Raw genomic sequence first — 72089 nt, 5'->3', positions numbered from 1 at the left:
CTTTTAAGATTTATTTATTTATTTATCAGATAGAGGATGAGTGGGCAGAGGCAGAGAGAGAGGGAGAGGGAAACTCAAGCAGACTCCATGCCGAGCGTAGAGACGGTTGTGGGACTCAATCTCATGACCCTGAGATCACGACCTGAGCTGAAACCAAGAGTCGACCGTTAACGGGCTGAGCCACCCAGCTGCCCCCTGTTTGTTTTTATTATTGCTGTTGTTGTTTGCGTGTTTGGTTTTGTTTTTGCAAGGACGACTTGTCAGAGCTAAGGGGTTTCATTAATTCGATGTGTTTCTCTAGCGATTAATAGAATAATCGATCCCACATGGTTTTGTAGTATGTTAAGTATATTATTCTCCCGTATCACCCTTACAACGAATTCCACGGAGTCAACAGAACCATGATTGTTAGCAGCATAGCTAAGTTACAGATGAAGACTGGAGAGGCATAAGTGCTCGATCAACCTCCCACGGCTCGCACGCACAGGGCAGGAGGTTGAGGCCTAGCTCAGCAATTCACTTGGTACTGCTGGGTACTCCCTAGCACACCCCTTCTTCCTTGGCAATGGCATAGAATAGGCACCATGAGAGATCCAGAGGTGAGGAGGTTTTGAGGCAGGAGAGAGAAACACAAACAATTACTGAGCATAGTAAAAGGTACACTAGCCAGCAGCTGTAGCAGCCCTGGTGACTGCGCTTGCAGGGGGTCTCTGCCTGTGGGAAGGCAAGTGGAGCCCTACTCCATGGATATCTGGGGGTACTCATGTGATAAACACCACACTATGGACGGTCAGAGGGACAGAATTTCTGGAACGTTTCAATCCCTCCCTATCCCTACAAACGACATAGACCGAAAAATAAGAGGTAATGCTTAGCCCTAAGGAGCAAATACCTCATTCTGCACTAACACAGTCGAAGGGAAGCATCTCCAAAGGCAGCCGGACATGGGTATGTCCTGTCCTTCAGGGGCATGTGCACCCAACAGAACCAACAGTGCAGAGCTGCCATGATAAAAGCTGCACACGTTTATATTTTCTTCCCCCCAGGCCCCCTGATCCTATGTAGTGAAGAGGCTGAAGACATAACTGTCTTGACTCACACTGGCCTAGAGGAGGATTATTCACTTATGCCTTCTATTTGACTCCACAACTCCTAATTGGTATGAACTAACATCGTGTCACATTAAATATTTATTGTGCCAGCACATCTGTGTCTCCGGAAAGTAAGCAAGGGAACCCAAAGTTAGAATTCTTGTCATGCCACTCGGAGGCTGTGCTATAGCTCTGCCTTGAAAGCCCTGTTCTGTCAGGATCTGGAGCCTGAATCTGAGGATGAGAGCTCGATCTTTCAACCAAAGTCTTCTTGACTGACTAGAGGATTTGCTGAGGTGAGCCAGGATGTCAGCTGGCTGAACTTGGCTAGGAGGTCCACCATGTGTTTGAATACCACGTGTTAAATAAATAACTTTCTTAAGTTTGACCAGTAACAGAGGTACCAATAATAATAATAAGAGTTACATCTTTGAGGCCCTACTGTATGTCAGGCACAACACTGGGTGCATTACACACCCCAGGTCTACCCCACAGGATGGCCCGGTAATGTAGCCAACGTTATACAGAGATTAAGTGCAAGGACTCTGAAACTGGATGACCTATTTGAATCTTGGCTGTATGATCATAGAAAAGGAGCAATAATAATAATAATAATAACAATAATAATAATAAGTTGACTTGGGCACTTTGGTGGCTTAGTCGGTTAAGCATCTGCCTTCAGCTCAGGTCATGATATCAGGGTCTTGGGATCGAGCCTTCTCATCATGCTCCCTGCTCAGGGGAGAGGCTGCTTCTCTCTTCCCTCTGCCTGCTGCTCACCCTTCTTGTGTTCTCTCTCTCTCTCTCTGTGTGTCCAATCGATAAGTAAAATCTTAAAAAAAAAAAAAAAAGGTGTGGCAGGTTGAATTATGCCTCCCCCAAAGATATGTCCCTGTAAAATCCCTGGAACCTGTGAATGTAACCTTATTTGGAAAAAGTGTCTTTGCCAATGTAATTAAGGATCTTGAGATGAAATCATCCTCAATTATCCATCTGACCCCTAAATCTGATGACAAGTGTCCTTATAAGTAAAAGGCAGAGAGAGATTTGGGACAGACACACAGGGACCACAGAGGGGGCAATGTGACCCCAGAGGCAGAGATGGGGGTGAGGCAGTCCCAGGGCTCCGAGTCGAGGATTGCGGACAACCACCAGCAGTTGGAAGAGGCGAAGACTGGATTCTCCGCTGAACTTCCAGGAGGGGTGTGGACCCGCTGACTTCTTGACTTGACACTTTCAGTCTCCAGAACAATGCGAGAACACATTTCTGGTGTTTTAAGCCAAGTGTTCACAGGGATCGGTGGGAGCTATAGTGGAGGCTGCCCTCCACACAGTCCATTCCCCACCGAGAGGACAGAGCAAACCTTTGAACCATGTCAATCATATAACTCTTAAGTTGAAAACTGGATCCTGACTTTCCATGGTCAAATGAAACCCAAACTTCTCTCTGTGGCTTTAAGATATTTTGTGATCAGACGTCTGCTTACCTCTTTCTCTCACTAACTATGCTCTATTAGATCATCTATTTTATTTTTATTCCTCGAACACATTAAATTCTTTCATAACTCAGGGAATTTGCTCTTGCTTCTTTTTATGCTTGGAGAAGCCATCCCCAGCTGTTCCCAGAGGCCGGTGTCCTCCCATTAGTCAGGAACCCAGATTCTTCAGATTGTTGCCTTCACTTCCTTTCCTCCAAAGCCCTACTTATCATACTGCCTAATTTTATTTTCCTCGGTTGAACTTGTTTAGTTTGTTTGTTGTTAAGCACTCTTACCTGAATACCAAGTCAGCTTGGTACCTGGTACCCAGACAAGCCAGGTCTCACATCAAATACACATCAACATTGTATGGAGAAGCTGGGCTGATTTAGAAGGGCCCAAATGCCAAACTGGGGAGCCAGGGCATTCTCTCAGAAGGCAATTTCTGAACAGAATGTTGATGTGGTCAAAAGAAAGATCGAAAGGATTCCAGAATCAGGTAGAAGAGTGATCAGTGGGGAGAGCCTAGGGAGAGCCTGAATACAGAGACAAGACAGAGGTAATATGGGGCCGTGGCATGGGGATGGATGGGGCCTGTGAATTGTTTCATAAAAAATATTTTATGGAAACATTCCTACATGTTTGTGCCTGAGTATATTTGGCAGGAATCCAAATAAATCTCTACGTTCCATTCTGAATATCACAGGGATCATGCAATTCTATTTCTGGCCAATTCTGACTCTTTCAAAAGAGAATGTCTATGCAGATATTGTCATAAAAATAGAAGGGACTTCTGCCACCGAGAATAAGTCACCTTTATCCCGTAAAATACTTTTATGTCCCCGTGATCACCAGGCATTTGATACATACTCTGTTGGCACATTTTTGAATTCCCAGCAAAATTTATGACATCTCTTCACTACGTGGTGAGTCATCTATAGCGTCCTTCTATAAACACATCAGCACAACAGGAAAAAAATACGCATCAGTGCTCCAATACACTGGCCCTGCCTCTAATTTCTCTTTGTGTTGTGTTTTTCCAAAAAGAAAGGGGAGAGGGCACCGAGAGGGACTGAGACGGAGAGATGGATTTTTGATTCTCTCCCTGGAGTGGCCATTGGCACTGGATACAAGGACTTTGTCCTGGCATGGCATTTAGAACAGGAAGTTTAAGCTACATAGCTGTGGTTTCTCGGCCTAGAATTGGGCCAATCTTTCCTTCCTTTTGGTGGCTCAGATCATATATTGTTAGAGCTAGAGAGAAACCCACTTCACCCTCAGCTTCCTGATCTGAATAAGGAAGTGGTTGAACTAGATAAGCTTGAAGAAACCAAGATCTTAAAAGCCTATGATTCTGAACGTACACACACACACACACACACACACACACACACACACACACAAATGAAGCAAGATTTTGCTTGGGGGACCTAGTGCATTGTATACACTCAATAAACATTTGTTGATTTGATGTTGTTTGATCTTATCTAATCCAACATCATCTGCTTTCCATTTTCAAAAGGATGTGGGTTGTTCAGCTTCTTATCCTTGCTAATGAATTCAGTTCCTGGTTTATTGTACAAAATGCTGTGCGTGTGGAGAAGATGGCTGGTAGAAGCTTAGTAGGGGCAGCAGAAAAGGAAGCTTCACAGAAGAGGTGATATTTGGGTCCTGAGGCATAAATAGAAGTTTGCAAAACAAAAACTGATGAGAAAAGGCATCTGAGGACAAGAGAATTATGTGTGTGAAAGATGAGAGAGATTGGAGTCGGCTGCACTAGACAATCCTGGACCGTGGGATAATAGAAGAGATTGGATCAGGCAAGTTGACCTAAAGAAAGGGGACATGTGTTGGTTTTGTCTGCCCACTATCCTTTCCCATTTGGGGAGCATCACTTCAACAGTTCTTTGAGGACTCCCTCTAACCCTCTCAGTGTCTCTGGGCTCAGTGAGGCTAAGCCCTACCCCTGGCGATTGAGGGAAATACTTTCCCAAGCCTGGCCAGTTGAAGCCCTGCATGCCCTCCTCTGCCCAGGGTTTTCAAATTAAAGATGAGCAATAATTTGAGTTGGGTCAACCCTACTCAATGGACTCAGGATTTCTGCTAAAGCAAAGGGGAAAGAGAGAACTATTTTGCTGGCATTGCTAAGCTGTTAGCCTGAGGCTATAGGTGGCTCTTGTGACAACATCTGCCATGAGCTCCCTGGCAAGGAAGCCATGACACACGCACGGCAGAGCAAAGACATTGAGAGTCCTGATGTCATGCTCTGTTCATCTGGTCAGGGTTTCTCAAAGGGAAAGCTACAGGCATCCCAGGTAAGATACTTGCCCTTCGGGTGAAGTCTTCTGCTCACTGCTAGACCTTCCCATCCTCTCCTGGAGGCCCCCTCCATGTCAATAATCCCCCTCCCCCAAATGTGATAAGCAGAACTCCCCCTATATGTCCAAGTATCCCCTAAGGAAGTGGTACTGCCTCAGAGAAGAGTCTGATCCAGATGCGCATGCCTACCTCAGGCATCCGAAGGTCCATTTTTGCCTACCTTTGTTTTATTTTTGGTTTGGCAGCTGGAAGGGAGTTTGTAACATTTGCAAGTAAAATGGTCATAAGTACTTCAAAGAGGCAGGGGGTTAAATGGTGAAGGTGTTCTCTACTTTCATCTCTTAGTATCTAATTTGCGAGCGTGTGTGCACAGGCACGTATTTGTTGTCTATTTGGAGAGATAAGAACATGAGAGTCAATCACCTCTACCTCTAGTGAAACTAGACAAGCTTAATCTGAGGACTGCTAGCACTCACTTTGGGGGCAACATCCTAAGGGCTGAAAGAGATGTGGATATAAAGAAAAGTAGAAAGAACCAGGGAACTTGAATACCTTCTTATAAACTAGGCTTTAAAACCTAGACACCGGGATCCCTGGGTGGCGCACCGGTTTAGCGCCTGCCTTTGGCCCAGGGTGCGATCCTGGAGACCTGGGATCGAGTCCCACGTCAGGCTCCCTGCATGGAGCCTGCTTCTCCCTCTGCCTGTGTCTCTGCCTCTCTCTCTCTCTCTCTCTCTCTCTCTGTGACTATCATAAATAAATAAAAATTAAAAAAATAAAATAAAATAAAACCTAGACACCCAGGCAGAAGGATATTTGAACTATTTAACAATTGATATAGTAAGGACCTGGACCTTTTAAAATGAACCTGCATGGTCAGGGTTCTCCAGAGAAACGAAACCAACAGAATAGGTATATCTATATATTTAAGAGGAGATTTATTATAGGAATTGGCTCATGTGGTTATGGAGGCCGAGAAGTCCCACAGTCTGCTGCCTGCAAACTGGAGACCCCAGAAAGCCATTCCAAGTCCTAACTTCTGAGAACCTGAGGATTGCTAGTCTTAAGAATCAGGGGCTCGGATCCCTGGGTGGCGCAGTGGTTTAGCGCCTGCCTTTGGCCCAGGGCGCGATCCTGGAGACCCGGGATCGAATCCCACGTCAGGCTCCCGGTGCATGGAGCCTGCTTCTCCCTCTGCCTGTGTCTCTGCCTCTCTCTCTCTCTCTCTGTGACTATCATAAATAAATAAAAAATTAAAAAAAAAAAAAAAGAATCAGGGGCTCAATGTTCAAGGCCTGGAAAAGATGGACATCCCAGCTCAAGAAGATGGTGAGAGAATTTTCTCTTTGTTCATTTTTTGTTATTGTTGTTCTATCCAGGTGCCCAACAGACTGGATGATGCCCACCCACACTGGGAGGGCAGATCTCTTCACTCGGGCTATGGAATTTCTCCTGGGAACACCATCACAGACACGCCCAGAAATAATGTCTTATCAGCTCTCTGGGCTGATAAGCTATCCCTTAGCCCAGTCAAGCTGACATATAAAATTAACCATGACAGAACTCTATCGATAAGAATTGATGCCCGGGGGTAAGCAAGAGCTGGTCATCAGCCCTGAGAGGGACCTCTGTATCCTCACTAAGGTTTGACCATCATATCATGATATCTTTACATTACTCTGATTTTAACAATAATCTCCACCAGGACTATTTTTTTTTTTTCCTTAAACAACTAAATCCTGGGGTGTCTGGGTCACTCAGTCGGTTAAGTGTCTGCCTTCAGCTGAGGTCATCATCCCAGGGACCTGGGATCTAGTCCTGCATGGGTTTCCTGCTCAGCAGGGAGTCTCCCTCTCCCTCTGCGTGCTGCTCCCCCTGCTTGTGCTCTTTCTCTCTCTAGCTCTCTGTCAACTGCGTAAATAAATAAAATCTTTAAAAACTAATAAACAGCTAAATCCTTTATAGTTCGGTACCTTTGGAGTGGATCCTGGATTCCGGGGCAATGTGATTGATAATAAATGTGCCTTCTCACTATGCATGTAGATTTTTCTTTTTCTGTGTACTAGCACAGATAGCTTGATAAAGAACTTGGGGGGCACCTGGGGCCTCAGAGGTTGAGTGTCTGCCTTCGGCTCAGGATGTGATCCCGGGGTCCTGGGATTGAGTCCCACATAGGGCTCCCCATAGGGAGCCTGCTTCTCCCTCTGCCTGTGTCTCTGCCTCTCTCTGTGTGTCTCTCATGAATAAATAAATAAAATCTTTAAAGGAAAAAAAAAAAGAACTTGGGAAGAGTAAGTTTGATATGATTCAATACATGTTTGTTTTAGTGCATAAGATTTCTGTCTCTTGTTTTATCTTCTGTTTTTCTCTTTTTTATTCCTTCTTCCTTACAAAGAAAAGCACAAAGACTTTCCTCTGCTCAGAAGGCACTAAACCCTGTAATCTCTTGTTTCCCCTCATTTAAAAATGTGTCTTACTACTTTCTCAAAGGGGAGAAAAATAACCATGTTTCCAGTTCCCTTCAGTGAGTTGCTTTCCCCTAAAATAATCCATTCACACAAAAGCACTCATGAGCAATATATAATTTACTGAAGATTGCATAGAGCCGACAGAGGGTTTATGTTGGCCCAGCCAACAACAAATTGAAATCTCCCTTAGACATCTCCATGGTGCCGGAAATTTCCATGGTGGAGGTCAGGTGGTGATTCTCTGCTTTCTTTTACTTCTCTCCCTGCCTCTCTAGCTGTTTTTATTCTATCTTTAGTTTGCTTTGTTCTATCTTTATCTTGAACCTTGCCCATCTACCCACCACCTTAACTGCAAAAACAAACAAACAAAAAAACCTCTTCACCTTCTAGCACCTATGCTGGTTAGAAACAAGGAGCCCTAAGGGGGAAAAGAAAAACAAAAGCACTTTATGTTGTCTCATGCTAGATCTTCAAGAATGTCTTTGTCTTACGTAGACATCATCCAGTGATGTCCCACCAAACCCAGATGCTAAATTGGTATTATAATACACTTTTAAGGACAATCCTTTGCTGCAAGATAAGTAACAGCACTGCCGTGTCCTTGCCGTGCAATGTAGTGTTTGTGACATGATACTTGGCCCCTCAACCTCCTTTCCATTTCTGGGGAAAGGTGCTGCTGACACTTTATCCTAGTTTTTAAGCCAATCCCTCCGCACCTCCCAACTACAGTTGCCCACCAAACTCAGCTGCTTTTCTGTGCATGAGGAGAAATGAGGAATTCCATTTTAAGTAGAAATGCAATGGGATTTCCTGTTTGTTTCCCACAGGCAGTGGCCTTTTGAAAACAGGAGGCATATGTCTTCTTTCCTGGTAATAAATTGTAGGTTCTATAATAAAACAAAATATTTGGGTTAAAAGAGCATAACTGGTTCCCTGCTTTCTTTCCTAAGTGTATCGTTTGGCCTTCTCACTTGCCGGAGAGTTTCATCTTGCCAGTATTCATTTTTCTCATTCGTTCAAAAATATCCCCCGACTACCTGTGATGGTCTAGACAGGTGTCAGAGACACCAAAATGAATGTTCCCGATGTCTGCCCTGAGGAATGCTCAGTCTAGCCATGGATGAAGAAAGGGGAGTGAAGATTACTCATGAAAATTATGGATGATAATGGTTATATGGTGATGGTGATGAGGATGAGGATGGTTTATATTCATCGAGTGCTTATGTTCATCACACCAGGTACCAAGCTACACAACTGGTCTATGTTATCTCATTTCATCCTCATGAAAACCCCATGAGGTAGGCACTGTTGATATTCCTATTCTTTCGGCGAGGTAACTGGAATTAACCACTGCTATACAGCTGCTCTGAGGGAAAGCCAGGATTGAATCCGGGTCTTCCTGAGACCAACTCCAGGTTGCCAGACCTTCTAATAACTCATACGTTTGTGTTTTTTAAAATCATCAATGCTTTTAAATGGCAGGTGCACTTGAATTGTTTTATTTATTTATTTATTTGTTTATTTATTTATTTGTTTTTAATAAATCTATTTTTTATTGGTGTTCAATTTGCCAACATATAGAATGAATTGTTTTAAGACACCCATTTTCCCCACTTTGCAAACAGTTTGTCCAAATGAGCTGTCGCTTCTTTTGTGGTGTTGTCCCAAATTCATGAAGATGGTACCACACACAGATCCATGTGGCAAAAGGGGACACGAGGCTGCATTGGAGTAGAGAGAGTCATGACTAACTGCCCTTGCCTCAGGGAAGGCAGGAAGACCTCACAGAGGAGGGGGACTTCTACTGGCTCTGAAGGCAGAGCACTTTGTGGCAGAGGGCTGTAAGCATGGGGAAGGAGAACATGCCCAGAGGCCATACTAAAGAAATGTGCAAAGACAGACATAGTTTTGGTAAAAGGGAATCAGTGGGATAGTCGATAGGAGTTTCCAAGAGAATCAGCCTGAAGATAGCTTGGCATTGGGTCATAGATGACTCCAGGCCAGCACGTTCATCCGTCCTCAACTCTATCTGTTTAGCAGCACTACCACCTGCCGGGGCTATGATGTAGGCAAGTGATGACAGTACTGACACTTTCAAAATATCCCGTCTCTGTCATTCCCCCCTCACACTCATCACCAAGTCCTGATGTTTTCAGCTCCAAACTACATCTCAAATACATCCAGTTTCCCTCAACTCCGTTGTGTGTCCCTGGGCCAGAGCCACTCTGGTCTCTTACCAAGCCCACCATGACCTCCTCCCAGTAGCAGCCTGTCCCCAACCTTGTCCTCTTCAGCTATAACCTCCTCCCACCCCACAATCAGGGAAAAACCTTCTTTTTCTCCCCTTATTTTATTTTATTTTATTTTATTTTATTTTCATCATGATAAGTGTGCTATTTACTCCCTACCCCCTATTTCCCGCATCCCCTCACCTGCCTCTCCTCTGGTAACCATCAGTTTGTTCTCTGTAGTGAAGAGAGAAAAACTTCTTCTTCTTCTTTTTTTTAAATAAAGATTTTATTTATTTATTTATTTGAGAAAGAGAGAGAGCACAAGTGGGGAGGGGAATGGGCAAAGGGAGAGGGAGAGAAGCAGACTTGCTTGATGCGGGGCTCAATTGCAGGACCCTGAGATCATGACCTGAGCCAATGGCAGGCACTTAACCCACTGAGCCACCCAGGTGAAGAGGGAAAACCTTCTCGAAACACTAACATGTGCCGCTCCTCTGATCAAAACCTTTGCATTGAAGATAAACTCCCAAAACATTAAGAGGATACCAAACCCGAGTGTGGTCAGGGATGGCCTCATGCTGCTGCCCCCTCCAGAAACACTCTTCCTCTCAATTTACTCTTGCTCAATTTACTCCCCCTTCCCCAGCTCTGAGTGTTGCTGGCCTCTCCTCCTTCCTATCCCTGGCCTCCAACCACCCTGTCCCCTCAATGCCATACTGCCCCAGAAGCTTCCTTTGCAAATCCTAGTCAACCTTCTCTGGTCCCCACCCCTTCCTGGAGCACAGCCTCCTCCGCTCTCCCCCGAGGTTCTGGTCTCCCTCTCTGTCTGCCTTCTCTTCATCTACTTATGCTTTGAACTTCCATGGTGATTTGAGTAATTATTTGAACATCCTCCTCTAATGTAATTAGGAGAGAGACCTATATGGTTTGGGTTGCCACCATGTCCTCAGTGCCTCAGAGTCACCTGGTGCATCACCTGCTACACGAACGTACTCAGTAGAGACATTTGAATGCATGTTTCACAGGCTAAGTGGACAAATGAATGGATAAACACAGGCAGGAATTCCTGCCTGGAAACACATAGAGAACCCCGAAACTGCCTTATCCGTCCCTCCAAGAGAAATCGATGGTCCTCCTAGCCTCCCGAAGAGGATTTGGCTTTTGGAAAAAGCTAAGAGTCACCAGGAGGCAAGACTGTTGGGAAAGGTGGTTGGTTGGCCAGGGCCCAGGAGACCATGCGCAGTGCCAGCCGGGTCTCCCCGCACCCCCGAACTCAAGGAACTCAGGGAATGGTCCCAACGGGGCCCTGCCTGACTACACCCAGAAGAGGCGAGCTACCACTTTCCTAGCAGCCCTTTGCCTAGAAAAATCACTCCAAAGGCAAAGCCTCCATCTCTGAGTGTGGTGATGGGCACATTTCACAAGCACCAGGCTCATGGTTTTTATCAGGAAGTTGCCTTTCCCATAAACTGCACTACTGGGTCTCCTGAACCCATATTGTAACAACTGCTAGAGGGTGCCCTGCCTGCCCCGACCCCCAGACGAATGTGTCGCATGCCGCGTTCATTTATACAGAATGTCTAGAAGCCTGCGTCTGCTTATAAAGTGCAGAACGACAAAGAGCAATTTGCAGCAGTTTCTGGGGCTGTCTGTGCAGGGACTTTCTCAGGGGACGTGAATCAGTAATTTCCCCACATGTTAGCCCTGACGTTTTTGCTATAGGCAGCTGTCGGGCCTGCCAACTGGCGGCTCACGGAAGCCTGGCTCTCACCCGGAGACAGAACAAATCCCGTCACACGTAGCCAGCTATGGGCCACACAAGCTCTGTCTGTTGCTTGATCACAGCAGCTGAAACAAAAGCCTCCTCTGTCACAAGGCACATCTGTCATATAAAAAGATACTCCTTCCTTTGATTTTCTCTATCTGTTCTGGAAAGGCACCTCGAATTCCAAAAAGCAGAGTAGCACAACTGAGGAAAAGCGGGGCCCCATTCTGGGGTGGAAACCGCTCTGTTCCTCTGTTTTCATAATGGGAGATTGGGAAGGAACTTCAAAGTATATGGATCTGGTCTTAGGGGCCCTGGGTCCCCAAATAGGCTCTGTGACTTATATCGTTGGGTCAAGCCTCTTGGCCTGAGTCTCCTCACAGATAATATTTGGGGTAGGCGAGGTGCTGCCCTGACTCGTCTCATTTCAGTATCTAACACCATTGGTAGACGGATCGGCCAGTCATTTTGATTTTATTTTATTTTTTAAAATTAAAAAAAATTTTTTTTTCATTTTGATTTTAAACTGTGCTCATAGAAATCACAAGTTGGGTCATTTGTTTGAACCCTTAGTTTCCAAGACTAGGGACTCCGTGTAATGAAAACAGGAGAGAAATAGAACTGAAGCCACACAGAAAACACAGGAGCAGATGCTAACACATGTTGTCTGTTGTAGCCCTTTGGCTTCTAGAAGTTTCTCTCAGACCCCTGTAGGGATCCAGTGCCTCACGGATGCCCCATTCTGTACTGTCTGGGCCAGGCCAATCCTTGGTGCTCCCTCTGCTCTCCTTCCCCAGGAAACTCGACTTCTTTACATAAGCCTCCTGCAGGAGCCTTTGGGGTTTGGTTTCTTTGCTCCTATTGCTGCTGTTGAAGCAGAGTGGTTCAAGGCGTGCGATCAGAACTCCCCTTGTGCGCCTGGGTGGCTCAGTCGGTTGAGCGTCTGCCTTCGGCTCAGGTCATGATCCCAGGGTCCTAGGATAGAGCCCCACATGCTCAGCAGAAGTCGCTTCCCTCTCTCCCTCTGCCTGCCACTCCACCTGCTTGTGCTTCAGTCCTCTCTGTCTAAAGAATGGATAAAATCTTTAAAAAAAAATTAAAATAAAGAACTCCCCGCAATCCTAGCTCTAGTGGCTCCGACTATGTGACTTTGGACAAGTTACTTATCTGCTTTGAACCTTATTTTCCACCCTGTAAAATGAGGATAACAGGGTGGATTAATGAACACTCTAACATTTATTTTATTATTATTTTTTAAAGATTTTATTTATTTATTCATGAGAGGCAGAGACACAGGCAGTGGAAGAAGCAGATTCCCTGAGGGGAGCCCGATGTGGGACTCGATCCCAGGACCCAGGGATCACGCCCTGAGCCAAAGGCAGACCCTCAACCGCTGAGCCACCCAGGCGTCCCACACTCTTAACATTTCAATGGAACAATCTCTCTGAAGTCCCCGATCTACAAAACTCTCAACATGTGATGGCTTCCTTTCCCTCTACCTTTTTTGGCATTTTCCTGATTTTGCCCTACATCAGCATTCTCTGTGTCTGTCCCTCTTTTCTCCTCTTCTGGATCGCAGGCTCCCCGAGGACAGGAAAGGTGCCTTGCCCCGTGTAATAACCCCACAGTACTTTGTAACTCCGAAGAGGTTGACAATCCAAGGCGCGCTGATTGGAACCAAGGTGATGCAGGTAGCCGTTGCCAGGTAGGGACACTGAGATGCAAAGAGGATGAAAGTCTGAAGTTCTCAGGCAGCCGCTGCCCTGGGATGGTGGTGATGTGGTTCAAGAAAAAGGCCTATGCTTCTCTCCCCCACACGAGATGCAAACATTCCACCCATTTTCATCAGGGCCTTGGCTAACACATTATGCACATTTCTTTCATTCCCAGCCCCTGCTGCGTGCGGCCCACTATAAAGCATCATTCACACGTCCCACTCACCCCTTCCCCCTCACACTGTACAAATGCACGGAACCCCGGATGCCCACCCCGGCAGGATTTCACAGCCTGACCTTTACTCTTTGGTGGCAGGGTTTCTTCACACACCCCCAAACATCTTTGACCGAGTCTATGCCGACCGAGTCCTCTGGCCCCAGCTATGGGGCTCCAACACATCCAGGGTCCTTCCCCTGTACCTCTAGGGCCGTGTGGTCTGCTGGGGCACAGTCACCCATGCTCCCTTGTGGAGAGGAAGATGAAGACACAGCAAAAAGCCCATCATTTTGTAGGCCTGGGGGCATTTACACACTTGGCCCTGGCTTTGTGGTCTGGCCCCGGTGAAGAGGGCAGTAATGCTAACAGCAATGAGCCATCCCTGGGCTAATTTCCCTTCATTTCTTTGAAACAGATTTTTTAACACCTATTCCCTAGATAGCTAGATGGTGAAAAAAAGGAAAAAAAAAAATAGCGAGGTTAAGTCCATGTCTCCAGGGAAGGAGAAAGGGGGTAGGCAAATAATTAGACTCTGATGCTCCTTTCCAGCCTCGGTTTTGCTGAAGTTTGTTTACACGTTTTAGTATGAACTCCTCTTGTGATGACTTAGGAAATTAAAAAAAAAAAATACAAACCCCCAATGTTCAATTTCTAATTAGGTAAAGCTCTAGAAGTTATAAACAGCATAGAACTGATGGCAGATGAAACAGAGATGGACTAGTTTCCCACTTAAGAGCTGTTTGACCTTGGAGAAGTGACTTAAGGTCTTGGATTCAGTTTCATGTATATATATATCTAAATCCTACATTGTGGGCTGGTGATTAGGATTGGAGATAATGAATACAAAATAGCTGGCAGGGCACTTGACATAGGCCCTCGTATAGTGGTGAGGGCTCCAATCTTTCTTAAATTTATTAGTTTTTTTATGGTTTTATTTATTTATTCATGAGAGACACACAGAGAGAGAGGGAGGCAGAGACACAGGCAGAGGGAGATGCAGGCTCCATGCAGGGAGCCCAACGTGGGACTCGATCCCGGGTCCCCAGGATCATGCGCTGGGCTGAAGGCAGCACTAAACCACTGAGCTACCTGGGCTGCCCAATTATTTATTTTTTTTTTTAGTTTTTTTTTTAATTTAAATTTTAGTATAGTTAACGCACAGTGTTAAATTAGTTTCAGATGGGGATCCCTGGGTGGCGCAGTGGTTTAGCGCCTGCCTTTGGCCCAGGGCGCGATCCTGGAGACCCGGGATCGAATCCCACGTCAGGCTCCCGGTGCACGGAGCCTGCTTCTCCCTCTGCCTGTCTCTGCCTCTCTCTCTCTCTCTCTCTCTCTGTGACTATCATAAATAAGTAAAAATTTAAAAAAAAATTAGTTTCAGATGTACAATATAGTAATTCAGCAATTCTATATCTCATTATCTCATTACTCAGTGCTCATGATGATCAGCGGACTCTTAACCCCCTTCACCTATCTCACCAAGCCCCCCTGCTCACCTCCCCTCCAATATGTATTATTTTATATTTTATTTTAAAGCAGTACCCCCAGTCACAGTAACTATTTTGTTTGCAACAAGAACATTTTCTTTCTTTCTTTCTTTTTTTAACAAGAACATTTTCTACTTAAAGCATGCTTTAGAATCCACGGTTCTAAAAGATACATATAAAACATTCCATCCAAGAAAAACAGAATACACATTTTCTTCAAGTACACACAGACGAATCCCCTGGTTAAATCACGGAAACAGAGACATAACAAATACTACAAATTTCAGACCGAAATCAGAGGAAGTCTATTTTCCCAACCACAATGGCACAAAACTAAAGATCGACAGTAAAACAAAGCTGGAAAATCTGCCACGTAAGTATTAAATAGTTGATATGTAAATATTAAACAACACACGACTGCCCCAGCAATGGGCCAAGTAAGAAATCTGCGCGCGAATCAAAAAATATGCCTCAAACCAAAAGCAAAAAGAAAACACAATTTTCTTTTGATCTGAATCCTACAGAGATAAGAGCAGCGGATGTACAAGGGGAGGCGCCTTTGCAGTCCTTCCCCAACTGCCCGGCCAGCTCCCGGGGCCTCGATCGTCCGTCTGGTGCACCTGCTGCCTTCTGTCCTGCGGAGGCCTGGAAATCTGCGCACCCCCAGCCCCCGGCCCCCCTCCCAGCTGGCTTTCTGTCCACTCTCGCCCGTGGGGGACGCTGCCGGCAGATTGGGAGGCAGGGAGAAGGGAGCACCATTTCTAAATGTGTTCCTTGGGCCGCCCGCAGCCCCTCCGGGGGTGGCAGCCTGGCTTCCTGCCCCCAGATGGGGTCCCGAGAGCATGAGGGGGCCTGGGGCAGCCTGGGGAGCGTGGTGCCAGGGGGGGCCCAGGGGCCTTGGCAGCTGTGGTGGCACCACGGCCTCCTGCACAGTGTGGTGGCCGCGATGATGCCCACAGCAGCCCCAGCCCCAGTGTTTGGGGCTCCCAGTAACATCATTTTACCTCCCCCACCCCCACATCATCCCTTCCTACCCCAGAGATGGTAACATCTGACTACAGTTGCTAATTTGGAGTAAACCTCCCCTCCTTTTCATGAAGAAGACTTTGGGGGAGCAGCAAAAGTGAGCAGAAAGTACTGAAATATCCCATGTGCCCCTTGATCTCTCTCTCTCTCTCTCTCTCACACACACACACACACACACACACACACACACCCATCACCATCTCTCACCAGAAGGTGCAATGGTTACAATCAATGAGCTACACGTCGATGAACTGACTCATCGTTATCACGGAAAGTCCGCAATAATGCCCACTAGGGTTCCCTCTTGGTGTGGCACGTTCTAGGAGTTTCACAAATGCACGGGGACGGGCACCCACTATCATAGATAGTCGCATACAGAACAGTTTCGCTGCCCTAAAAACCTCCCGTGCTCTGCCTCGTCCTCCCTCCCTCCCTTCAATCCCTGTCAACCTCGGATCTTTTCACCGCCTCCAAAGTTTCTCCCCCACAATGTCAGACAGCGAGAACCCTACAGGATGTAGCCTCTCATAGTGGCTTCTGTCCCTTAGCCATATGCATTTAAGGTTCCTCTGTGTCTTCTCAAGGCTTGATGGCTCAGTTATTTTTAGTACTGAATAATATCCCATCGTCTGGGTGGGCCGCAGCTTACCTGCCCATCCATCCACCTACTGAAGGATGCCCTTGTTGCCTCTACGTCTTGGCAGCTGTGGCGAAAGCTGCTACCAGCCGCCTTGCGCAGGTTTTTGTGGGGACATAGGTTTTCAACTCCTTTGGGCAAATGCCAAGCAGTGGGACTGCGGGATTCTTAAGATGAAAGTGCATTTCGTTTGGTAAGAATCTGCCAAAGCGTCCTCCCAAGGGGCTGTGCCATTTTGCATTCCCAGCAACAGCGAATGAGAGCTCCTGTTTCTCCACAGCCTTCCGAGTTTCTGGTGTCGTCGGTGTTCCTGATTTGGGCCATTCTCAGAAGTGTGCACTGGGGGGATCCCTGGGTGGCTCAGCAGTTTAGCGCCTGCCTTTGGCCCAGGGCGTGACCCTGGAGACCCAGGATCGAGTCCCACATCGGGCTCCCTGCATGGAGCCTGCGTCTCCCTCTGCCTGTGTCTCTGCCTCTCTCTCTTTCTCTCTCTGTCTCTCATGAATAAATAAATAAAATCTTAAAAAAAAAAAAGAACTGTGCACTGGTATCTTGTTTTCATTTGCATTTCCCTGGTGACATGATCTTGGGCATCTTTTCATGCGCTTGTTTGCCATTGGCCCATCTTCCTTGGTGACGTGTCTGTTCATCTGTCACCAATTTTCTGTTTCGTCTTGGTTTTGTTTCTTTTTTTTTTTCTCCAGCTGTATTAAAATATAATTGAGATATGACATTGTGCAAGTTTAAGATTTACAGCATGTTGATTTGATGCACTTATATATTGCAAGATAATTACCACCACCATGTTAGCTAACACCTCCATTATGTCACGTAATTACCATTTATTTTTTGTGATGAGAACATTTAAGACCTATTCTCCTCGCAACTTTCAAATGCATAATATGGTATTATTAACTATAACCACCAGGCCGTGCGTTAGATCCTCAGAAGTTATTTATCTTATAAGCGGGTGTTTGTACCCTTTGACCAACGTACCTCCAATTCCCTCGCTCCCACCACTCTATCCTTGGGATTTTTTGGGGGAAATGCATGATTTTCCTGAGTAATTTTCAGTGATCATTAATACCTTGGAATTCACTTATTTATTCATTCATTCATTTATTCATTTGAAATGGAATTGAACAGGGTGGGGCGCCTAGGTGACTCAGCGGCTTAAGCCTCTGCCCTCGGCTCAGGTCATGATTTCAAGGTCCTGGGATCGAGCCCCAAGTCAGCATCCATGCTCAGCAGAGAGTCTGCTTCTCCCTCTCCCTCTGTTGCTCCCCCTGGCTCCTGCTCTCCCATGCTTTCAATCTCTCTCTCAGATAAATAAATAACATCTTTAAAAAAAAAAAAGAACTGAGATTGAAGTTGTTTCCCTCCTCCCCAGATGGGATAGTTTTATTGACATAAACTTTTTTTTTTCTTGTTTTAGAGATACTTAAGAGGTCAAATTGGTAAGTTATGAAATGTCCTAGCCAAATAGGATTTTCTGAGTAAGTAGGCCACAGTTCCTGAGGCTGTGTCATATTCACTAGTACAGATCATTTGTTACGGAGCAGCAGAGTCCCAGAAAGATTGGTGCCCTACCCACCTCCCTGAAAGTCTGCAAAGTTACTTTCACACCCAGACGTCTGGCTTGACCTAACCCGCTCTGCCTTAACTTCTCCTGTTTTCCCCTGTCCTTCCCTTGCTATCTTCAGAGAGTCCCTCTTCCTTCTCACCTTGACTGCGGGAAAGAGAACCCATAAAGAGATCACGTTCATGCACCATGAGTTTCTATCCAAACTCACATTCTCTCCTGCCCAGAGGAGTAGCTAATGTTGGACCTCTTAGCTAATTGTCAATCGGTGCACATTTCCTCTGGTCCCTGGGTGTGTCCAGTTAATGCCTTCATTTCTTGGCCCTGGAAAGGATGCTCAGGTGAAACAGGAATGCCTTTTTGGTTTGTTTTTACAAGAGGGAGGCAGGATTCGCTTCTTTCAACCACGAAGCATTTTCAATTAAGCTGAGCCGAGTTCAGCAAAGGCAGCTCCACCTGGCATCTCTATCTTGTGTCACCAAACAACGTGCATAATTATGCTTTTCCTTTGAAACTGTAATCGTTTGCTGGTGATTCTAACCTCGATGTCTAGATTCTGTCCTAGAGAGTCGCTTCCAAAGGCAACAACTTCTTTTCTGCCTTTCAGCCACCATTCTGCACTCAGCTCCTACTCTCAGGACATTGGCAGCAGCCACCTGATGTCTCTCCCACCCCCCTGGTCTCCCTGAACTCTGGCTGCCAAGCCAGCCCCTCTGGCTGTTGGAATGCTGGCCTGTGGGATGGCTCTGTCACCCCCATGCCGTTGCCCTGGGCACGACGTCCGCGGCATATAGGCCATTCCTCACTTGCTTCTCTGCTTCTCCAGCCCTGCCTTCTGCCATTGTCCCATGTCAACCTACTTGGACAGCAAGTCCAAGAGAGAGCATGTCGTTTTCTCTTTCCCAACTACCCACTTCATCCTTTAAGATTATGCATGAACTTCATTTCTGCCACAAACTCTTAGGTGACAGTTTCCCCTTCGCCTCAGAATGTCCCAGGTCTAGGGGCGCATGGGTGGCTCAGTTGGTTGAGCAATCAACTCTTGATTTTGGCTCAGGTCATGGTCCCAGGGTCAGAAGGTCGAGTCTGCTTAAGATTCCCTCTCTCCTTCTGTCCTTCCCCCATTGCTGTGAGCCCTGTCTGTCTGTGTCTGTCTCTCTCTCAAAGAAGCCAAAAGTCCCAGGTCTTTCTCTTGTCATTTCTAACACTTTGGATATTCATCAGGTGTCATACTTGACACTTTGTGTCATAGACTTTGTTTGGGTGTCCATGCGCCTACTGACCTACAAGCACCCTGAGAAGAGAAAACCTGTATCTGATTCCATTCCTAGAGACTGGAAAAGTCTCAGGCATACAGAAGATCGGGATGGCCGAGTTTGCAAAGCCTTCCTTTTATATATATATATAAATCATCTTGAATATATTAAAAGACCAGATTTCAGGCTCCTGCAGAAATATAAATATGTGGGAGATATAGTTTCTGCTACCAGGCAACATAGAATGTAGGAGAAGCAATACGCTACATCATTACCGCACGGATACCTTCATTAGGACACTGCATGGGAGGAGGAGCCAGGGAAGAGCGGAAGCTGCTCTAAAGTGGCCGGAGCTATTAGTCAATAAGGTCAAGAACATCGATTGATGCAGCCACAGATAGTTGTTTTTCCAGAAAGACAACACGTCTGGGGTTCCTCGCCTTCCACTGCAGGTGAGGCAGTGCTGAACTTTTCATTGAAAAATGATGATATAGCCCTCGCATAATTGATTGTACTAGCTGCAGAGCCCCAAACTGCAATTTGCCCTGAGCTGAAAGGTGCTAGAAAATGAAATTTCTTGGGAAATTCACTGGAGATTCTCCATGAAAATTAACATGTCCAATTCTCCTCAGGTAGCATACATTAGGTATCTTATTATCCCTCCTCAGTAATTGCAGCCTTTGGGCTTTTTTTGAGCTGAAATTACATAAAGGTAAAATGGAATCTTAGAATTGTATTACTAGGCGGAAATTAGAAAAGACTCCATGAATGTTTCATTGGCTGCTTTTAAATGTAAAAAGGTAGTGGCTACACACATCGGTTACTCAACTCAAACCTCAAGTCCCATGCGTTGGATTTCTATTGCTGCCATAACAAATCACTACACATTTAGTAGCTTAAAACAAGTCACCTGTTAACTCACAGTTCTATAGGTCAGAAGACTAGGATGGCTTCGCTGGTTCTCGGCATAGGGTCGCATAAGGCCAAATTCAAGGTGCTGGCAAGGCTGAGCTGCTTTTCAAGAGCTCTGGGGAAGAACCTGCTTCTAGATCATTCAGGTTGTGAGCTGAAATGAGTTTTTGCAATTGTAGGAGTGGGGTCTCCGTTCTATTGTTCCTGGAGGTCACTCGCTTTTCTTCCCATGCTTTCCAGGTGGCCCTCCTCCAACAACCAGGGTCAAGTGCCTTCTCACACTTCGAGTCTCCCCAGCTTTTACCACATTTCTCTGAGTGCTCCCTGAGAAAGTTCTCTGCTTTTAAGGCCTTGTGTGATTAAGTAAGTCCACCTGGATAACCCAGGATCCTCTCCATCTTAAAATCAGTAACCTCAATCACTTTTGAAACTCTCTTTTGCCCTAGAACACAACACAGTCACAGATTCCAGTTGTTAGGTTGGGGGCATCTTTGGCGGAGCCATGATTCTACCCAGGACAGTATATAAGTGTAGTTTGCCATAGTGTTAATGTGTGGAGCTTTGTCAGTTCATTTTTTTATCTATGTATGGAGGCCAATTAGACAGCTGTTAAAATAAAATAAAATGAAGACCACTTGAAAATACCAGAAGCAGACAGAAACAGGGAAGGGAACTTAATCTAGCTTATTTCATGAGCATAAGCAAAATTTAACTTGAGTTATGTCTTTTAAATCCTTCCAATAATTGGAAATAAAACATAAGCTGTCTTCCTAAGATGGTATAAGATAAGCACTTTTAGCCAATCCCCTGCCACCTGGAAACACCCATTGTAATGACCACTCACGTAAGTCTAAACAACTTTCTCATTCTCACTTTGTAATTCAGCCTGTAATAATGTGCCTCCGAGCTACGTGCCATCTTTGGGTTTGAAGTCTCCCCATTGGCAAACACCTTGTTTTCCACGTGATAAAATGTTCATCACAAGGAAATGTCTCATGTGTCTTCTGATGCAGGTCTATGAATGAATGTGGTAGATTCAGGCACATAATAGATGTTTGATAAATGCAATTCTTAAAGATACTAATGTGTTCATTTCCTTACTCCATAACTAGCCAGTAAAGCCAGTTGAACCCACATACAAACACCAAAACAGACATAATGATTGCCTCTGTACTCACTATCCCTGGTGCTTCCCAAGGAATATTGTCATGAAGATTCCAGGTCAAAGGATGAAAGCTCTTATTTTCTCATGCTCAGACAGAAGGCAAAGGGAGCCAAAGCACAAAACAGGGATATTATTGTCTCTGAGTCCTAGATCCTCAACACTTCCTTCATCTCTGGATGACTCAGTCCACTTCCAATATCTATAAATATAGATCATGTGTGGGAACACTGCAGCCCATTGATTTTCACCTTGTCTTTCTGTGATGGCCATGAACCACCTCCAAGGAACCTAAATGCTGGCAGAGAAAAGACTATAATTACAAAATCAGTTTAACAGTGGTCGCTAAAGAGTACCTCACAGGACAATACCTGATACATAATAAAATCAATGCTGAGTAAGTGGAGTTCAAGGAGAATGTATCTAACACCCAAACGGAGTTAGATATCTTCTTTTTCTCCTATTTACTCCTCATGAGACCATCTCATCTGAAGATACTATCAGCAATTTTGAAAAAACAAACAAACATTGTTTTTAAAGTATTTTGCCAATATTTATCATCAGGAGATTTTTATTTACCCTCAATGATGTTTTCTTAAGCACTCCGATTTCTAAATTCAGGGATCCTAGTGAGCAAATACTATCCAGCAGGTCAGAAACGATGTGATGAAACATCACCATTGATATTGCTGGAGTCGCCTGTTAGAAATTAAGCTTTTTGCAAAATGCCAACAAAGTTTGCGAGGGGTAATTTTTCTGTGCCAAGCACCATATAACAATAACCAAATGTGATTGACCTTAGTATCTCTTAACAATAATCGACTTTGTTACATTTTCCTTGGATTATTACAAATGCAAGACTTCAAGTCCCACAACTTGCTAAAAAGCATCTCTATTTGTCTGTGCTTCTTTCTCTCCCTGAACCAAGAACAGAGTTGCCACCCACATGTATGGTAGTGACTAGCTCACACTTATTTAGAGGCTGGGTGGGAGGAAGCAGGGAAGGAAAGTGGGTCATCCCTTCTCTGCTTTTTTATACAAAACCAGCCAGTTTCAAAGGCCATTGTTTAAAATAAATGGAAAAAAAATTGAAGGCTTCCCCCCCATAGTTCAGAAATGTATTAAAAATTATACATACAAAATTTGTCTCATTTTACCAAAACAACACAAAGCAATCAACACAAGTCTCACATTTCTCATCTCCCCATTGGACTGGCTCAGGAATTTGGTGAATCACGCTGCACGAAGAACAAGCCCACTCCATTCATACAAACAAATTGTTTTTGTTTTCTACTTCATCACTTGTCTGAACAATAGAGTCAGATGTGCTGGTTGACTTCAACTTTCATTAACTCTGAATTTTTTAAACGGATTCCTTGATAGATGATTCTTAGTAAGATTTTGAAAGATTGAGTTGGAAGGATGGATTAAACCCCTATCTTTAGCTATTTCATTAATTCTAAGCTGTGGGATAATTGATTGATTACAAGAGTTTACAGCCTAAGCAGATCTCTATTCTGTGTATCAATAGTGATTGAGATATTTCTTCTATAACATTTATAAGAAGTGCTAGATCTTGCTGCTGGAGGTGTACTGAGAACCGTTTGCTTGTAGCCCTTTATAATTTATAAGGCACTTCCATATGCACGTATCACCACAAAACATCATGAAATGTATGTTTCATGATACCAATTTTATAGTTGAGAAAACCAGGGCCCCAAAGTCTTAGATAACTTGGCTTTGGCCTGGCAAGAACCAAACCAAGCTTTGTTTGACTCAAAGGTAGAATTTTCAATCACTGTCCTACCCCACCTTGCAAAGGAACACTTTTCTTCTTTCTCCTTTGCCTCCTTACCTTCTTGCTTACTCTCTTCCCTCCCACTTGCCCTGAGAGTAGGATGCACCCTTTTTCATTGCAAAATGACCAGTGACCTCCTACTTTCTCCACATGATGCTCTGTGGAGTCCCTTTCTCATGGCCTTTGCCTTAAACTACCGATTTTTAAACCCAGTCTTTAACAATGGGCCTAACGCATACCTGTCTCTGTGCTCAGAAGTAAGGGAACAGAGATGTGACCCAGGACTCTAGTCGGTTTTACAGACCGACTAGAGAAAGTGAATATAAACATTGACTCTGCATATACTTATTGAATGTCCTTGCAAGGCGTTGTCCTTGGCCCTCAACCCTCTGGGGAGAACACAATGGACACAGCCCTTGAACTCAGGGAACTGAAAGTTATCAGTAAAACAGAGTTGACAGCAGATGCTTCATGAAGTGAATGCAAAGATTGAGCAAGACACCATTATCATATGGTGGTGCTCAGTAATAGCCAATCCATCCCTCTACTGTTATTGCTAATGGGCTGTGACCTTCAGAGCTGACCAGGTGCAGACCAATCTAAGTATACCAATTTCAGGTATACTTAGAAATATAAGAAATATCAAATTAGACATATTACTTATTTCCTTCTGAGAATCAGAATTAAACCATATAATATATTACTAGTGTTGCTAATATTTTAAAGTGCCAGTGATGGAGTGCCTGAGTGATGCAGTCTGTTGAGCATCCAACTCTTGACTTTGGCTCAGGTCATTCCTGGGATCGAGTCCCAAGTCAGGCTCCATACTCAGCATAGAGTCTGCTTGAGATTCTCTCTCCCTCTCCCTCTGCCCCTCCCAATCACGCTGTCCCTCTCTCTCTCTCTAAAATAAATAAATTTAAAAAAATAAAGTGCTAACGTTAGAAATTAAAGTACTACTAGTTTTTGAGTATCTATTTTGTGTCTATTTTATTAGATGATATATATGTATATATTTTGCATTATTTCTTCCCACATAACAATCTTGTGAGGGAAGTACTGCTATAGAAGGAGAGAGTGAGGGTCAGGAGATTAAGTAAATGGTTTAAGAACACACAATTTAATCTGTGCCAGTTGTGAAATATGCACCCACTAGCACTGATTCTCAACATGGCTTCATCCCAGGCACACTCAGACTTGCCCTCAAACTCATAAAGGCTTCATGTAGAATTTTAATGCACAGTAAGGTAAAGGGGATAGGAGAAAAGGAATAAACAATCCCTCAGAAAGCTCAGACATGAGTAGAAGCTACAGATGAATCACTATTAGGATTTCCCCCCTTCTTTACAGGAACCTCAATTTGTCAGACAAGAAGAGGTAGAGAAGCATTTAGCTGTCTCCCTGCACCCCAACCAGGTCTGAGAAAATTGCTTCTAGAAGCGCAAATTTGGCTTAAAAGCCTGTGGGCTGACAAAAGAGCTATTTAGACTCCACTAGAAAACTCCATTGCCTATTGTGTTGGTGTGAAGGTAAAACTAAGAGAGATACTTGGGATTTACATATATCGGCTCTTTCGTAGCCCTGAGTACAAGGCTGCTGAAAGTCTGGAGAAAAGCTCTGGCTAGTTTCCATGCCCCTTCAAGGTAAGGCTCCAGAGTCAATGGGGGAGGGAGAGCAAAGGTCACACAGCACCTGCACCTGGAACATTTTGTACGAGTCCCCAGCATGGCAGTGCTAGTTCATATAACCAGACCTGACTTCGACCTTCTCTCTACCAATTAACCAGTGGAATGGTCTCGTGCAGAAATCACTTGAAGCCTCATGTTTCTCCTCTATTAAAGAAGCACCGTACCACTTGACTGGTGATACTGTTGTTAGAACTGATAAGGGATATCTATGGGCTCCTCACAGGAACACGGTTCAGGTCATCAGTATTGTTACTATTACCATCCTCATCATCGCCATCATTTTTTTTTTTTTTTGCATTCTCTTTGCCTGGGATGGCTTTATCACTAGATAACCCTTTAGAAAGCTTTCCAAAATACCATCTGCTAGGGACTGAATGCCACCCCTCCTCCCATTCATATATTGAAACCCAACCCCAAGGTGACTGCCTTTGGAGAGAGGGTCTTTATGGAGGCAATTGAAGTCACAAGTTATGTGAGGTGATACGGATGGGGCCCTGATCCAATAGGATTAATATCCTTATGAGAAGAGAACCAGAGAGCTGGCTCACACTCTTCCTACCATCTGAAGACACAACAGGAAGGCAGCTGTCTGCAAGCCAGGAAGATGGTTCTCACCAGGAACCAAATCGGTTAGCATCCTGAGCTTGGACTTCCAGCTCTGAGAACTATGAGAAATACATTTCTGCTGTCTAAGTCCCCAGGCCTGTGGTGGTTTGTAATGGGAGCTCTGGCTGACAAATACACCAACCATCTCCTACAACCTCAGGAAAGATGTGTCCATGGGATGGTACTGCTCTGCTTCTGAACGTTCCACCTTTCTTCTGTAATAGCAACAGTCCCTGAGCTAAATTATAAGCGTTTGAATGCACGTCATCTCTCCTAACAGGTGGACTCACCTCAGGATGGCCAGCCTACAGCACAGAAATGGACATTCCTAGCAGATGCTTAGTGACTACTGAATACATCAGCGGGTTCTCTGATATATGCTGCTCCCAACGGTTAATATTTGCTTGCTTTAGATAGAGAGCACTTTATTTGTGCTGTCCTCTATACTTGGACTTAATGTAACATGTCACGTCCCTATTACTTATGCAAATGTCTGCCTCCATCCATTGGCCTGAAGTATAGTAACCTATCCGTTGTACCCTGAGAAACATCTGGAACTCTGTTTAGGTTAATATATGACTGTGGAAGAACAGCATAATAATTTGGTAGACTCGCCTGGAGGCTGGAGACATTTTATTTGCTGGAATTTCAAGGTTGGTGGGAGAGGCATGAAGATCTGAGGTAGGAGCAGACACTTCCTAGGGAGATGGACAGAGCCAGAAATCAAATGCTAAAAAATGCAGGTGTTGGAAAGCTGTCTGGCAGGAGGGGTGGTGCCTATAAGGGGTGGTCAAAAGCCATACAGGAGTGATGAGACTCTTCAAATTTTCAGAAATATTAACTAGATCCATAATACTGGATCATTAGTGCAAGTGATTTTTTTTTTTTTTTAATGAGAATGAGTTAAGGGGTAGAATTTTGACTCAGTGTGGGGCAGTCAGGGCCAAGGTCGGTACAATCCACAGGAGAAATAGAGGTAAACAGTGGGAAGGAAAGTCCAAATCCTCAGAATTCTCCCCAGGAGTCCATCCTCATCCAAGCCAAGAAGCTGGGGTTTGAGCCAAGCTTACTTGAACCCCCAGTGATCCCAGAGGGCATCAGGGCTGCACACTAATGGAGCTTAGTAAAGAGTTCTGGGGGCAGCCTGGGTTTAGCATCACCTTTGGTCCAGGATGTGATCCTGGGGACCTGGGATCGAGTCCCACATCGGGTTCCCTGCATGGAGCCTGCTTCTCCCTCTGCCTGTGTCTCTGCCTCTCTCTCTCTCTCTCTCTCTTTCTCTCTCTCTCCCTGTGTTTCTCATGAATAAATCAATAAAATCTTAAAAAAAAAAAAAAAGAGTTCTGGGCCCCTGCTCTGAGCAAGGCCTTTGGCTGAATGTTGACACTTCAAAGATAAGACACAATCCTCACCCGAACTCTGAAGATGCTACTATTGCTTAGAGATTCATATTCGTCTGCAAGCGAAATAACCATTTGCATTTGGAAACCCAGCATGGGAGGGAAAGTGGATCAGAGATGGAGAAGAGCACAGAGGAGGTTGGCACTGCCTTCACAGCCTTCACTAAAAACCTGGGTGTGCGCAAAGATCTGTGTCCTTAGATCTCTTATAAAGATGAGCAAACACAAATCCAGTGCATGGAATTGACTTGGCCAAGGCCACACCCTTATGATGAGAATATAGGGACCACACCACATCTCCCCCTGCCGGGCAGGAGGGTGTGGGGAAGAACTGCAGACGCTGGGATGCCAGTACCAGGGTCACCACAAAGTCACTTCCTTGCAAATCCCGAGATCATATGAAAACGAAGAGTGAAGGGACTTTACAAACTCCTCTTAGAGGTTTGAGGTAGTCCATTCATCATACATATTTTTTTTAATTTTTCTTTTTTACTTGTTCATTTGAGAGAGAGAGACAGAGAGAGCATAAGCAGGGGGAGAGGCAGAGGGAGAGGGAGAAGCAGACTCCCTGCCAAGCCGGAAGCCCAACATGGGGCTGGAGCCCAGCACCTGGAGATCATGACCTGAGCAGAAGGTGGATGCCCAGTCATCTGGGCCCCCCGGGTGCCCCTATCATGCATATTTTGAATGACACACGCACAACCACAGATACATTCATAAGTATGTAAATGCAATCCTATTACCATGCCATGGTTAATGCAACTTAGTTTTGCCTTTTTTCTATAGCTTTCTCCCTTTGTACCTTCCCCCTCGCCTTATCTCTTCCATGTATCCTCCATTTTCATACGCTTTGGTTCACTCCATTCATTCGTTCACTCTACATATATTCATTAAATACTAGTTATGTGCCAAATATTATACCAGTTGCTGAGGATGAAGCGATGAGTAACAGCAAACAAACAACCACACAGAGTTCTCATCCTGTGGGGAAAAGGAAAGCAGGACAGGGGGTTAAAACTGTTGGGGAGAGTGGGTGAGAGTGGAGATGCCTGGTGTGCAGTAGGGTGATCTGTGAATAGATACACGCACACATATATCAAACTTCTGGTGCTGTTTTGCAAAAATGGGATAATACTATACTCATATGTTCTACTGCTTTCTTTTTCCGATCAGTAATGCCTTGTGGAAACCCTTCCCAAGTCAGCCTGGTGAGCTCTGATGCCTTCCTTTGAGTAGTTGTGTAGTATTCTACAGTGTGAGTACAGGGCACATGGGTGGCTCAGTCAGCTAAGCATCTGCCTTCAGCTCAGATCATGATCCCAGAATCCCAGAATCGAGCCCCACATTGGGCTCCCTACTCACTAGGGAGTCTGCTTCTCCCTCTGCCCTTTGTCCAGCTTGTTCTTTCTCTTTTTCTTTCAAATAAATAAATGAAATATTTTAAAAATAAAGTGTGAGTATGCCAAACATTACTTAGCTGTTCACTACTGATGGGAATCCTAGAATTATTTTATTTAATTCTTATAAAAGTCCAAGGTGATGGATGAGAAATCAGTGGGGCTTGTAGCCAATGTCCACATTTTCTCATAATACAAATGAGTGCCATTAAACACAGCCTTGCTACAGACAAGGCTTGCAGTGGTGGAGAAAGGGACCCTTGGCTTTTGATTTCCCTTAATGGGCTCTCACCTCTTCCTTGTCACCCCATAAACTTGAGGCTGGCTTTGACTTTGTTCTTGGATGGAGCTTCTGGGGTAGACCAGAAGCTGTAAAAATCTAGAATCAACTAACATCAGAAAAGATCTTAGAAGCTAGCTGGTCTGGTTGCCTCAGTCTCTAAGTGGGAAAAATGGAGATCTACAAACAAGAAAGGACTCCTTGGGGTGCCTGGATGGCTCAGATGGTTGAATGTCCAACTCTTGATTTTGGCTCAGGTCATGATCTCAGGGTCGTGAGATCAAGCCCACGTTGAGCTCTGCACTGAGCAGGGATTATGCTTGTCCCTCTCCCTCTTCTCCTCCCCCCGGTGTGTTCTCTCTCTCTCTCTCTCAACTAAATAAACAAAATCTTAAAAAAAAAAAAAAAAAGAATAAAACTCCCCAAGGTCACACAGGCAGTTTGTGACAAAACCTAAAGGATACACTCAGATCTTTTGAATTCCAATTTAGTATAATTTAAATCTCTTGTACTCCAATATACAGTGTGTGTGTGTGTGTGTGTGTGTGTGTGTGTAGATACTGCAATAGGAGAGCTTTTTCCAGAGGAAAGAGGAAAGTAGAGGACATAGGCTTACCTGGGAGATGAACCAGGAATGCATGTGTGTGTGTGTGTGTGTGTGTGTGTACACAGGTGCAGAGCACAGATGGAAGAAACTCAATCTGGCATCATCTGGGAAGACAGAGGGATACAGTAACAATAACTAACTTTGTCTATTCCGGGTCCTTTCAAGCAAAATTTCTAGATAATACCAAGGGGCATGAATATCCCAGGGGAATCTCTGGAATAAGACTTTAGATGTCAGCATAAGATCAGGCTCACTTGTGTATGCTCTGCCCCAAATCACAGACCCATCGATAAAAAAGAAAAAAAAAAGGAAACAATTTCCATTTCTGGCCAATAAAACTCCATACCTTTGCTCTTGGAGGGTTAGCAGAGACAAGGAATTGGTAATGGAGACTGGGAGGCAACAGATCTCTATTTCAGGGTCAATTTAGCACATTTCCTGAAAGAAATAAGTCCTTAGTTTTCTCAGATGGGAGACACCCATTCTTGGGAAGCAAAAGTGAGTGTTTTTCTCCTCTTTCAAATGGCCTGTCACTTGCCGTTCAGCAGTAAACATTCCCAAGGAGATGTTTCACCCCCAAGATAAAAATCTGTGTTCTCTCCACATGAAAAAAAAAAAAAAAAAACTTGTATTTTTTTTTTCATGATCTGTGTCCTTTGCAAAATATTACTGCCAATCATATCACCATTAAGTCTTACCTTAGGAGTTTCATGTCGTTGACACTGCCTGGTCAAATTGAGTCTTGCAAAAGTGATTTTTAGCAAGCTTGTACTCAGTCACGACTCTCACATTCTTGAAGCATTCCTTTGGGTCCCCATCGACACGGTAGGCTGAAAAACTGTTAGGGAAAAAGGGAGACAAAACAAAAACAAAAGCAGAAGACGAGCCACAAAATTTACGAGCTCTATTTGATTTGCATTTACTCATTTACCTACTGGGCGCCGGCCAAGCTAGGTTTCCTCCACACAACAGTTTCCCAGAGAAGATCTTGCTCTGGCTTTGGAGATGAGGAATGAACATTAAAAGAAGGAACTTGTCACGACAGAATCACCTGGAACGGGAACAAAATTCTGTGTGCGCACAAGGCCGGGGGTCTCCCCACCGCAACGTGCTGCTGGTGAGAAAGGTGTTAGGGTGTTGGAAACCATTCGACCCAGGCTGGGTCTTGGGCACCTGACTCAGAGCAGCCAACTGTGGAAAATAATAAAGGAAATGAAATCCCCTTGGGAAGGAGCAGCGGATAAAGCGAGGGAACATGGGCGTTCTCCTGGATGGGCCCCTGGGGCTTCCGAGAAACCACGACCGCAAAGCAAAGCAGAGGGCCTGCCCTGCGTTGTGCAACCTCCTTTCAGAAAGGCTCCCCGGCCTGGGCTCCAGCGGGCCTGTGGCAGGACAGCCCCCCCCCCCCCCCCCCCCCCCCGCCCCGCTCCCCTGGAGCTGGCTTCTAGAGCCCAAGCGGCAAGGCAGACGTGAACTTGGGGATCCCGGCTGGCTGGCTGGCTGGCTGGCCGGAGGGACAGCCGGCAAGGGTTGAACAAAGCAATCCTGCTTCCTTTAGTCTGAATTAGACAAAAATGCTCCCGTTGCCAGGGATGCCTCCCCGGCCAGCGCCGGCTGTTGGGAAAAGCCCGGCTCCGACAGCAGCTGTAAATCACCAGGCGGCCTCTCTCTGGGAGCCCCACGGCAGCCAACGTGCACAGAGCGCTTTAGCAGGAAGCTTCCAGCACAGCTCAATCTGGGGAGGCAGGCAGGAGATGCCAGGAGGCTTTAAGAGCTGAGCTGAGGTCCCCCGAAAGAGGAAAGCAGGGAGACACTTCTTGGAGGAGGAGGCCCTTGCAAGGGCTGGAACATCTGGGGCTGCATGTGGGTCCCCCCCACCCACCACCATCACCACCCCCACCCCCACCCCCCGGGAGCTGGGGCTCCAGGCAGTCTCTCCCCCACCCTGCCTCCTGTTCCTGCATTCCGAAATGGGAATTGTGGGGAGGCCCAATCAGGAGACGAGAATGCTGCTTCCTCTCCCCTCCCGGAATACCCCCTCTCTCCACATGCTTCCTTAGACAGGAAACTTTAAATTGCTGGGACGGGCCACCCTAATTGCTACTCTTTTAATAACTCGGTTCACCCTTTGGAGTCTCTGTAAACATCTTGGAAGCCGTGTAGCATGGCCAGGAAGGGAGGCATATGCTCACCTCTCCTATGGGGACTGGATTCTGGGGAATCGGAAGAGGGAGTGGATCAATGCCCCCTCCCCCGTAGCCCTGATCGCTGCAGCCCCCCAGTACTTACATACTTCTGCCCACAGGTGTCCACTTAATTTCCCTGTTCCCCACAATTGGCAGACGGTTTGCTTTCCCTCCTTCTACCCACCAGCACGCATGCTTAGCTGCAGGGCAGCCTGACATTCAACTTTTTCCTTTACACCTTCAACCTAGAAAGGACTTAGAGAAGTCATTTCATTTTGTAAATAAGAATTCTGAGACAGGGACACCTGGGTGGCTCAGTCGGTTAAGCGTCTGCCTTTGGCTCAGGGTGTGATCCTGGGTCCCAGGATCGAGTCCCGCATCGGTCTCCCTGCAGAGAGCCTGCATCTCCCTCTGCCTGTGCCTCTGCCTCTCTCTCTCTGTATCTCTCATGAATAAATAAATAAAATCTTAAAAAAAAAAAAAGAATTCTGAGAGAGGAGCACCTGGTGGCTCAGTCGGTTAAACACCTGCCTTTGGCTCTGGTCATGATCTTGGGGCTGAGCCCCAAGTTGGGCTCTGCGTTTAATGGGGAGCCTGCTCCTCCCTCTTCCTCTGCTCCTCCTTCTTGCTCATTCTCTCTCTCTCCCATAAATAAATAAATAAATAAATAAATAAATAAATAAATAAAATCTTAAAAAAGAGAGAGAGAGAGAGAGAGAATTCTGAGAGAACTCAGAAAAGTAGAACGATTTGCCTTGACAATTCAGCAAGGCAGTATCAGAGTAAAAAAACCCAGCGCCAGCATCTCATGGTACCTGCCCAGCCTCCCTCCTGCCCCAGCTGCTGTTGCAGAGACCCCTGGGCCCTCCCGTAGCTGCCATCAGGCTTGGGGTCTGGGGCTCGTAGAGCCAGCTTTCTCTGCAGCATCACGTAAGGTTTGTATCCCTTTCCTAGAATCTCGATTCAGAGTAAACAAGTGGAAAGAATTATTTGAAAACCAATGAAATGAAATGGAATTGGGAAATACTCATAAGTTCCTCTGGACCCATCTGGGTTTTTTAACTTCTGTTCTTTCTGGATGCTTGCTTTATTTTACACTGATTTGGGAGGTCAGACACCTATAGTTTGTCAGAACTTCAGGTATTTGATTCAGAGGTAGGTGAGAGGGTTTGAGAGCTATTTGCTATTTTCTATTTCTTCTGTCATCAGACAGCAAACTGTCAAAATCCCCTTGTCTTGGAGGGGACCGGGCTGGGGCAAGGCAGGCCATCTCAGCAGCAAACTGACCAGTTTGAGGGCATCAAATTCTCCCCAGCCAGGTGATAGGCCCTAAGCAAGAGGGAGAGAAACACTGCTGATGCTCAGACCATACAGGAACAGAGTTTAAAAGGATCTGTACCAGGTGCAGATCTGACCACAGCACCAGGTGGAACTGAGTTTGGAAAAAAGCATCCAAGGACCCAGAGAAAGGATTGTCCATCTGTCCTGGGCATGGGCACTTGTCTGCAGCTGCCTTCAGGAGCTCCTGGGCAAGTCGTTCTTCAGGGAGCTGCTGAAAGCAGTGGCAAGAGCCCAACACAAGAAGGTAACTTGTGTCAGGAGGCCAAAGACTTCTTAAAAATGACGCACAGTTCACAGTGTTTTAATATACAGGAAGTTTCCTGGGAATATCCTAACTCTGAGTTTGGGCACAAGGCATTCCGGGATTTCAACTACAAATGGCTTCTAAGGAAGGAGAACAAAGAATTAGAAAATCTACATTGAGTTGGATGAGCAAAGGGAGCTAAGGCGATCTCCAGTGTCAACCCCAATGGGTGGCAAGGGAACTCCGGGGCCCCATCAGCCAAAGAAAATGAAGATCATTATTTCTTTCTCATAGAGTTAAAGATCGGTCATGGTGATGCTGGGGATGAAGTGGTTGATAGAACAGGGTGGAGAGGGCCGGAGGTCGAGGAGGAGGAGGAGGAGGGCTATGATGGAGGTGGCGTGTGTCTTGGGAGCTGATGACACCAAGACCCATCCTGAATCGACCACAGCAGAGTGAGTTAGCAGGTCTCATTCTGCACCCTCACACCCCACCTGCCTCAGGGTGAGACTTCTAAAATCTGATAGAAATACTGGAGCTCAAAATTGGCTCAGGAACTCTGTTCCATAAAGGATGATCCAGCTGGAAGAATCTGTGGCAGGGTGGGAGTTGACAGCATTTATCACGGAGAGATTTTACTGATAAAATAAAGCACAACAAGGTGTGGCCACCCGTCGTGTGACGTTCAGGATCTCTATGTATTTAGGTAATGTTACGAGAACACAGTGACAAAACATAAGCCTCCCTGCAAGTCTCGAACCCTATTTAGGGAGGAGGTTGACACACGTTGTTCTATGAATCTCATCTTGAAAACACTGTGTTCAGGGATGCCCAGAGCTCAGTGGTTGAGCATCTGTCTTTGGCTCAGGTCATGATCCCAGGGTCCTGGGTTCAAGTCCTGCATCAGGGTCCCTGCAGGGAGCCTGCTTCTCCCCCTACACGTCTCTGCCTTTCTCTGTGTCTCTCACGAATAAATAAATAAAAACTTTTAAAAAAAGAAAGAAAAGAAAATACGGTATCTACATTTTGAGCATTTATTGGATAGTTGTCACAGAGGGTCATGGATGGATACGTGCTATTTGGGAGGAAAGTCAGGAATGTGAACACGATACTTTCGATTCTTTACCAGGAATCCTGGCATCTAGGTCAATTAGGTTGTGACAATGTAAAATTCCCTCGGCATTTCTTGAATGGCCACATGGTTATATAGAGGGCACAGGAGGGAAAGAGTTATACCACCTAATGAAATAAAATCTTGCTTTCATCTGTACCTGGGTGAGTCCCTGCACAGAATGGGGAGAGAGTATGGGGAGAGGGGGCCAGTGTAGGAGTCATCCCGCCCAGAGTGTCAGTGCTGACCGACCATCTTACCAACTACAACGATTTAAGCCGGTTGACTAACCTCTCCAAACTGGATTTTCATATTGCAAAAAGGACTATAAAACTTCACTTAAAAAAAAAAAAAGATGTAAGTTAATTTTCTTCAAATGCCTACCATGGAGCTTGGCAAATAGTAAATATTCAGCAAGTGGTTAATCACTCTATATGGACTTGAGTGAACAGGGTGTATTTTCTAGGTAATTAATGCTAACCCCTTTCAGTTCCCAGAAAAAGATTTTCATGAGAACTTTAATTCCCTTTTCCCCAGTCTCTAAGTGCTATCACTTAAATGACATAACATTTTCTTCACGGTGCAAGATCCTCCTAGAAAATAATAAATGCTTCCTGAGGGGTTTTCTATAAATATACATGTTCTCGGAGTTCTGTACCCTTCCATAGTTTCTTAGCTGCCATATTACATTTTTACAGCCGCACGATGTGTCTTACTTAACAGGAAGAGAGGACGCATGATGCATTCGTGCACAACTGGGCCTGGACTTCCGAGCTGTGGCTTCTAGGGCCCGAAGCTCCAGTGGGAGACCGCGTAACTCAGTGCCCGTGACCCTGCCACTCTGTGCCTCACTATCCTTCTATGAAAACTAAGAAATACCTCCAGGAGGCCTTTCTGTGCCTCCTCTCTGGTTTTGTTTCCAGGAGTCACTTTTCTCTCAGAAAGCATTTTAGAGGCCCCTCTGAGGAGTTCTGAGGCAGGATTTCAAGGAGACCAGAGGAGACCCGTGGGTTTGTTTGTTTGGTTGGTTTTGTTTAGTTGTTTGTTTTGTGAGCTGTTGTGGTATGTGCAGGTGTAGGGATGTGATGTGGTCTTCGTGGGGAAAAAGCAGATGCTTGTTTGGTTGCCAGAGAGACAGAGATCAGCCCACGTGTTGCAGATTAATATGACCCTTCAATTCATGGACCCCTCAGTGCAAGACCAACACAGAGACTTTTTATCAGCATCTTCTTTCATGGGAAATGCATCGAGGCACTTTCCTCAGACATGACATCAGTCTTAGTGGAGCTCTGAACGAAAAGCAGGGAGGCCAGTTTAAACCGAAGCAAAACCAAAGAAAGGGACACGGAGATGCAGAGAAAGACCAAATGACAGAAAGAGAGAAAGAGCCAGAAGGGAAGAAAAAAAAAGAAAAATGGAAAGGGATTCAGAGCACAAGCTGAAGGAGACCTCGACTATTTTCACATTAGGCATGTCTTTTTTCCCATAATGACAGTTACTTCATATCCTCCCAAAGTTGGCATGTTTCTCTTGGGAAGATAAACCCTCTTTGGCAAGCTCCCCACATGCGAGCTGAAGCAGGAAGCCCGAGTCATCACTGCATTATGCAATCCTGCGTCCGGCCAATAATTGCCTATCTGACATGCTAGCCTCCCACATTCCTGAGATTCATCTAGAACAACCAGAAGATTAGATTAGTGTGTATTTTCAGCTAGCCGCCATCACTCTTAACTGGTGTGTCTCCTTCTGTCAGCTGAATCAGGGATAGGGAGCCTCTGTCAGCTGAGGCACTCCTGTCTGTCAACTGTCCTGTCAATGATGTCTGTCCCTCGGTCAACAAGTTCTTCCTATGGAGAGAAGGGGGGACAGAGCTTCAGAGAAGATCAGCCTTCTCCTCAGCCGCCATTACCAAAGTGACGCAGGGGGAACTCTGTGGCCACCGAGCAGCCAAGAATAATTTAAAAAGTCTAGGTGAGCAGATCATGGTTCCAGCTCGAGAATCTGCAGACAACAGTCCAGAGAACGCAAGTGAAGGCTTAGGAGCATGGAAATGTGGCCCTGGGTCTGCCATCTATTGGCTGTGAGATTAGAGATGTCTCCTCATCTTTCTGAACCTCAGTGTCTTTCTTTATCTGTGAGTTAGAAACACAATAATATACCACACCTTCTTTATCCATTCGTGTGTCGAAGGACATCGTGGTTCCTTCCACAGTTTGGCTATTGTGGGCGTTGCTGCTTTGCACATTGGGGTGCAGGTGTCCCGGTGTTTCACTGCATCTATATCTTTGGGGTAAATCCCCAGTAGTGCAATTGCTCAGCCATCAGAAAGGACAAATGCCCACCATCTGCTTTGATGTGGATGGAACTGGAGGGTATGATGCTGAGTGAAATAAGTCAATCGGAGAAGGACAATTATATGGTTTCACTCATATATGGAATGTAAGAAATAGTGAAAGGGATTATAAAAAAAAAGTTTATAAAAAAAGAAGGGGAACTGAGTGGGAAATGTCAGAGAGACAAACCAGGAGAGGCTCCTAACTCTGGGAAACACACAAAGGTCAAGGAAGGGGAAGTGGATGGGGAGTTGGGGTGACTGGATGACAGGCACCGAGGAGGGCACTTGATGGGATGAGCACTGGGTGTTATACTATATGTTGGCAAATTGAACTTCAATAAAAACAAATAAAAAAAAAAAGAAACACAATAATAATCACTTCATCAGGTTGTTGAGATGATTAAATTAGATCATGTGTATAAAGATGGAACATTTTAACGCTACGTAATCTTTAAACTTGGGCGCCAGTGCTGTCCTGGCCTCAACTCAGGCATAGGAGATGTCATCTCTGCCATGTGCCCGTGTCTTTGTATGCCAAGGCTGCTGCTGTGACAAAGTACCACAAACCGGGTGCCCTAAAACCACATACATTGCTTGTCTTATGATTCTGGAGGCCTGAAGCCTGAAATCATGGTGTTGATGGCTTCACACTCTCTCTGAAACCTGTAGGGAACTCTTTCCTTGCCTTCCCTTGCCTTTCTTCTGTTTCTCGGGATATTGTTGGCATTGGTTGGCTTGTAGGTGTATCACTCCAAACTCCTGTCCTTGTGAAGCTTCCCCCTGGGTGTCTCTGTATCTACACATTAGCATTTTCTCAGGACACCGGTCATATTAGCTCAGGAGTGCCTACTCCAGTGTGGCTTCGTGTCAACTGATGGCATCTACAGCAACGCCACTTCCAAATAAGGTCATATTCTGAGTTACTAGGAGTTAAGCCTTAGACTTAGGAGTTCGGAGTTAGGGTGAGTGAAGGCGTTACTGTGAGTGGTTTCTAGGACTCACTTTTATTGCCTTTCAGCTGAGAGATGAGGCCCAACTCAAAGGCACAGAGAAGGAGGGTAGGCATGACGCGTCTTACGATAAGCAAGTGCTGGTTGAGGGCCCTCTGTGAGCGACACCCTCTGCCCGTGACAACCTGGCAGCCTAAGGTGTGGATGATAGCACCTGCAAGCCCCCACATGAGGGTGGCAGAGGACAGAGGGAGGAGGGCTGATGATGAACTCTCTTGAGCCTCGAGGGGAGGGAATTAGCAAAGATTGTCTCATGTGTGTAATAAATTTGGAAAATTGAATAGACCCAACCTCCCTTTAAAAAATAATTTATGAATTACCCTGCCTGCAGAGTCTCACCTTACTGAGTCCTGCAATTTGCAAATTAACTATTGGCCCAACTCGGTCTATTGAAGGGATAATGAGTATTAAAGAGAACCTGGCCTCTGAAGTTGGCTTATGAATCACGATGATTATGAATGACTCACACACACCCTTTGCATCTTCAAAGGGCTTCCCCCTGACGTGCCTGTGGAGAACTCCATCTCGAGCTTTCTCAAGTGGAGCTTGGCGGGGAGGGCCGTGGGGATGGCAGGACCACCGGGAGGGAGGGGCTGGAGGGATGCGGGGGGGAAGGGGGTGCGGCAGGCAGCTGGGCTGGCTCCATGCGAAGTTTAGTCAGCACAACCTAACGGAAGGAAGGAACCCTTGCCATGTTCTCTTAGCACCAAGATGTGGCTTAGTCTGAGGCCTTTAAAGTGTGTGCTTTTAACCGCCTTGCCGGAGGCCAAGAGGCTGTGCCAGGGTATGGCAGGACTTTGATCGCCCTTCTGCGCTCAGAGCACTCAGGGACACCGAGTTGCTTCCAAAAGTGAGATATTCCGCCGACTAACTAGGTCATTGACAATGAGCTATTGAGGGCCGTGAGAGCTGTGGCAAGCAGGAGAAAACATTGAACAAAATGCCTTTCTCCTTCCTTTAATAAGACCACTGAGGTGGCGGGGGCGGGGGGGTAAGAGGGAGGCGGATCCTCAGCGGCCAAGGGGAGATTGTCCTCAAAAAAAAAGAAAAAAAAAAAAAACACAAAAAACAGCCCTAACTAGCAAAGGCCAATCAAAATCCACATCAATGGGTATAAGCACAAAAGTGCTGTTTCTCTAGTATCATGGGAATGGTTTGGTAACAAAATAGTAAGAGTGAGTAAGAGTGACTAAGCACTCAAGATGCGTTGGGTTCTTACTAGATGTTTTAGAGCCAGCTCTGGAGGGCTGATAGGCTGACCCTCCATTTGTGCTTGTTTTAGACACGAGGGTCCTGGGGCTTACATGGTGATACAGCCTTTCCAAAGTCACACTCAGTAAAAGTACCAGAGCTGGGGGCTGGACCCGCCCATCTATGACCCCCAAGCCCTTAGCACAAGGGCAGGGGTAGGACTTTGAGTTCTACTACATGTGGATTTGAACTGGGCTTCCCGTAGAGCAAGTTCCCAGCATACGGTCACTGAAAACTGAGTGAGTCATCTTGCAGGCAGGTGGCATTACTGGGCCGTTTCTAACAGGGTGGTTTAGGAGGGACAGGGCCTACGTGCTTCCTGGAGCACCCTTTGTGCCCCTAAATATTCGGGGCCAAGAAGCTCTTGACACCTTTCACAAAGGCTTTCTGGATCCTGGACGCTGCCCTGATGTGAATCAGCAACTTCCAATTACGATTGCTGAATTTGGAGCTCAAATTTATATAATGATGATCATTAATGGGCTTTGCACTCCCACAGCGTTTTCCATCTTCAAAGTGCTCTGTGAACATTAACTAATTAATCTGGGCTACAAATTGTGCCAAGGCCCAGAGGGCTTGCACTGCTCAGATCTGGGATGGTCTCCGTTGATGGCAGTGATTATAGAAAGCACTGAGCTCTCTTTGACCCGGTGCCCAGCGGTGGAGCATGTCCCCACAGTGCCATCAGATCCACCGCAGACACTGTCCAGTCCTGCTCCTACGGGCTCGGTCTGGTCTGCACTTGGGGCTACAAAGAAGAGGAAGCCAGAGGCCTTACAGCAGCAGGTGGCATGCTGGGAGCCAGCGAAGGCAGTGCTTACAATAAACACTAGGGCTTCATGCAGATTTATTCCTTCAAATGGGTCACATTCAAACATCCATTTCACAAATGAAGAAACAGGCTCTGGAGGGGTAAGGTGACCAATTCAAGGGCAGCCCTGCTATGGGGCAGAGACTGATTTTCTAAATCTACAGCAATGCATTTTGCCTAGTAAAATAGCAAATTATTTATGTAACCCACAACTTGACAAACAAGTGAGGAGTGAAAAGTAGAAAGGATTGATGCTGGAGAAATTCAGGAGAAAGAGATGAAATTTATTTTCTGTAGATGAGGAAGATTTGCTTGGAGATCAAATTTGCCTACGTAGGGTTCGGAACACCTGGGTGGCTCAGTGGTTGAGCGTCTGCCTTTGGCTCAGGGTGTGATCCCCGAGTCCCAGGATCGAGTCCTGCATCAGGCTCCCTGCATGGAGCCCGCTTCTCCCTCTGCCTGTGTCTCTGCCTCTCTCTGTGTGTCTTTCATGAATAAATAAATGAAATATTAAAAAAAAAAAAAGAATTTGCCTAGGGTCTTGCTTACTTATTTGTTTTGACAAATTTATTAAGATTTTCTCAGGAATGGATGTTGGATTGTGTCAAACAGTTCTTCTGCATCTCTTGACGTATGATGTTTTTTAGTCTGTTAATAAGTGAGTGCTCCAAAGTCCGCATGTTGAAATCTTAATGCCCAATGTGGTGGTGTTGGGTGAGGCCTTTCGAGATGATCAGGTCGTGAGGGTGGGCCCCCCTCCATGGGATTAGTGCTCTTCTAGAAGTGCTTGCTTCTTCTCTCTGCTTTCCACAATGTGAGGATACAAGCAGGAAAGGTGAAGATATGATGTTGAGGATACATCATTGAGGATACAAGATCTGGAAGCCAGGAAGAGGGCTCTCAAGAGACACAGGACCTGCTGGGACCTTGACCTTAGACATCCCAAACTTCAGAACTGTGTGAAATAAAGATTTGTTGCTTAAGCCAACCAGTCAGTCGTGTTTTTGTTATAGCCACCAAAACTCACTAAGATGGTGAGTTACATTGATTTTCAAATGTGAAACCCACCCAGAATTCCTGGTATTATGCCAAATGTGCTATATTCCATTAGATAAAATTTTGTTAAGAATTTTGCACCAGGGATCCCTGGGTGGCGCAGCGGTTTGGCGCCTGCCTTTGGCCCAGGGCGCGATCCTGGAGGCCCGGGATCGAATCCCACGTCGGGCTCCCGGTGCATGGAGCCTGTTTCTCCCTCTGCCTGTGTCTCTGCCTCTCTCTGTCTCTGTGTCTCTCATGAATAAATAAATAAAACCTTTAAAAAAAAAAAAAAAAAAAAAAGAATTTTGCACCAGTGGGATCCCTGGGTGGCGCAGCGGTTTGGCGCCTGCCTTTGGCCCGGGGCGCGATCCTGGAGACCCGGGATCGAATCCCACGTCGGGCTCCCGGTGCATGGAGCCTGCTTCTCCCTCTGCCTGTGTCTCTGCCTCTCTCTCTCTCTCTCTCTCTCTCTGTGTGACTATCATGAATAAATAAATAAAATCTTTAAAAAAAAAAAAAAAAAAAAGAATTTTGCACCAGTACTAGGGCATCTGGGTGGTCCAGTCAGTTAAGCATCATGATCTTGGAGTCTTGGGATCAAACCCTGCTGAGAAGGAAGTCTGCTTCTTCCTCTCCCTCTGCTCCCTGGCTCCTCACCCCCTGTTCACACACAAGCACTCGCACTCTCTCTCTCAAATGAATAAATAAAATATATTTTTAAAAGAATGATTTTGCACCAATGTTTATATGGTCTTAGTCTTCCCTTGCAAGACCTTTGCCTGATTTTGATATCAGGGTAATGTCAGCCTCTTAGAAGGAGTTGGAAATTATTCTTTTTTTTCCCCAATTTTCTTGAATCCTTTTTGGTTGAATTATTATTAATTTTTTCTGTAAAAGTTGCTAAAATTCACTCAGGAAACTATATGGAACTGGAGGGAATTTTGTGGGACTGCTATTCACTATAAATAAATTTCTCTAATAATGGAGCTATTTGAGTTTTCCATTTTTTCTTAACACTCTTGGTAATTTATAGGGTTTTTTGGAAATTGTTCATTTCATCCAACTTGTTAAATTTATTTCAATAAGGTTTTTCATACTATTCTCTTTTTATCCTTTAAATACAGGTGGCATGCTTTAACCTTTAATGTCATTGACAAATGAGGCTGTTTTTTAGAGAAAAAAGTAATGAGAAACTTCTTGGTTTGGACAAATACTCTGAATAACATATTGGAGATTACTGTGATTTTTTTTCAGTATCTGTCTCTTTCAGTAAGCTCATCACTCCCCTAGGAAAAAGTTTTTAAAAATCAATCAAACTTATAAGATCCATGCTGGACTAAATTCAATGAAATGTCTGCCACTTCTCATCTGTTTTGTAATTAATTAATTTATTTATTAATTTATAAGGTTGCATTCATTTGAGAGAGAGAGCAAAAGTACGAGTGGGGCAAGGGGCAGAGGGAGAAGCCTGCTCTCCCAGAAGCAGGGAGCCCAATGTAGAGCTTGATCCCGGAACTCCAGAATCATGACTTGAGCTGAAGGCGGATGCTTAACCATCTGAGCCACCCAGGTGCCCTCGCTTTTTAAATTTCAGTGTCTCTTTTGTTCCTTTGTTTGATTTTGAAGTCTGAATCTCCAGAGAATTTAAAAACTACTTATAGTAAAATATATTCTTTCTCTACACAAAAATGTAAAAAAGATACCTTTAGAGACAATTTTAAAATGTACTGATGAGAGGGGCACCCAGGTGGCTCAGTCCGTTGAGTGTCTGACTCTTGGTTTAGGCTCAAGTCATGAGCTCAAGTCAGGGTCATGAAATCCAGCCCCATGTCCGGCTCCACCCTGATTGTCTCCCTCTGTCCCTCCCCCTACTCTAGCACACACACATTTGTTTTCTCTCCCTCTCTAAAATAAAAAAATATATATAAATAAATGAATAAATGGATGAATGAATAAATAAATAAAATGTACCAATGGGAAAAATTAAAAACAAAGAGAAGAACTAAACCTTTTTCATATACTCAACTCATTGATCCTAATGGAGTTTCTTCCCAGAATCTAATTTGCTCAAACCATCTGATGCAGGAGTTGGAAATTGAATAAGGAACATGTATATCAAGTGTTTGCTTGAAGGAACTGGTCAATATTCATACTCATTACTTTGATCACATCTGCAAAACCTTGAGTTTTGTATTTGCGTCATATCAGCTTTTGTACATTTGCCAATTTGAAGCAGCCCACTGTTCCTAGCAAGTGGAGATGAGGAATGGAGCACCCTTCATCTCTGTGACAGATTGCTTGGTTAGAATTAAACAGAAACGAGCTAGAAGACAGGGTCAAGTTTGAAATCAGTGCTCTGAAATGCATTCAGTTATCATCTGTACTTCCTCCTCAACCTCAAAATCAGTGACTCGTTAGAGCTGGCTTATATCATCCGGAGGAGCCAATTGTTAAATCTTCGGAAGTTTGCTAGCTGATGGTTAAACATAGTACTTTTTAAATGTGAAATTATGTGAATTTACAATCAAATGATATTAAAAGCTAGGGTAATAATACTCAAAACTCATCACTTGCTACTTTACTACACATTATCTATGCTTTTGAGGTTGTTTACCTCTATTTTAACTCTATGTTGGAGATGCTATGTAACGTCTAGCTACTGAGACTCTCCTTCCAAATCAGGCTTTAGTGATGTCACATTGGTTGATGGAAATGAGCCCTGGGTGTCAACTTACACCATGGAATTTGGCAAGTACAGTAATACAAGTTTTCATTTGTTGATTATTTAGACTTAAGCAGATTATGGAGAAAACGTTAATGCAGATGAAACTTAAATAAGTGTGATGCCTGTAGCTGAAACACAGTGAATAAACATGGTGTGCATTATAAGTAAACATTCTTCCAGCATTTGAAAGCGATTATCCAATTCAGCAAAGAAGTTGCTCACATCATCGACAAATGAGTGAAGTTCAGACATACTTCTTCGTTGTTTCTCTTTGATTTACTTGCTAAGATAAAGCATAAACTCACATTCATGTTGGAACTGTACTCGTCTGTCCATTGAAACCATATTTTGTCTATGGATACAAGAGTTTGGCAAAAGCCAACGAAATCATTTCGTGAGAAGCAATTGCCTATATGGAATTTATATATTTCATATATATTTTTATATTTTATTATGATTTATAAATTGTGTACTCATTATACTTGATATCAGCAAACTTAGACTTTTTTTTTTTTTTTTTTTCAGAGACCCAGGTGTTAAACATTCATCAGCTTACCAGGTCCAAATTTCCAATTTTTGCGGGCCAGTCTCTGTTCACAGATCTCGCCTTTTCCACATTCTCTGGTGATTTAGAGTTTTGGTGACCTTTCAGAGAAGGGAAGATTGCAAGATAAAATGAGCTGAAGTGTTTTCCTGGCAAATATTTTCTGGACTAATGCAGTTACACTGAATTATTGACTGACAAGAACTAGGGAGGCTGACCAGACCAGGTAATTCCACATAGAAGACAAGAAACCTGAATGGTGGAGCTCATTCACCCACAAATTATTGACCTTCTAATTATTGCTATGCCCTGAGCACAGCTAGAGGAAACTACCGGATTTTTGCATTCTGAGATCACAATCTGAGATTAGTTGTTTCAAAACTAGTGACCAGCATGTCTAAAACAGCGGAACGTTGGCAAGTTTTGTAATTATTAAAGATCACAGTGATTCTTGATTTATACTCATTTCATAACATTTTATTTGCACCAAGGCAGCAAAGTCATTTCTTTAAAAATTTCAAATGTGAAAAGATGTGTGTTCCTATGGATTTCAGCTGTCATTTAAAAATGTAAAACCCTGTGCCCATACATGCAGAGTGAAGCGGGGAGCTCCCAGTAACTTCAGCAAGGAGCAAGCAGGTTATGCCCCTACTGAGGCAGAGAATTCTTAAGAAGTCAAAAGAATGGGGAGAGAAAAATAGAACCTTGGGCAATTGTCTAAAATCAGAGCCTTACTTGGGAAAGTCCCTTGGCTAGTCACTCTTACTTGGTCTTACAACCATTTCTGGATGTAACCTTTAATGTCTTATAAAATTTATTTATTTATTTTTTAATTTTATTTGAGATAGACAGAGAGAGAGCATGAGGGGGTGAGGGGCAGAGGAAGAAGCAGACTCCCCACTGAGCAGGGAGCCCAAAAGGGGCTGGATCCCAGGACCCTGGGAGCCCAAAGCAGATGCTTAACCCACTGAGCCACCAGGTGCCTCCCCTTATAAAATTTAATGTAGGCTTTTCCTAGTATTAAAATCCATATGCTGAAATGGGAGGGGACCTAGCAAAATAGGGTTTGGATGACTTTTGGTTTGGTCAATGATTGTTTTTTATATAGTTTTCTCATATACTTTTTGGAAGTTTGAGACCTAGTTTAACATCTTCCAGTGGTCATTCTACCTCTTACTACATATATGATCTGGGGAGTGATTTACCCAGAGTCATAGTCTTCTCAATATTAAAAGAGAAATGAAAAAAAAAATACCCCTCGGGATGCTGTAAAGATGTCTGGCCACAGGCTCATCATCAAGCAGATTCTTAGAAGAATTTCCTGCCTTACTTTTTTTCCTTCCTCTTTGCCTCCTGGCCTTCTTATTCAGGCTCCTTCCTTAATTTCTTTCCTCTTTCCTTCCCAAGTTCTTTGGAATATAAATTATTATGACTGTAGTAATCACTGCAAGCTTTTTCAGGTCAAGTTTCATTGTGTTCCCATTAGCAATACGTGCCTGAACTGTTAACTGACCTCTGGGAAGAAAGTCTCCTCGCTCAGCAGGAAGCCAGGGCCAGAGAGGGAGGGAGGGCTGCCTCCTGGAACTCCGCCCTCCTCTGGGATGAGGTGCAGGGAGGGCAGGAAAGCCAGAGGCAGCCACAGAGCCACGGAGGAGGTGACAGCGGCCAGCATAAACACAGTCCCGAAGAGTTCAGCAAGCAGAACTGAGAACATCTCCGTGCCCCACCTGTACGAGGCCCAAAGCACAAGACATGAATCAGATCTGCTCCCTGTCCCCAAGGAGTTCACCGGCTGGAGAAGAGAGACACACAAATAATTCTAACACCCAGGGGTTTGGGAAAACATAAAAATCTGAGCCATCTCACTGGCTCAGGTATGGAGACCATGAATTTAGGAATAAAGAGTACTCAGCTATCCAGATGGGACGTCAGGCCCCAGATGATTGTGTGACCCCAGATCCGGCACATTGAACCAAGCGTATCAAGCCAAGTAAGTGATCACAGTGGCATCGGTAATAATACTCACACCGCACTCACATAGTGCTGATGGTGCAGCAAGAACTAATCCAGGAGTTTTAGACCCAGCATCACCAAGCCTCACGGCAAATTCCCAAGCTCGCCATGATTTCTACTTAGATGAGGAAATGGTTGGGAGAGGAAAAGTGAACTGTCGCATCATTTATACACCTCATTAGGGGCAAAACTGGAAATCAGCATGGAGCGTGCCTGCCTCCAGAGCCACTGTCCTCTCTGCTAGGCAACTTGGAATTCTTGTTTGTGTTCCTGTCCATGCAGATTAGGAGACTGTGGAGGATACCTGAATACTGTAGAGAGACAAGGGGAAACATTGAGCATCAGGGCACCTTGGTGGCTCAGCAGTTGAGCATCTTCCTTGGGCTCAGGGTGTGATCCCAAGGTCCTGGGATCGAGTCCCTCATCGGGCTCCCTGCAGGGAGCCTGCTTCTCCCTCTTCCTGTGTCTCTGCCTCTCTCTCTCTGTGTCTCCCATGAATAAATAAATAAAATCTTTTTTTAAAAAAAGAAAAAAGACAAAAGTTGAGCATCAGAAACCCAAGCTGATGTTGGCATTTGTTTTTCCAGGTTAAATGTGGAAATCTAGCATTTAGCACTGGATGCCAAGCCCAGAGAATATTCCCCAGGCAGGTTGACTCTGTGTTCGGGGTGCATAAAAGCTGGATTCGTTAAGTCCTGCCTATTTCCCCACTATCCCCTTGCCACCCCCAAGAGATTAGTATTGTCCAAATTGTCCAAATTCCTTGCTGGAAAAGAGGTGTGGGGAGTGATGCTGAGTCTTCGAGAAATGTACACCTTCTTCCTGGGAAAGTCATAGGGGCTGCGGGGCTGCAAGTCGATTGTTAATATCCGAAGCCTTCCCAAAGCTTGAGCTGAGAGCACACCATGTACATATTTTTAGCCTTTAATGTTTGCAGATGAGCAGGGCTCTGAAATAGAAAGGCTGACCCATTTTAGTGACATTTTCTCAAAGATCTCACAACATTGTGTTTGCCTTTCTCTCAGCGCAGATAGAGTCCGAGTATTCCCGAATTAAAGGAAACTTCCCTTTGGGGAGATCAGCAGAGAGGCAGTCGGGGCTTGGCTTCATCATATGTCATCCATATGGTCATGAGGTCCACTTGATGAGCCTCATTCACCCCTCAAGTATCCAGATCCATGGAAGGTTGATTATTTGTGTGCTTTGATTCCTCCAGAGCACACATTCACCCCAGGAGAGACGAGAGTGCAGGACGGTAGACGAAGCCACAGAGAAACCTGAGGTGAGCCAAGAGGATTTCTCATGTAGCATTAGTATTTATAGACAAGGGCGAGGATTCAGGGGTGTCATCGTCCCAAGCGCACAGGCCCAGAGGAGGAAGGACAGACACTTGACAAGATCTGAATGTCCAGAGGTCCTGCACATACACACTACCCAGTTTAATTTTACGTTCCTTCAGTTTTTTTTCTTTTTCCTGCAATGCAAAAATAGAGTGCAAATATGTGAGTATTCCTCTGTATCTCCAGGGGAGTTTTGAAGGGTAAAACTTAATCTGCCCTGAAAGAAAACAAAAACAACAGCAAGAAAACAAACCAAAGCAAACCAAAGCAAACAAAAAAACCCCACAAAAAACAAATACCCCAAACTTGAGTTTGCTCATTCGGGTTGCACCTCTGTTCAAGGCTCTGTGGGTTTGCTCACCTGCAGGTGCCATGACCCCAAGAGCCAGCCAGGCAGCAGGATGGGATGGGTGGAGTCCTCTTCTCTGCTGTGTGGACCAGGGAACTCCCCCAAGCTCCCTTGTGTGTGTGTGGGGGGGGCACAATGATGGGGATTAATCTTGCCTGCCCTGAGGTCCTCACCGAGAGATCTAAGAGACACCCCCACGCCCCCACACAGGGATCTATCTGCCCGCTCTCCCAGCTTCAATTTGAATTCTCCAGTCCCTCAGTGGGATTAGCTGCTTGATTGTCAGCCCTCGGCAGGGTGGCAGTGGCAACACTGATTTTTCTCAGGTTCCCAGTGACTTTGTCCTCCAGGCCATCCAGGCCCTTATTCTCAGCCGCACCAGACTCCAAAGGCACGATGACTCTCTAACCTCACACGGCCCCGACTAGAAAGTTTATTTTCTCATCCAGGGACCAGCGTCTGAAATCCTCCCCTGTCACTGATCCATTTTTGCTTCCCTCCACTCAGTGTCTCTGTCACGTTTTCAAACTCATCAGAAGCACAGTGAATGCCAAACTGGTGCGGAAAACACTCCAGGGTGCTCTGGAGCGTCCTGACTGGTGTAGGGCAGCGTGTTCTGTTCGAGCTCCTGAGCCGGTGACACATGGTTTCTTGTCCGGATGACAAGTGAGGATTCATATTCCCATGTTAGAGCCAGAGGTGCTGTCTCGGCCAGGTTAGGGTGCTCTCCCAAGGCGGTGGCCCCAAGGAGGGGTGGAGCTGGGATTGTGAAGCGGGTTCTCCCTTTAGTTTATTTTTTCCAGTTCATCCAGAGAAGGTTGACATGTGGGGACAGCAGCAGGCCCTCCGGGGGACTGAGCTCACTTCCATCCTGCAGTAGAAGGCAGCGCAACTAGCCCCGTGGCAATGTGAGCCAGGAGTCCCCGTGGAAGGGGCTGAGTCCCCGAGGAAGCCCAAAGACCCGGGCTGGACAACAGATGGAGACGTGGGAAGTGTATGGAGGAGATCATTTTCTGGCTCAGAAAATAACATAAAATGAAATGGAGCTGTTGTAAACCACGATGTCAGGAGCTACTGTGGTTCGGGGACCACGCTTGGGCTCACTCTGTTTCCCACGATCACAGCGCTCCCGTGGACACCGGGTAACTGCAGACCACGCGGCCAGTGCCAGAGCCAGGGGAAACCCGGGAACATCACATTTGCTGTACTAGTGACTTAGGGGACCCCGACAAGCCCTCAGAAAAAGGCAGGTGATGTCAACCACTGTCCTTAGAGGGATTCGCCGGTCTGACAGCCTCGAGATTTGGAGGCACATCAGCTTCCCCCCAACACTGGGAGAGATGGCGAGGGCGGAATGCTCTGGGCTGCAAGTGAGTCTCCAAAAGGGCTTCGGTGTTAAGATAACACACCTGGGTCCAAGTCTTGGAGCTCTGCTCCTGGCTCTGCATGCTTGGGCCAGGCGATTGACCCTTCTGTGCCTCAGCGGCCCGGATCAGAGCTTCGAGCAACTAGAAGGGGCTTTTGGAATCATCTGACCCAACTTTCTTATTTTAGGTGGGCTGGGAGCTTAGCTGAGGCCCAGGGCTGCCCGGCTGCATGAACGCTGTGCCAGAGGCCAGGCTTGTGCTTCACACAGGCACAGCTTTGCTACTGCACCATGCTCACACCCACAACCACACCCACACACCCACACACACACTGCAGTGCTTCCATTCATTCTTCTGGGTAAACTGAACAAATTGGATCCAATCCTTTATAATGGCAACCTGAGCTGTGATGGTCTGAAGTCTGTTTGGGGGCTTCCTCGATGTAGCAGGACATCTGGATGTGCCCCATATTTTCTTTCTTTCTTTCTTTTTTTTTTTTTTTTTGTATATAGTCAAACCATTATGCAACTGAAAGTGCTTTGGGTCATAAGTACCAGAAAAAGGACACTTAGAGAGGCTGAAAAATTAAAGGAACAGGTAGGATCACTATGGAGGGGAACAGGAATCCGAAGAAAGGGATAAAAGTCTTATCTGCCAAGGGCATGAACTGTTGGGCTTTAGGGAACTGAGACAGGATGCTGTGAATGTCACCCTGCAGGGACTGTCCCCAGGAGAAAGAATATGAGGGCTTCATGGGGTCAGTCTACACCCGCATCCACGGGCACTGGCTCAGCAGCAAGGGCAAGGCTGTAGCTCAGACCAGGCCCCTGGAGGCTCTGAGGCAAGCAGCACACCTCCCCAGCTCGTCCCAGGTCCTCACTGTCAGTACTGGTGCTGGCCTGGGGCTGGGGAAGCCCTTCTGGGACCGTTCACTGTTTCCACATCCGTCATACGTATGGGCCGGATGCTGAGATCCTCAGGTTCCAGGAGGTGAGGAAAGCTGAAAAGCAAGAAACACCCCCATGTGCGTGCCAAAGCAATGATCCGGTGAGAAGCCGAGAAGACCAGAACATGAATTTGTCTGCTACCCTGGAGAGCAGAGCAGAAACTTAGGAAGGGAAGGAGGTCAGGAGGGCAGAAGGAACCTGAAGAGCCACCCAAGTTAGAAACCCCTTCAATGGGCAGCCTGGGTGGCTCAGCAGTTTAGCGCCACCTTCAGCCCAGGGTGTGATCCTGGAGACCCGGGATCGAGTCCCGCTTCGGGCTCCCTGCATGGAGCCTGCTTCTCCCTCCGCCTGTGTCTCTGCCTCTCTCTCTCTCTCTCTCTGTCTCTCATGGATAAAAAAATCTTTAAAAAAAGAAACCCCTTAAAGGTTTGAGTCCTCTTTAGAAATGGCACTGCTAAGTGTAACTGAGCTTCCTCTTGCACACCTGCAGCGATGGTAATATCGCACCTTAAAAATATCTCCTGTTACTGCTACTCAGATGTTGACGTGGCAAGTGACTCTTAATCTAGCCTAAACTTGTCTTCCCTTCCCATTCATTCATCCTCATCTTCTCTTAGGTCACCTAGGAGATTTAATCCTTCTTCCAGAAGATTCTCTCCCCGTTTTACTACTGATAAAGAGAAGGATGTTTGCGGCCAGGGTTTTCCTTGTGCATAGTCTACTAAGTGTTTGTAGCTCTCATTTTTTCACCATTACTTGAAAGAGTAAATGTTCTTAGGTAAAATAACTCCAGATCATTCAACGACTCACAGGCACATATCTCATCTCTCATTCTTTCTATCAACTTTGAGGTTACCAAAATATTTTAAAGTAAACAATTCCAAGGAAAGTTGCAAAATGATATGTAACACAGAAGAAAAAGAAGATTGAAGCCCTAATAAAGCATAATAAGCAAGACTCCAACCACACACTCCTTTATTCCATAGTCCTAGCATAAAAGAAGTATCACCAGCCTAATAAAGATATTTTGCAACCAGTGCCACAACCACATTCTCAGCTTTGCTTATTTTATTAGATGTCACTTATTGAAGACAAGAAAGCGAATTTCTTCCTGAGCAAAAATTAGATCTAATAGCGCACGATTCTAATTTCTCCTGCCACCCATCCTCCTCTCCCCCCAAAAAAGATATTTTTAAACCTGGAAAAAAGTGCCAAAGACAAAGAAACAGATTTTTTTCTTAATCTAAAAACATTTCTGTTTTGCAGAAACCATGATTATTCCCCAATTTAAATGAATATAATAGTCCTTAATACATTATAAATCATTCCTTTTGGTGCTAATAACAGTCTTCATAATACAAAATAGGTCTGAATAAGATTATCTTAAAATTGAGAGGTTGCTAACTTATTAAAGAAAAACAATCTTTTATTTGATTGTTTATTCTATTTTTATGCACTTCAACTTCCGCTGAGTAATACTGAATAAACTAACCATTCAGAAATAATTTTCCTGGAACACTGACAAATGTATTCTTTTTACATTTAACCCAAAACTCACATTTCCAGTTTCGTGCTTTGCTGTGTGCTTTCTCCGATTTCTGCTTCCTTCTGAATTCTCTGAGGGTCTTGAGCTCCCCTCTTCCCATCCATCCCCAACTTGGCCATTTCAGGAGGGAGCATTCTGACCTGAAGCACTCAAAAGCACATTCTGAAATCTCAGATATATTTCATGATTAATAACTTCTCTCTGGGCATTTTTTTTAGTACCTGAAAGTCATGAGGAGTAAGGGTAAGAATGACTTCTTTTAAGACTTTTCAGAGTGCCTGTCCCATAAGACATTGTTTAATAAATACTCATTTAAAAGAGCCATGCGGGGACGTCTGGGTGGCTCATTGGTTGAGTGTCTACCTTCAGCTCAGGCGTGATCCCAGGGTCCTGGGATCAAGTCCTGCATCGGGCTCCCTGCAGGGAGCCTGCTTCTCCCTCTACCTGTGTCTCTGCCTCTATCTCTGTGTCTCTCATGAATAAATAAATAAAATATTAAAAAATAAAATAAAAGAGCCACGCAACAGAGAGTGGAAGCGTTGTGACATCATCCCACAGAACTGAGCATCCATCAGGTAGTACTTCTGCTCTTTTCAAGGGATATCTTATACCCACCATAGCTGTTTCTTGAGGCCCATCTAAGGAAAAAACCAAGTCTATTTTGATATCTTGCTGAAGAACTTTCTTGTATAGACCAACAAAAGCTCTGGTTAAACGTTAGCTAGGACATCAGTTATAGAAGTTCCAAGAAACCCAACACAAAATAATTTATTGGTAGATAAATGTTTTTGAAAGATTTATTTACTTATTTGAGAGAGAGTGGGAACTAACACGGGCAGGGGGAGGGTAGAGGGGAGGGAGAGAGAATGAATCTCAAGAAGACTCCCCAAAGAGCACAGAGGTCCATGTAGGCTCAATTTTAGGACCCTGAGATCATGACCTGAGCCAAAATCAAGAGTCTGATGCTCAACCGACTGAGCCACTCAGGCACCCTTATTGCTAGATTAATTTTGTTGCTTTTACGTACAATGTGAATTTCAAAGTAGGTTTTATTTGGGACTGTTTTATCGATCAGTGTTCCAAAAATTGAATATATTTTGGAATTTCTTGATTTGAAAAATCTTTTTTTATAAAAAAAAAAAACAAAGAAGATTACGTTGCTGTCTGCTGATAAGCTCTTTGATGTGATATTTTATAGTTCAAGCTAATGACCCTGTATTTCTGTAGTAAAACAGTCACTGACTTAAAAAAAAAAAAAAGGTAAGAATGATTTCTTTGATTTGTAAATTAGTAACTGTCACTCCAGGGAGGCAGAGCCTGACAGATTTACACATATGGAGAGTGTTCATTATCCCAAGGATGACAGGACAAGAGATCTTCTGGTGATCTGTGGGTAATAGATTTCTAAAATAATACCACAAAGAATACATCATGATGAAATAATGCACTGTACCCATGAATGAAAACAGATGTTATATATAACATTTTTTCAAACGCACATGCAAAAATTTTTACACTGGTCTTGCAGACGTCCCACAGCTGTTACCAAAGGGTTAATGCAAATAGCAAGAGATTGTCTTCTTTGGTGGAATACAAATAACATAAACCACATGACTTTTCTCATATTGAAATTCTCGTTACTTGAATAGCATTGTCTATTTTCAGGTTACTATTCGTGTTGCGACTATTTCAAGTTATGCCCCAAGCATGTTAAGGGGAAGAAGCGACAACAACATAAAGTCAACAACACTAAATAAAAGTCCTTGGATTATGTGGTAAGGAATATACATACATATATGTCCGGGTGTTTCTCATATGAGAAACCCATCTTCAACATCTGCTCAGCATTTAATGTCAGATATCGTTCATAAACTATGAGATATTCTGTTGCCTTAAAACCTCCAGTCTCCAAATTCCATTTTCCTGGGACAGAAATGTCAGTTTGTAATTATCAGTTTCCTACGCCCCTTATAGAATGAAGATATGAAAGCCAGAAGGTGGGGAAGCAGTTGAGGGAGCCTTGCCTAGCAACTCATGGAGGCCTACCCGGAAGACCACCGGAGAGCACATGGCATGGGCTCACAGGCAATCTCTTAGAGGAGAAGCATTATTGGGCCTCAAAGTCAAGGTGTTCCCTTGAAAATGAAGCCATTCCAAAGGGGTCTTCATGCTTTCTTTGGAGAGCTCATGTTTCGCCGCAATCTGTCCTCTGTCACCTTCTCAGTGTTATCTCCCTTCCTCCTCCCGATCCCATAATCTGCACTCTGGCCACACTCAGTTGCTTGCAGATCCCAAGTTTACTTCTGCATCTGCTTTTTGTTCAGCTAGGAATGCTCCTTCCATTCCCCTGAGCCAATACCTACTTATTCTTCAGAGTTTCATATAGGTTTCACACCTTGGAGAAAGATCTTCCTGGCCCTTAAACAGAGTTCATGACCCTCCTCTTTGCTTCTACAGCAAGAATTAGAATAAACAAGGGTGGAAAGACTCAAAGCGAGTTTCCAGGCCCTGTTTTTATTGACTGCCAACCTACTAGCTTGGTTATGAAGACTGGACTGTTTGGTTTACATGTGCAGGGCAGGATTGGACTATATCCCTGTCCTACTACCAAAAAAGTACTTTCTCTGAAAGACCAGAGTTGTATGCCTTCTTCCTCAGTAATACCAAACAGATGATAAAATCTAAGCCACAGAAGTGAAAGAACCAGTAACAAGTTTATTTAGCCGCTCATGGGGTCACCAAAAATGCAGGTATAATCTGAGAACTTCCCTTCGACCGGAGCTAGACAATTTTTGTTGGCCTTGGTTGTCCTTATGGAGCTGTAGGCTGTGAATGGTTTATCTGCTTAGTCCATACCCAAACTCTTCTCCATGCTCTATTAACAGATTTTTTAGCTATATATCTGAGGTGACAGATCATTGAGAACAAATATTGCTGCCCCATTACAATCCAGTTAAGATAAACAAACATTGACTTAGTGCAATTGACACAGAGGTGAGCAAGACTCTGCCATGTTGTGGTAACTTAGTGCTTTTCAAAGTGTGTTCCCTAGACCAGCACAAGGGACATCACTTGTTAGAAATTCGGGTTCTCAGGCCTCATCCCAGAACTACGAGATCAGAATCGGCATTCTAACAGGACCTTCAGATGATTCTTATGCCCCATGAAGAGAAGGGAATGGGAGGAGTCATGAAGTTCATGAAACAGCAAATGTATGGTGGGCCAGGACAGTTCTCTTTGAACCTGTGTCTTCATCAATACTGGTCTTATCCTGCTTTCTCCATATTTACCTCGTAGTTTATTCCGACTATTGATACCAATTGTCTCTACCTCAACCTTGACCTCTTCACTGACACCTGACTAATCTGGAGAAGGTAGGTGGGTGAGACATCTTAGCAACTGAACATTTTCCCAGTAATTGACCTCTAGAAAGGTAATAAGGTGAGCACAACGATGGCAGACCAATCTTCAAGAATGCTGATACAATCAGTTTGTTGGATGGATAAATAGATACTGTTATAACATAGGCTGGTTGGCAGATACCATTCTAGCTAGCATTAAAAAGTACATGGTAGACATCTTCCTTTTCTATGGAAATCGAGCTCCTCTGAGTTCCTCTGGGCTGTTTTTCTTCTGTATGCTCACTCATTCTCTCTCTCCCCTTCCATCCCTCCCCCTCCCTTCCTCCCTCTTCCTACCTCCCCCATCATCTGTGACCTGATCATTACCTTAAAACGTACAATGCATCAGTCCACCTTATACTGAGACTTTTGCCTCATGAAATGAGGCATTTCCCTTGCTAGGTGGCTTGGCCAAGTCTGCCATTTTGCAAACAAACCCTCTTTCCTCCATTTTTCTGATCTCAAGTTCAGTTTCTTCAACTTGAAATGTTTTACAAGTAAATAAAGATCTATTTTTTCAAAGCTCTTTCCAGTTTGGTGAGAAACCGTTGTAGTCCTCAGTGTGACTTTTTTCACTTAGGCAGGGTGGCAAGCACCATTGATTTTGTTTTATTGAACACTTGCTGTTGGAATGAAGGACGATAGGATTAAGTAACTTGTTTCCTGTGGTCAGCACCAGGGATTTTTGGAGGTATAATGGATCAAATAGGAGAATGGAAATGATGCAAGGCTGGACACACCCACAAGGTGGTGACAGGTCCTCGAGATAGCTGTGGCAGACATACAAAGAAAGTCCAGATGGCACCCAGGACGGCATCATTCCTGTGGGCTGGTGGTTAGAGAAGACGTCCCACAGGAAGGGATTGGAAATAATAAGCCTTTAATGACTTATTATGAGTTTATTTATAACCTGGCTGTGCTGTGGCAAAAATAGCGGTCAGATAAATCAATTTTTTATGGAAAATGTAACTAAAACAGATGATTCCTTTCCTGGAGATTGAATTTCTTCCAATAAAGACAGTGATTTTCATGTTGGAGCGTGGGGAGTCTTTCTAGATTAATGAATAAAATGTTAAGAGCAGGAAAGAACCTACTCCTGGCAAAATAGTTGGATGTAAACAGTTCATGTAACCTAAAAATTATATCCAGAGTTTTCTTCTACAAAACACAGGATCTTTTGCACTTAACTTACCCACCCCTGCAGGTCATGTTCATCCTCTGTGCTTTCCAAGAGTGGAATCTTGCCTCTTCCCCTCCTCCGTTCTCTCTCATGAATAATTTCCTCCTTGCAAGAAAACCATGCCAAAAAGCCTTCATTATTTCCATGACACTGCTTCTTCGTGTTCTATTGTAGTTTTCATTTTACCCTGGGGACTGCAACACCCAATTCCTGAACTGCTTTGTGTTTTTTAGTGTGAGTTAACACATGCTCTTCTAGAAGAAGGGAAAGCTTTGCTTCCAAATCAACAAACTAACATCAGCTGGCTCAGAAAGCCTCACAAACTCCAGATGGATTTTACCTGGGATCTGATTATGCTCCAAGACACTGGGCTTTACGCATTGGTTACAGACAAATACATTTAGGCAAAAATACAGGGGATCAATAGTTCAAGATTTGGACTCTGCTTTCAGACAGATACTGGTTCAAATCCTGGATCCATCAATTTCTAACTATAGGAATTTGATAAAGTATCTAATAATTTTAAATCATAGGACCATTCATCTGCATACGCAAATAAGGATAGAACCCACTTAAAGTGTTGTTGTGGGGATTAAATGATGATTTTTCTACAAAATAGTTGGCATTAATTGGGATTTAGAAAACATTCAATAAATGTGTGATGTTAATATCAGAGGAAGATGGCTGGATGATTAGAGATCCAATTCACCAGTTTTTACATCACACAGATTTGATTCTCAGCTTTGTGGCCTTTAATAAGTAGCTCTGAATCTCAGCTTTTTAACTTACAGAAAATGATCATAAAGAAGATGTGGTTTATGTATACAATGGAATATTACTCAGCAATTAGAAATGACAAATACCCACCATTTGCTTCAATGTGGATGGAACTGGAATGTATTATGCTGAGTGAAATAAGTCAATCAGAGAAGGACAAACATTATATGGTCTCATTCATTTGGGGAATATAAATGATAGTGAAAGGGAATAGAAGGGAAGGGAGAAGAAATGGGTAGGAAATATCAGAAAGGGAGACAGAACATGAAGACTCCTAACTCTGGGAAATGAACTATGGGTGTTGGAAGGGGGGGAGGGCGAGGGGTGGGGGTGACTGGGTGACGGGCACTGAAGGGGGCACTTGACGGGATGAGCACTGGGTGTTATTCTGTATGTTGGCAAGTTGAACACCAATAAAAAATAAATTTATTATTAAAAGAAAAAGAACTATGTGACTTTTTATGCTTGAGAGAAGCACCTATTGGTTTTACTACATAGGCTTTAAATCATGATCTCATTATGTTTTGTGATATGAGTCATCCAGCAGAGGATATGAGATGTTCTCAAAAATATATCCAAAATAAGAAAATAAAGTTAATAATTGTGGGTCATGGGCTGAAGTAAAATTTGGAGGAGAAAACAGTAAAAGTTATAGAATTACTCAATATAGAAATGCATAGTCTCTTGTCTTGTGATTAGATTTAGACCAAAATTTGACATTAGACTTCCTGGTGGCCAAAGACAAAAGAGAAGGATGATCAACTCGAGAATCTAAAGTATCTCTAAGGTAAAAATAGAGCAAATTTACAGAAGAAATTACAATTATTTGTTAGTTTGTTTTTTCCTAAATTCCAGGGTAGCTGCTTTTTTCCCTCCGTGCTTTGTTTGTTTTATTTTGCTTTCCTTTGAGTCTCATTGCTGGGTCAGCACAATGTTACATGATACTGTTGGAATTCTGTTGGTCCCTTAAGGTGAAGGGTATCATAGAGTCTCCCCAGCAGAAGTAAATTATCCTCAGAACGGAGAGGAGCTTCACTTTCCAGCTGGCGGGCAGCTGGTGTGCATGCTCGACTTTTTGATGAATGGAGTCATTACATTATCTGTCTCCTGTATTCTAGACCACCCAGCACCTTCTTGGCGTTGTCTGTGGATGAGAATAATGGCCCCTTTGTTAGACTCGCCAAGGCAGTGCTTCTGCAATGTGACCCACTGAAGAACTGTTTCTGGGCTGAGCAATTTCCTCTCTGAGAGTGTGGCCTTTTTTGAGCATGGGAGTGCTGTCTGGAGACTAGAAACATACCCTACTCTCCAAAGGCACTGTGAGAGTTTAGATCCCTACACCACCTCTACCATCACCACACCATTAACCACTACCACTTCCTCCACCACCCCACAGCCACCAGGACCACCCCCCTTCATCATCACCATCATTGTCACTTATTGAGAACATTCTGTATACCAGATAAATTATATATTATTTCAGTTAATTTGACCAACAAGTCTAAAAGGTGTAGTACTGATTTTATATAAAAACCCTAAGTAAAATAATCTAACTCACATAGCAAGAGAGTGGCTGAAGTGGGAACTCTATGCCATTTCCAAAGTCTATGGTTATCCTAGTATATAATAATAATCCCATAGAAAAGTATGGCTGAAGGGACCTTAGAAATATGGTATCTCAATCTTTTTACTCATGAATTCAATAAACATTTATTATGTATCTCTAATGAATCAAATACCAATCTGAGCGATGGAGTGAACAAGACATAGAAAGTCCTGTCTTTGGAAACTTCTAGAGTCAGAGACAGACTATAAATAATTCATTTGGTTTGAGGTCAGTTAAAAAATTATGTTTTTTTAAAAATTTTGTTTCACAGTTCAGGACTTTCTGTAGCAGAGTCAGTCTCAGACCACAGATTACTATTATAAGGAATAGATGTCCTGAGAAAACTATTCCATTCTATTGCTACATTATAAAAAATATCAGTGGAGTTGCTAATTTCAAATGATTCTTTAAAAATATATTTGTGTCTCCTATTTTTTTTTCTCCAAAACTTAACTAAAATTTTTTTTAGTAACATTTCATTAAACAGTCTAGGACGGCAGAGACTGGTAAAAAACATGGTCTTTACCTGTTCTCTTTTCAGCTCACAGTTAAGATAGGAAGTTGTTCAAGTAAGTTTACTGTGTAAATCCATGGGGCAAAGGTAAAAGCTTCCTTGGAGTAATTTGGAATCCCTCCTTGTTGATTCTTGTAAACAGCAGTAAACTGGCGATGATAAATGGTTTGTTTTTAATAGTGGCAGGATTCTTTGATTTGTTACACACAAAAAAATGGCAATTTGTGAGTTTCAGATGAATTGTGGCAGGGAATGTGATTTTTTTTTTTTTTTTGAATTCTGGTTTTGTGGTATTTCCTGTTCTACTTACCATACCATTATTTGGGTAGTGGTAATTTGTAACTTAGACCTGTTTCATCTAATTATAGTTTTTTTTTTTTCTCCAACCAAAATTTACCTATAGAAAAATGAAACTCTTTATAAATGCTTGAAAAGGTTAATTGGACCAAAATGTTATTCCTAGTATGATACATAAAGATATCATGAAGTTTTTCCCAGCATTGAAGCCTTTATGTATTTGCTATTAAACTTGGACCAATCTTTGGATATAGCTCATAGACTTTAATTTTTTTTTCTCTGTCCAATTGCTAGTTGACAATCCCTATTTTCCTTTTGCCTAAAAGATAATTGTGATTCCTTCTCTATCATTTTCAAGTTCAATTTCTTGAGGGAACACAGGAGCTTGAAAGCACTTGTGAAGTCATCTTTGTGCAGACTTACTCGAGGGTTTCTGTTTCCTTTTATCTGGTGTAAACTTTTAGACTTGTCTTTCTCATGTCTAATTCAACGTTTTTTAAAATTCATTCACACTTTCAGAGACTCTCCAAAACATTCAAACTCACGGCAACAAGCTCTCTATTTTGCATTCACTGGTTTAAAAAGGACTTAATTAAATTAAATAATTGACATGGCAAATAAACTGGCATAAACAAGTCTGGGAACAAACACAGCTAAATGGGTAGGCATCAATTTGACTGGGGAAGAGAAAAGAAACATCCTGGTAGAGTGTGCCAAGAGCAATAGTTAATCTGGCGAGTCGGTTAAGGGGAAGTTAAGAGAGCTTCTATTGTATCATCAACGATGGAAGTATTGGTAAGTGATACACAATTTTTAGAAGCCGAACTTTTGATTGAGCTTTTGAAATGTTAATGAGTTTGGATGTCACCAGTGTATTTAGTGGCCATTTATATTTTCTTCTTTTGTAAATGGTCTACTCAAATCCTTCATCCATCTTAACTGCAATGTTAATTTCCTTTTTTCTTATCACTCTATAAAAGGTTTGCACATGATGTCAGATGTTGCAACTGTATTTTAATTTTTGTTTTTTACTCTAACCTCAATTATAGTGTTTTTGTGTTATTCAGCGGTCTGAAATGTTAGTATACTCAGATCTACCAAACTTGTTTTTATACTTTTTGAGTTTGAGGTAGAATTTAGAAACGTCTTCCAAACCCTGTTATAAAAATATTCATCCCCCCAAAAAATTCATCAAATTTTTTCTAGTGAGTTTATGATTTTTTAAATGAACTTAATTAAAATTTGAATTTATTACATACATTACAATGAGTTGAGAACAAAGGTCTGTTCCTCTTCCAAATCCTCCTCAAGGTTAGTTGTCCTGAAGGTATTTCCTGATTATCGATGTGTATACCACCATTATGACCCGTTCAACCCCATAACATGTGTAGCTTTCAGGATTCCTTACTCAGTTTCATTGAGTTGTTGGTGAACTCCCAAGTCAACAACCAAAATTAGTTCATTGCAATGGTGTTCTGTTAGGTTTAAAGATTTGGTGGGGCATCTTCTATCATTTTCCTTACATTTCCAAAAACGTGTTAAGCATTTTAATCGGTGTATTCTTCCAGAATAATTTAAAAGAAAATTTCTATTTCATTAAAATTCTTATTTCCATTAGGTTGAATATAAAAATTAGTTTAGAGAGAATGAGCAGCTTTACAATGTTGAGATTGCAAGAACCATGTTTTCAAATTTTCTGTACATCTATCTGAAAAGGTTGACATTTTTGTTCATATAGACTACAAATACTTGTATTTAAGCTAATATCTAGTTGTGTCATGTTTCAATGTTACTGTAACTGTGGTCATTTACCACATCATTATCATTGCTAAGATTAAACTTATAAATTTGTAGGTATTTTGTTACCAACAAACTTACAACAACCAAAGCTTTATAAAACATGTTCAGTTGCTCCTCTTCAATTTTTAAGTTGAAGATTTTTATATCTTCCATTGGAAAATAATGACAAATTTGCCTGCTACTTCTTGATATTCACAACTCTCAATTTTGTCTATTCAATGATTTATTTTGTAGTTGCTTCAGCCTTGAAAATGGCAGAGAAAGGGAAGGAAAGATAAATAAACAATAATCAAAGGTAACAGGCAGACATGAAGACCAGCCCCTGGAGATCCACTGGATATCTTCTTAACCAAGATCTGGAAGAGATTACAGGGCAGCCCCAGTGGCCCAGCGGTTTAGCGCCACCTTCAGCCCAGGGCGTGATCCTGGAGACCCGGGATCGAGTCCCACGTCAGGCTCCCTGCATGGAGCCTGCTTCTCTCTCTCTGTCTCTGCCTCTCTCTCTCTCTCTCTCTCTCTCTGCCTCTCGTGAATAAATAAAAAATAAATAAAATCTTAAAAAAAAAAGAGATCACAGAAGAAATTAGAAAAAAATTCTAAAGATAATATATATTATGTATGTGTGTGAGTATACATTTCTTGAAATAAAAGAAGACTCAAATCCTCCCCACCCACTCCTATCTCTATACTCTTAGAATACTTCTCCACCTCATTGACTTTAAGGTTGCCTGTAGGACTTGCTCTGACCCATAAGAACATAGGTTATTCCAAGCCAAGGTCTGAAGAAGCATCACATGTCAGTCACCATTTTGAACTTCTAACCTCCTTTCTAAGAAAGACATGCTCCAGGTACTGAGGTTATTTTAGCCTGGATTCCAGGCCACGTGTCCTGCTCAGGGCTGGGAGGTAAGCCTGAGCCAGCAGCGGTCAACTGACCCATAGAAAAGCCACAAACCAATGGTCTGATCAGATAGTGAGAATTAATGTTTTTATTTTTGCAAGACATTGTTGGATTTTACTATACCATCTATAATATACTAATATTCATGGTATTGAAGGGGGGGGAAGCAGATCAAGGCATACTTTGATCAAATTAGTAAACTTCAAGGATAAAGAAGCATACCACAAATCAAGTTTCTAGACTGAGATTACTAAAAAAAGGAGATTAAATTCTTCTGATCCAGACATTGCTTCAGCAATATTAGAAACTAGCATACAATTAAGAAAAAAATTCTACAGAGATTTGAAAGGAAATTTGTATGACCCAATTCTTTTCTATCTCCAGCAAAGTCACCGTGCTAAAGACAACAACAATGAAATGATTCTCATGATAAAAGATCTTAAAAACCAGAACATCTGTGATCTTGAAAAATGTGCTTGAAATAAGAATCAAAATAAAGATGTCATAAGTGAGGAATTTATGGTTTATGAAGAGAGGTAGGGAATATGGAATCAATTTAAACATGGTATCATGTCAGAATAGATAATTTCAAATGAAAGACTACTTAATATAAAATAATGGTTTTAAAACTATTATTGTTGAGGTTCACATTCCCTAGTTCCAGTTAATTATAAAGTTTTAATCTCTCTTCCTTCTTTCTGTCTTTCTGTCTTATTTTTTATTTAATTTTGTCATTTTATGATTTCCAATGAGAACATTTAGGAAATACTTACTTCCCCAAATCAACTGAATAATATTAATAATACTTTCCTAGTTTGGTGTTGGTATGCTTCACCATTACCCTTTACATACAGAAAGGATTTTTAATTTTCAAAGTGTTTAATTGCTCTCTAATTTTATAACTGGAAACCATTATCTAATCTCTGAGTTTCCATGTTTGGCATCTAAATACATGGATAGACATTACAGCATGCAATGTTTCAGTGAAAACTGAATGATAAAATATATGTGGAAGTACTTACAATGGAGAAGAAACTCAACAATACATTAGGTATCTGATCATATAATTGGGCATGTCCAACACCCTCCCAAATGTATAAAAACACCCACTAAATATTTGCATGACTCACCAGGTTATAATTTCTTAGAGAACTGGGGCTCATCTTTTTTATCTTTCCATGTTTGTCTCTTGTACATTGTCCAGGCTATCACCACCCCTCTGAGGACCTGTGTTGGATGCAGGTGGGAAAGGATTTAAAAGGCACCCCCACACTCCCTCAAGAACAGAGCTTGCTTAACAAAATCTATTTCTCATCTACATTTGTTTCACATTAGCCTTTTGCCAAGGCGATTCAACTTTTGATCACTGGGGACACAGAAGGTCCAATCTTTCTTGCTGTTTTAGGAAGAGCAGAGCTTTTCTTGGCTATCTATATAAACACATTCAGAACATTTAGTATGTGGCTGACACTATGCTAGACATGTTCATGATGAGTATCTCATTTAATTTTCACTCAATTTTAAGATGAATATTATCCATCTTAAAAATGGCAGAGAGAAATGAAATTTTAGACATTTTTCAGATGACAAAGTTTTAGACATATTGAGTGGTTGACCTACAGCTAATAAATGTCAGAGTACAGGTTTTGAACCCGTCTTTCCGACTCAACATCTAGTTCTCATTCCAGATATTCCACTGTCTAACAAAGAATATCTAAGGAGAACATAGCTTTATGTTTCCCTTTCTCCCTTCTGTCCTTTCTCCAAATATTGCTCATATAGTGCAATGGAATTCTAAGGATATTGAAATAAATTCATTTCTTTTGGAATTCCTTTCCTTTGGAGTCATTCCCAGTTCTTGTGTGAACCATGGTTCAACTTCTACATCCTCTCTTTGACCTCAGCATCCTCTCAGATCCCTTTTCCAAGAATCCTCTCTCATCTCATCTGATTGATCACCTGGTTTGCCTTAAGACAGAAAACAACAGATTCTAACCATCCCGTCATCATCTCTGGTAAAATCCTGCAACTCTCCATGTAGTTAGCCTTGCTTATCTTATTCAAACACGTGTATCTAGGAAAGTAACGGATTCTCCAGTTTTTCTTTAATACATAGAGTATTCAGAAGACTAAATGAAGTAATCATGCTTATTTTTATTCATTTGATGATCCATTCATTTATTTACTAAGTGTTCACTTTGCACACAAGGATTCTGCCAGACGTAGAGTACTCACATGTGAATAAGTTATATTCTCTGTACATAAGGACACCAAAATCCTATAGGAAGCAAATAAGTAAGCATTATTAAATAACGTGGTAAATTATCTAAGAGGTAGATAGAGTATAGCAGTGTAAGGAGTGTAGATTTTGAGAGAAGTTAACCTGCATTTGAAACCTGGCTTTCACATTTACTCGGGTGGATGTTCTCACGCAGGACTCTTAGTCTTGAGTTCTACTTTTCTTATCTGTAAAACTGAGATGATATCTATCCATATAGTCATTATGAAGATTAAATGAAAGCATAGAGTACATGCCCCTCCCCCCAAAAAATGAACCTAATAAATGCCACACCCTAGGCCATGAGAGTAAAAATTCACATCCATTATGGGATTAAATTACACAATATTTGAACTAACATTGCTTACGTTTTGTGTTTGATCCAGTAAGACCTGAAAAAACTAAAAATATTAGTAATTAAGGAAATGGAGGGGATGGGACAGGAAGGGAGGAGATTTGTAGGACTTCCCTTGACTGCTCAACTAGTTCATCGAATTATTCACAAACTCGTTCTGCCATCACTGTTAAAATTATTTTAAAATGATTTAAAATTATTTTTGCATCACAGCACTAAAGCGGAGCTATGTGAGAGAAATACGAATTCACATGGTGGAGGAAGTGCTGTAGGGATAGAGTCTAGCATACACTGGGCCACCTTTAGAAAAAGCAACTTGTATGACATCTAAATAATTCAAATAAATGTGCTTTCATCTCTGGTCATAAAACACGCTGTAGAAAGAATTCAAGTGTCTAGTAAAGTTTGATAGAGACCTTGATACTTTACTAGTCCTCCCTATCTCTGGGAATGTCCACACCTTAGCCTGAGTTCCCCACCTCTCTGGATAAGAAGGATCCTGGGAATTCCTTTCTCTTCTGCTTTGCTTGGAAGGAGGGTTGGTGGGATCTGGGTGCCATTTTCACCACCAACTCACACTGTCTTAAACTTTAAAGAGAAAACAGAAGAGAGGAGTTAGCTGCTTGATTTGAAATATGCACTCTAGTCTAACGGTTTTGTTTTGTTTTTTTTCTGTTGCTGTTTTATTTGTTTTGTTTTTTAAAGGGGTTACAAAGTGATCATCATAGGACCTCATAGAACCTCCTTCCTCATTTTGCCCCCCACAGAGTTAATTGGGGCTTCTTGTGGTCAACTCCAATTAAGAACTCTCTGGATTTGCATAGGATGCTTCAGCGCTCCTGACAGTGACTCAGGGAAAGCACCCAATGAAATGTCAGAAAGTGGCTCTGCTGAGGAAAGGCTCAAAATGCCCAGTACATTCCACCAACTCAGAGACTCCAATGTCCCTGCCTGTTTCCACAAGTGGGATTGTGCTTGCCCCTTTGTTTGGCTGTAACCTCTTCCCCTTTATAAATAAGGGATGAATCAGGACATAGTTTCCTGCATGTGGAGTTGAAAAGTGTTGCTGGGGCCTCTCTCTCATAAGAAATGGACCCTGGGCTCCAGCCTTCTGGGATTGACTCTGTGTTTTGCTTATAATGAATGATGCCTATTTTGTGTTCTTTTAATAAGCCCCAGTGTATGTATGACTCCCTGGGTTTAAACCCTTGCTTTCTACTTGCATGACTGTGGCCAACTTAATTAACCTCTCTGAGCTTCGGGGCTTGTCAGAGTTAAATGAGTTTACTCGTGTAAAATTCTTAACCTAGCACCTGACATCTACTCAGTCAGGTTGGCCTCGATGTTGTAATTAGTACCAAATATAATGAAGGTTTTTTAGCTTTTTAGTCTCACTGGTCCTGTCCAAGCACTAATCTGAATCAATGATCCCATGCTTTTCTCTCCCGATCCTTTCTCAGTCCCAATATCTAGCTTCTGCTGCTATCATTTCCCTCCCATCCCATTCTTGCCCACCTCCTAGTACCTAATGCCCAGCATCACTGCTCTGATGTCACAATTCAAGCCCAAGTCTGACTTATGGTTCAGCTGGTCCTTGGTCATGTTGCATATCTTTTTTTGTCTTGTCCAGGGTGCTTTAACTATTTCCATGCCATGAACTTCCTTTAGCAGTGTGGTGGAATCTTTGAATCCATTCTTGGAATATTTTAAAAGGGGAAAAAAAAAAAAACAGACAAGGATTTTAAAGGAAATCGGTTATGTTGGAATACATGTATTCATATTAAAATAAATGTATGATATGGTTAATATTTGTTTCTTTAACATACTACATTTTAAAAATCTTTTTTTTTATTTAAAAAATTTTATTTATTTATTTATGAGACACACACACACACACAGAGAGAGAGAGAGAGGCAGAGACACAGGCAGAGGGCAAAGCAAGCTCCATGCGGGGAGCCTGACATGTGACTTGATCCCCGGTCTCCAGGATCGTGCCCTGGGCTGAAGGCAGTGCTAAACCGCTGAGTCACCCGGGCTGCCTACATCTTAAAAATCTAATGGCAACCTAGTACATATCAGAATTCTGAAGTTGAAAAAAAAAAAAAAAAGAATTCTGAAGTTGCAATGGGTATGAATTTCTAGACATCTACAACATCTGTAATAGGATATAAAAATAAATGTGATATCTATTGATTTTCTAGGTACTGTAAATATGACTATGATTTATCTCCTACATTCATAATTAAAGGACATGCTAAATTTTAGCTGAAAAATTAGTGAAAACAATGATGTGATTTTTCCCATCTATACTTACAAACTCCCAAATTCTATCCCTAGACCTCTTGGAGAGTTCATAGACCAGAAATCAAGAACCCTTGGTCTAGCCCAAAATCTTCCAGAGGCTTCTGCAGCCAGCATCTCTGATAAACTCAGTCTAGGTGTCCGAGTGGATACCAGACTGTCAAGGTGCCTGAGAACTCACTCTCTGGGTTTCACTGTATCTTCACTTCCCCATGGATGAAAATCTCCAAGTCTCAAGGCACAGATCAACCCAGGATTCCTTGAGAAGCCTTCCTTGGCCATGGATCCCATGGCATTCTCTCTTATCATGACCTTAAAGCCTCTGCCCAGCATTTGTTATTATTCCAGAAGACTGAAGTCACTTGTATTTGAGGTTTACCATTGTTCTAGTCACTTCCTGAAAGTATTTGCCTTGCCTCACTACTACATTTTATAAACCTGAACAGCAGATGTCAATTATCATCATCATCTCAACAAAATCACTTGGAATCTTATAAAGCTTATGGACAATCTCATTTCTTTCTTGTGCCAAATCTCCATGTGTAGGTAGAGCACTACCATAATCTTTATCTGACATATGAGAAAAATCCAGGTGGCTTTCTAAAAGGACCTAGTAAGTGACTTCATAGGAATGGAATCACCTTTCTCCTGCCTCTTTGTATCTATATTCCTCCAACAACACAGAATTTGGCACAACAGCAAGTTAGTGAATGTCCATGGTTGGTTCTTTTAAGACCTCTTTCCATCAAAAACCTCAGGAACTGCAGTTGAATTGGTCACTGTCTTCAGCAGGATTGTTCAAGAACTCACTAATCGCAAATAAGAGTCTGCAAAAGAAATTGCACTTCAGAGTTCTTCTCTCATTGTCCATGCTACTCTATTTCTAAAACCGTTGCAAGGCTGAGTCTGGCTGTCCATTTAAAGATTGCCAAAAATAAAAAGGCAAAGCATGTAATCACTAACAAAGAATCTGGAGCTGTTTCATGCAACACCCTCATGTTAAAGAGGAACAAACCAAATCCAAGAAAAGGAAATGAGCATCACCAAGGAGCAGGATAGGACCTACATCTCCAGTGTCCCACTGAAATTTTAGGTTTATTTGTTCCAGTAATTAGCATTAGCTTCACAGTAATGCAGTTTCTTTTGAAAGATATCATCAACAGAGATATTCATGAGTGCCTACTCTATGCAAAATACTTTCCCAGACACTCTTGGAAATAAAAAAAATTATTAAACACAGTCTTGAGTTTCCTCCATAATATATTTTTTGTACAAAAATACCCATGTTACATATTTTAAATCTAGGACTTGATAAAGCTACATGCAAATGTGTGTCTATCGGCATACATAGAAAAACGTGTACGCCTGCTTACCCATATGAATAATCAGAGATAGGTACATCATACAAAAATATGCACACAAATAAGTACATGTTTATGAAGTATTACACATTTGTGCATGCAGAATTTATGTATATTCATGCGAATGAATGAGCTTTGCTATAACTCTATGTAGGAAGCTAATCAGAACTAGGCACGCTTAGTGCATGCTATGTATGTAATATGTTTGTCCAATATATATGTAAGTATACACTTATGTACATGTTCAGATGCATATACATATAGAGATGTACATAGATACATACATATACAAAGCAGAGAGATAAATGCATAATTTGAAATACATTTATATGTAAAATGCATAAAATATGTACACGCATACATACATACTATACTTAGACAATAATGTGTGTGCATAAATCTTCATATAAAGCTACATGAATTATTTTAAAACTCAGTACTTGTTCATTTGGTTTCTCTTCCTTGTATCCTTGACACCCTTCACTACACCCTATTTCATCAGTAAACCCTTCAAGATGGGACAATTTGTTGAAATGCTTCACACACCCTCATTCTTCAAGCTACACACCCAGTTTGGGTGCTGGCCGTGTTCCAGAGTGGAAAGCCAATAACCCAAGTGTTCAGGAGATGGGACAAACAGAAGGAAGCTGGGGATGGAAGGAATTCTGGAAACAGCTCATAACAACGTTCCATTGAGCTCTGACAGAGCTTGTGGATCTGGAGCCATATTATAGGGCTCAAAGCTTTGTTTCCTCAGATGAAGGTGTCTCTCTTTAACCTACATGGCTTTCCGCCAACTCAACCCATGTGACTATTACAGAAGTCCCCTTGAAACTGTCATGTGAAGGAATGACCATGGAAAGTATAATTTTAATTGCAAAAATGGCACAAGGAGTTATGAAATTAAAAACTATTTATAAAAGTCATTTCTTCAAATATTAAGTAGCATTGAAAGCAGGTGGATAGTTTATTTATATGTCCATTGATTTGATAAGTAACTGTTCTTTACCCACTGTGACTGTGCTGGCCACTAGAAATAGAGTGATGAAAGCTGTCCCCAGGGAGCTCACAGTGTAGAGATGGGTTTAAGCCCAGAAAATGCAGCAAGGTGTTCAGAGCTGACTCCAGTGTGAGTGCACAGGAAAGGGTCCCCTTGCCATGTGACCAGTAAACAGGAGGTGGTTAAGAACTAAGACAGGAAGACACCTCGATGAAAGGAAGAGTATGTGCAGAAACATGGAGATGATGAATATCAGACATCATTGGGGAGAAACAAATCAATTGTGACTGGAGGAAGGAGGCCCCGGTGGGGTGGGTGGGGGGTGCAATGTGCACAGGGCAGAGTGGACCTGTTAGGAAACAGGTAACATTCCAAAGTACCAAACAGGACTTTGCATTTATGTTAAAAATCAGTTAGGGTTCATCGCAATGTATCTGTGATCTGAAAAGTCCTAACCTGTAAACCTAAAACCAAGTAACTGTAAAGAATTACATGCCTCAATGTCTTCCATTTCCCATTAGGTTTTGATTATGTAAGAATATATTTGATATTATATGGAGAATTTTATTATCCATCTCCCAACTTAAGTACACATATACTTAAACCAAGGAAAAGGCAACATTGAAGTTCCTACTCCTTTACTAAAAGCAGAAGAAATGTACAAAATTCAGCATTGCTGGCATGGGGCAAGAGCACAGTTTTGGGGTTAAAGTACATGAAGGGCCCAATATTAATGGCCCGTCTACATCCAAACAACTTCTTTACAAGTGTGACTTCAGAGCTCCTCCCACCTAGAGATGAGATCTATTTTTCAACACTTAAATATTCTACCAAACAGATTCAACACAGTATTCAAAACAAATATCAACCCAATACTCTACCTTGTGTTGGTTCATCGAGATAAGTTAGACGTATAGAATGACAGTTTGACACCCAGGCCTGCTCACTCAAGGTCTTGACCATGGACCCCTGCCATTTCCAGAGAACAAGCTCAGGCTGGCATGCTGGAGGCTGAGAGGCCATGTGGTATGGGAAATGGGTCTTCCCAGACAACACCAACCAAAATAAAGCTGTACCAGCCCACCCACCAGCTGACCAAAGACCCAGGAATGAATGCAGTCCTGATCAGCGGATCCTGTTCCAAATGAGTAGAACTTCCCATGTTACCTCTAGACTGGTAAGCAAAAATAAATGTCAGTGGTTGTTTTTCTCTGAGGATTTATGGCTGTGCATCACACATTGTTCTTGCGGCACCAGATAACAAATGAAGGTTTGGAGTCCAAATGATTGATCTAAGCCCTTGAACCTCTAACCCTGAGCTATGTGCCCTTGTGAAAGGCATTTCGTCTTTCTGAGTCCCAATGTCATTCTCTATAAAACTGGAATAATCCATATCCATCAGCAGGATTTTGTGAGGATCTGAGTGACATGCAGAACGTTGGTATTTAATAAACACTCAAGAACCAAAGTTTTAATTATTATTTCCTCTGCATTATTGTGGGAGCCCTGAGCCAATGCCTAAAACAGCACAGACCTCTAAAAAGTCATGCTCTCCGTTGAGGCCAGCCAACCAGTGCCATGAGGTCAAAGTGGTTTGGGGGGTTCTGAGCACCTCTTCTTTAAGCCTGACTTGTGAAACCACCAGCTAATTCAAAACAGGCTCCTGAGGACAACAGAAGTCTCCACAACCATAATGACCACCGGGCTGGGAGCCGACTGCACTGTCTGAAGGGTAGGATCTTTGTTTCCCTGTCTGGGCCCCACCGCCATTCTGCATGCCTCGAGACCTCCCGTCAGAGCTCAGCAATGGTTAGCAACTGGAGAGTCCCACTCAGACCACCCAGAAGCCTTAGCTGATGCACTTGGCTGCCTAATTAGAACATGAACTGATGGGAGCGCAATGTTCCAGCAGCCTGGGCTTGCCAGCTGCCCTGACTTTGGCTCTCCGGGTCACTCCGTGGAGGGAGGCAACGCCTTTGATCTACAAAGCCCACATCCACTTTGATCCTGGTCACCTTTGGGGTCAATCTTTCAACAGCTGGCCCTTCCCACCATGTCAGTCACCTGCACCCTGAGACAGACATTTAATATTTCCAGATGGAGAGAAACCAGGAGAGATGCTGGCTGCTTGTGTGGTGAAGCCAAAAGCACAATTCCAGAGAGATCCGAGGTGTTGCTCGCATTATGTTTTATGCTTTAGAATCCTGTTAGCAATAGGAAAGGAAGGATATAAATTCATTGATATCCCACCAGACAGCAGCTCTGTTACACCCATTAGCACAACCAACTTGGGATCAATTGCTATCTAGGCAATGGTGGGAAAGTCCCGCCCTCTTTCAATCTCACTTTTCCATCCGGGAATAGCAGCAATTTCTTTAGTAATAATGCATGTAAAGTGCCTGGGATTTTAGTATGACCAAGCATACCAACTGCATAACTAACACATCACCCCCCAGTTTAAAGGCGGAGAAAGAAATACTCAAGGACCCAGAGTGCATGAGAGTGGGACATGAGATGGGAGCACAGGCCCTCCAGGCTCCAAACACCCTGCAGTATCCATTCAGTAGCCCTGCAAATGTGAACCGAACACACTTATCGTGAGTTCTCTCCTCTTCCTGGACACTTTCTCTGTTTGATGCATCCAGTGAGGCCAGCTGGTGAGTACGGCAAGGCAAAAATGAACTGCCTAAAATGAACTCAGTATCCATGTCAGAGCTAGTGCTCTTCCCTGTGAAGTTTGCCCATGGCTTTTTGTGTCTGAGTTAATTTTCCAAATAATCCATTTGTTTATTCTTTAGTTTTTGAGAGTTTAATCTTTCCATTTTGGGGGGAAATATTCCTAAAATGATTGATACACTACTCCTCCTTCTTGGGAAAGATTGCTGACTAGAGGTTCAAACTTTTCTGGGGGGCTCAGTCAGTTGAGCATTGGACTCTTGATCTTGGCCCTGGTCATGATCTCAGGGCCCTGGAATGGAGTCTGGTGTCAGGCTCCAGGCTCAAAAGGATGTCTGCTTGAGATTCTCTCTCTCTCTCCC

At 43.4% G+C, this 72089-nt stretch overlaps 2 long non-coding RNA genes across 2 annotated transcripts; both read right to left on the bottom strand.

Annotated features, from left to right (window-relative positions):
- Nucleotides 1-21359: 21359 nt before the first annotated feature.
- LOC112664809 (uncharacterized) lies at nt 21360-30526 on the bottom strand. The gene is made up of 4 exons (XR_003140002.3): nt 29821-30526; nt 29469-29560; nt 29132-29226; nt 21360-27819 (listed from the first exon to the last, which is right to left on the bottom strand). It is a non-coding gene; the product is annotated as an uncharacterized LOC112664809 (long non-coding RNA).
- Nucleotides 30527-39623: 9097 nt separating this feature from the next.
- LOC112664810 (uncharacterized) lies at nt 39624-55991 on the bottom strand. The gene is made up of 4 exons (XR_003140003.3): nt 55874-55991; nt 45232-45445; nt 43731-43819; nt 39624-40366 (listed from the first exon to the last, which is right to left on the bottom strand). It is a non-coding gene; the product is annotated as an uncharacterized LOC112664810 (long non-coding RNA).
- Between the last annotated feature and the right edge of the window lie 16098 nt (nt 55992-72089).

The sequence above is a fragment of the Canis lupus genome, chromosome 17, assembly GCF_003254725.2.
Source record: "Canis lupus dingo isolate Sandy chromosome 17, ASM325472v2, whole genome shotgun sequence".
Taxonomy (NCBI): Eukaryota; Metazoa; Chordata; class Mammalia; order Carnivora; family Canidae; genus Canis; species Canis lupus.
Note: the sequence above shows the minus strand (reverse complement) of the source record. Positions and strands in the feature narration are given on the sequence as shown.